Here is a 72,089-nt window from a genome sequence, read left to right on the forward strand (position 1 = left end):
GACCCCACTTTTAGTCAGTCCCCAAGTTCCCTGCCTGCCATGTGTCTGTGGGCCTTTTGTACGAGAGAGAAACTTCTGATGCTTCCATATGGCACCCTCACTTTCCCTTGCCTCTCTGCTCATGCACACTGCAGCCTCCATGGAGAAGGGAGACTTCTAGTGGAATACAGACTGTTTCTCTCACCTGCTGATTTTTGGATCAGCTCTGCTCAGCTCTGCATCCCCTCTCCTCCCAAGGGGAGGGCCCTCCAGTTCTCACCAGAGCCAGGCCCCCACAGCAGCCCATCTCAGACCTGAGGGGTTTAGACACTGCACACTGCACCAAGGTTTCCGTGCATGGACAACAGAAGTCCACTGGTTCCTGAGTTCCCTCATGGGAGCTCCTGGCTGTGGGGCTGAGAAGGGTTATCTCCCCAGCTGGCTGTTGAGATGGGTGCATGGGAGTGCAGAGCTCCTCCCTCTCCCACTCCAGCCTTCATGTAGCTGCCTGCCCTGGCAGCAATCATGATTAAGCTCACCCAATCCTTTTCGTTGTAATTTCTCCACTTTTTCATCCATGTCCACACTATACATTTTAGAGGGTCCTTCTATGGCTGCTCATAACCTGGAACCACTGTCTCAGTTGTTTTTGCCTTTTCTCTACTTATTCCATAGCAGAGAAGTTTGCTCTGCCTCTCCTATTCTGCCATCTTCCCAGAGGTCCTCTTATAGGAATTAAAGAATAGGGTTATATATTGAGGATACAGTATTATTGATTTTTTGCATTTACCCTTTTAGATATCTTTACTGAAGATCTTCACTCCTTCACCCTACTCCAAGCCACTCTCCCCTGTCTTTTCCTTTCAACCACAGAACTCCCTTTAGTAATTCTTGTAGAGTAAGTCTCTTACTGACCAACTCTCAGTTCCTGTTTATCTGTGAATATTTTAAACTCATTTTTGAAAAACAGTTTTTTGGATGAAGAATTTTTGGCTGGCAGTTTTTCTCTTTCTGTACCTTAAATATATCATACCACTGCCTTCCTGCCTCCATGATTTCTGATGAGAAATCAGCACTTATTCTTATTGAGGTTCCCTTGCATGTGATGAATAGCTCTTCTTGCTGCTTTCAGAATTCTCTTTTTATCTTTGGCATTTGACATTCTGATTAGTACATGTCTTGGAGTAGGTCTATTAGGATTTACTCTGGAGTATGTTGCACTTATTAACATATATTTACATCTTTCATAAGAGTTGTTAAATTTTCAGAAAAATTTTATTTCCTCAAATATTCTTTTTGCCTCTTTTCCTTTCTCTTCTTCTTCTGGAACACCCATGACATGTATGTTTGTACACTTCCTGCCATCACTCAAATCCCTGAGACAATGCTCCATTTTTTAAAATTATTTTCTCTGTTATTATGCCTGTATGATTTTGATTGCCCTGTCTTCTAGGTCACTGATTCTTTCATCTGCCTATTCAAATCTGCTTTTGCATGCCTCTAGTGTATTTTAATCTCCATTATTGTGCCTTTGATCCCCATAATTTCTGTTATGCTTATTTTTACACTTTCAAATTCTTGTTTATGCTCACACATTGTCTTCTTAATATCCTTTATCTCTTTATGCATATTTTCCTTGATCTCTTGAATTGATTTAGGAGATTTGTTTGAACTTCTTAATTAGCTTTTCCAAATTCTGTGTCTCCTCTGAAGTTTAATTTGTTCCTTTGGTGAAGGTGTATTTACCTGTTTCTTAGTATGACTTGTAATTTTTTGCTGATATTTAGGCATCTGATTATCTTGATGAGTTAACTCTGAAGGTTAGTTTCTCTCTCTTGTCTAGGAGAAGTTTTTTATTGGCTTTGTGCTAATACTGTTCTTTGACCCTTGTTCTAATTTATTCTAGACCTTTAGAATAGTCTGTGTTTAACTGATCAGATTTTCTCAGCTATTCTTCCTCTGATTCTTGCCCTGGATTTGTGGTACCATTTTTAAGATTACATTTTTTGTGTAATTGTTTCACCTCCAGGAGAAAAATTCCTTTCCTCTTCCTTCTCTGGGAATCTTAATTCTTGATTTATTCTGTGAAAGATAGTGGGCTGTGGAAACAGAATGCAATATGCAGTTCTCCTTATTTGGCATATAACATTTTTGTTTTTTAAAATTTCATTATGGTAATATATATAATATATATTAATAAAATTAAAATTATAAATTTTATGTGTATATATATAATTTGCCACTTTAACCATTTTAAGTGTACATTCAATGGCATTAATTATATTTACAATGTTCTGCACATAACATTTTTGTTGTATAAAATGGTGACTGAAAAATCATGAGTGACATTTATTTTATTTCATTGGAAGATATAATCCAGTTAAACAAAGACAGTGTCAATAAAAGACCAGTGTAAAAGATTACAAGAACAAAGCATCTTCCAATACTCACTCCATGATTTCAGAACTGGGTGGATTTCTAATTTTTCTTTTTTCATCTCTAATATTCAATTTGTAAAGTCAATGTTCTACAAATTTTGGGGGGAATTAAATAGATAAGAAAGAGTTACCAATCTTTGTTTTATCTCATCTTCCAGAAGTTTGCTCCTTTGCATGAAAGTAATTTTCTCACATGACTTTAAAATATCTAGTAGTGAGTGCCATGATTTTTTACATGTCATAGGAAACAGAAAGGTTGGCCTCATTACACATGCATTTAATAATATATCCATTGTTCTGGTTTGCTAATGCTGCTGTTGAGCAAAGTACCAGAAATGGATTGGCTTTTATAAAGGGGGTTTATTTGGTTACAAAGTTACAGTCTTAAGGCCATAAAGTGTCCAAGGTAAGGCATCAGCAATAGGATACTTTTGCTGGAGAAAGGCCATTGGCATCCAGAAAACCTCTTGTCTGGGAAGGCATGTGGCTGGCGTCTGCTTGCTCCCAGGTTGCATTTCAAAATGGCATTCTCCAAAGTGTCAGCTTGCAGTGGTCATCTTCAAAATGTCTCTAAACTGCAGCAGCAAGCTCCTTCTGTCTGGGCTCTTATATAGGGCTCTAGAAAACTAATCAAGGCCCATGCTGAATGGGTGGGGCCACACCTCCATGGAAATTAATCACAGTTATCACTGAGAGTTGGGTGGAGTCACACCTCAATGGAAATGAGTTAATCTAAAATTCCAACCTAATCAACATTAATACATCTGCCTCTACAAGATTGCATTGAAGGACATGGCATTTTGGGGGACATAATACATCCAAAATGGCACATCCATAATCTGTTCTTGCTAAACATTTGGTTTCTAGCTGGCTGTTACTTAAAAATATGAGTTATTTTTTTTGCTATTTTTGTTGTTTTGGGCCATAAGTTCAGCTTTTTAAAATAGGTTTAAACGAAGATGCAAATCAAGTGCACTTTAAACTTTTTGGTCTTGAAATATTATGGCATAGTGGAAACAGTTTTGAATTGGGGATCAATGTGGTTATAGTCCCTACTCTACCATGAACTTCTGAGATTTCAGGAAAAGCTCTTCACCTCACCTCTGTTCTCACACCTTTAAACTGAGGCAAAGTATCCAATGGCCATTCTAGGAAGTCAAGAATCATTCAACAACAAGATCCTGCCACCTAGCAGATGGTGAGTTAAGCCATTTTTTTGTTGTTCTTTAATTCATAGTGATGGCCTAGTTGTTTGGACCAAACTTTGCAAGTGTCCACGGTGCTTAACTCTCAGGGGAGTGGGTAGACTGGAGATAGAAGAAAGGTTCGTTTAAGGCATTTAAAAATTATTTTGTTCTAATCATGTTTACACTGTTTTTGAAACTATCAAACATACTTGTCCATTTTGGCAAGTAAAGTTATTAATCTTTAAATTTTCAGAAATCACCCAGAGGTAAACATTGTTTTCAGCCAGTGGTGTTCTCATTTTATATCTGGTACTAAAACCTAAATTGTATTCAGTAATAGTTTACTATTTATTTGTTAGCTTTCAGTAATGAAAACAAAATCTATTTCTGTAACTTACCTCTATAGATGATCAGTTTCTTTAATGAAGAATGCATAAAGCTCATATTGCCAGGCAGCAATCCTTTCATGTGAATTTAAAATGTAATACAGAGAAATACAAAGTAACTTCTTGTATTCAGTATTCTACATTTGAACTCTTTGAAAATATGTTCTTAATCAAGATGACTATAGATACAAGGTTCTGTGACCCTTATTATTAAACAAATATTAGATTTTTGCTCTCTTGCCATCCTTCTTAACATGAACAGAAAATTGATAATTTAAATACCAGTAATACTGATTATCATAGAATCATCACAAAAATAAGCAAGTTTGTTTCTATCAAATGAACCAAATTACTGTGTGGATTTAAGCAAAGAGCAGTCAGTCATCCCATCAGTGGGTTAACACAGAGGTTGAACATCTTATTGCTGAGACCTGTCATGTTAAGTGAGCAGTCAGCAGGAGCTACTTTGGGACACTTGGCAGAAGTCAGAATAGGTCTGTCTTAAGCAGAGCAATTGAATGTTGTCTGAATCATCAGAAAAATGAAACAGAAGACTCTCTAAGATGCCTTAGAGTTTTGCCACTGATAAGCTTATCACTTTTTGTGGCCTCAGCTCCATCATTTACAGACTTGGGAACATTCACCCCAACTATTCCCATGGGATTGGTATGCATATCAAGAGTACTTCTTTATATCTGACTTCCCTCTAAAAAGGATGTGACTTAGTTTTCAATAAATATAGAGGTATAACAATAACACTCATAAGATAAAAGAGAACCAAGTAGTAAAGGACAATAAAAGTTAAACAGTTTTGCAAGAATTCCAAATAAGATAATCTCTAACTTTGAACTTTTTATTGGCCATTGCAAATAGTTATATAGTTCTCTATTTTTTTGAAATGTACAAGATTGAAAGTGTTACCTAGTTCTGGTCTCCAAATGTAATGTTTCAGGTGAGGTTTAATAAGAAAATGCAAGTATTTATTAAGAATAACCAGAGTAAATGACAGTTTGGGGTCTTTGTTTTAATATTGAAATGTCTATTAATATCAATATTTGTTTCTTGAAAATCTCATAATACATAAAATAAAAAATTGATAAAACAGTATTTGGTATATTTCAAAATTTTAAATGTCTAAATGTATTACAAAATATCAACTATAACTATTTATAAAACAAATATTTTTATAATCAAAAAGGCAATTAATAAGCATTAGTGAGGATGTGGAGAAATCAGAACCTGATACATTGCTGGTGGGAACTCACTTTGGAAACAGTCTGGCAGTTTCTCAGAAGGTTAAAATAGAGTTACCCATGACCCAGCAATTTCCCCTTTAGGTATATTCCTGAGAGAATTGAATACATACGTGTACACAAAACCTCGTACACAAGTGTTCACAGACTTATTCATAAAGGCCAAAATGTGGAAACAATCCAAATGACCATCCACTGATGAGTGGATAAATAAAATTTGGCTGATATGTACAATGAAAATATTATTCAACAATAAAAAGAAATGAAGTACTGATATCTGCTGCAACATGGATGAACCTTGAAAACATGCTCAGTGGCAAAAGCCAGTCACAAAGACATTTATATTATATGGAGTGTCCAGAAAAGGCCAATCCACAGATACATAGAGTAGACTGACAGCTTCTGAGGAGTAGGGAGTTGGGAGAGAAATGGGACTTGACTGCTAATGGGTGTGGGATTTCTTCTGGTGATGAAAATGTTCTAAAATTGATTGGTGATGGTTGCACAACTCTGTGACTATACAACAAACTATTGAATTGTATACCTTAAATGGGTGAATTTTATATTATGTAAATTATATCTTAAAGATTTTCTAAAAACCATGAACATACATTAAAATTTTTAATTAGCAGATATAATTTATTGAAATATTATTTGATCTTTCTTGGAAAAATGTGGTCCCCCAAAATAAAATGTCACTATGCCTTGTTGAGTCAAGAGCTTATTTCTGAGCAGAATTTTCCAGCTTCCCTTCAGATAATCCCATCTCTTCCTTGATAACTTTGAGGAAATATTTATAAAATACCTTTTGATTTTTGACTGGACTGGGTATGTTTTAATTTATAGAGAATTACATAGTTTTTGTTTCAAAGAAGTTATTTCTAGTTTTCATCTTCATTAATTTTGTCATATATAGATGGAGATTCCAAAGTTCAGTTACCTATATCAATTCTATTACTGTGATATTTATTTTCTACTCTGCAAGAAGTTACTTTGGACTAAGAATTATTCTTGCAGCAGAATCTTATCAATAAGTGCTATGTTTGCACAAGTGAGAACATGTCTAGGATTACCAACTACATATTCTATGTCTTTTTTCACAAAATGAGTAATGGGCTTATAAATACTTATTTCAAGGTATAATGATTTTGATTTTTGAATTTTTTATTAACTAGAATAATAACAGACTTATGGGCTCATGGTTTTTAAAATGAGTAGAGTATACCAGAATACTAAAATCAGTGAAGATGATTGAGTTTTGTAAAGTACCTTTACAATAATAGATGTAAAATCATATCATTGTTGGCATTAGGGCACTATTTTTTACAACAATTTAACATCAGATTAATCTGACTTATAAATTAGAAAATTTTAAATTTATAGAGAGTCCTTTTAAATTTATCAAAACCATTTCATATTGATTATCTTGGTCATATGGGGAAAGTATGATCTGGAGAACTGCCTATAGTGAGTTTATCATCATGGAGTTGTTCAATCAGAGCCTAGTGTGTGGCAGTATCATTTAGAAAGGAGCTCTGCAATGAGTGAAAGTTTGAATTAGCTGACTCTTTTGGTTTTTACTAAAGTTTCTGGAATGCAATTACTAGAAATAGTTGGCTTTTACAGTGAGGGTTTATTCACAGATTTACAGTTCTGAGGCCATGAAAATGTCCCAATGAAGGCATCAACAGGACAATACCTTCTCTGAAGAAAGACCAATGGCACCTGGGGTTCCTCTGTCACATGGGAAGGCACATGGCTAAGGCTGATGGTCCTTCTCTCCCAGGTTTAGCTTCTTGTTTCCGTGGCTGTCTCCAAAATGTCCCTGGCCTTCTGTCTTAGCTCCTATGGGTCTTTCTTGCTTCTCTGGATATCATCAGCATCTCTGAGTGCTCTGAGTTTCATCTGATTTTATCCTCTCATAAAGGATCCAGCAAGGGGATTAAGACCCATCTTGAATGGACTGGGTCACATCTCCATGGAAATAACCTAATCAAAATTTCCCATCCAGAACAGTTCTGCCCCCACAGGGATGGATTAAGAGAACATGGCTTTTCTGGGGTACATAATAGATCCACACCAGCACACTGTCTGCCAGTATCCTGTCTGGTGCCAAGATCCTGTGATTTTCTGCTCATTTATCAGATATGGAAACTAGAAATACAAATCACTCCCTAAAATATATGCTGATAGTATCATACAAAAGACTACAAATATGGGTTTTGAAAATCATTTTTGGTTGACTAGATAGCTAAAAACTAACAAAACCATGTGTAACATTATTAATGATGATTTGTTAAATATAAATTAAATTAGATGCAATTTTTAATCTATTAAATAAACAGTGGTTCTCAAAAAGATAATGTTCAATGCTAACAAGTTTGAAGTAGAAAAGACTGTTCTAATCTACTGATGATGGGAATACAAAGTAATACCATTTTTGGAAAACAATTTGATACTGTTAATTGCATAGCCTTACTGTTCATACATTGACTTAATTAAACTTCTAGGAATCTGTTCAAATGAAAAATTCTGTTTATAGAAAACACTGAAGAACAAAGCAATTTATCAACATGATTTATAATTAAAAAATGTAAGCTGCTTCATTTTGCCATCATAAGATGTGCTTAAGTGGGTTGTGATTCACCCACATGGTTGAATATTATGCAGCAATCAGCACTTGTTGCCTTATTTTATTATTGTCTCTTCCTGTGTTTTTCCCACACTGTGCAGCACCTCAGTGTCAATTATCTCTGATGCTTTGATTTCATGAAGAATCTTGTCCATCATTTATTGCCAGCTAGCTTACTACCTAGCACACAAAAGGCACTTAATATATTTTGTTTACCCTAGATGGATATTTGGAAAATGGAGTTTATAATATCTTGGGAAGACTTAATATTAGAAAAACACCATGATACAAAACCATACATACCATATCATTTTAACTATTTAAAATATGTATATAAGAGGCTACAAAAGGGGAGTTTACTGACAATGCTAAAAGATACATCTCTGGTATATACAGTTACTGTTAACTCTGCAGAGGAACATGGAGTAGGTTCCAAATGATGACCCAGGGGTAGGCAGGGCACAGTGGAGGAAGGCTTGAGGAATGGGTGAAGGAAACATGCTTTGACATGCTATATAACTTAGAGAAGAAATCTTAACTTTTCTGTCTTAATTTCTTCTCTATAGAATGAAGAGAGGACTAACTGATCTCAAATGTACCTTCACATGTGTTAAAGGGAAGAGAGAGGAGGCAGAGAACTTTATTGTAACAGTTCTGATATCATAATGAAATAAGAGAAATCACAGAATATTATAGGTTATCTAAATATTGACTGACCTCCATAAAAATAGTCATGAAAGTCTTGAAAGCAGGCAACAGCCCCTAGAGTAACTAGTCTAGGTCATGTAAGAAGAGTTGGAGTGAAGAATCCACAAGGAAATGGTAAGAAGAGGTCAATGAAAAAGCCACACTGGGATTTAGGAGCTTTCAAGCAGAATACTTTCCCTTACCTCCTCCCTTCCTTTTTTGTCTCACTGTTACAAATTAGTTGTTATATCTATAGACAAAGTGGCAAAAGGTGCTAATGTAGTGCTGTGGTGTTGAGGATCAGTTAATACATTGATGGGGATGGACAATTCTAGAATTTTGCCAGCTAGAATTGACCTCTTCATTAACTGAACTCCTGTGATTAACTGCCTTGCTTATGCCACTTTTATATTTCTGATCACCTTCAATCCTAAATGACAGGTTTGTATTGTTTTGTATTTTGCATGTCTTTCTCCTAGAGAATTAGCTCCTGGTGGAAGAGGGCAATGTCTTATTCATCTGTGTATCTCTATCAGTGTTTAGCTCGGGGACATGCATATATTGGATCCTCAGCAAATATTTGGAAATATGAGGTGGACCCAAACATGAGGCAAATGGTGTTACTTTTTTAAGGGCCCAGGAAACTAAAGAGACTTGTACTGAAAGAAAGATAAGAATAGAGCAGCAAATTGTGAGTTAATGACCTAAGGATCAAGGCCTTAGGATTGAGACCCCAAGCTCACAAGTAACACCCATAATGGTAGCCTGTGGAGAGCCAACATGAAATGAGGCATGGCTGCTGTGGAACCTCTACTGAATGTCATGAGTGATCAACAAGGGCACATAACTATGACTGGCTGGATCTCAAAGGCCACCAGCTCTGTGTAAGTCCTGGGGAGCATTCAGCTCATTACCAGGAAACTCTGCCTGACTTTGTAAGTGTTCAACTTAAGCTTGGGTGTCCATAGGATTCAGCAAAAGCTCAAGAGTACCCTTATGCTGGTGTCTGGAGTTGTGTTTCAGTAACCCCTTCCCCAAGGGATGGTAGAGCCACAGAGTGGAAGGAACATCAGTCCCTGGATAATTGCACATAATAGGTCCATTCCTGTCACCTTGCTAGTTCTCATTTGATGGTGGTTGGAGAAAAAGGAAGCCCTTGTGTTTGCATGAGTATATAAGTAAGTATGAAGTTACTGAGATTTGGGTTTCACTTGTTTAAACAGCCTATGTTCACTAATATTATCTCAAATACTATTTCTTAGTAAGCCTTATGAGTATGTGGATTTTTTTTCAGTAGATAATGGCACCTTCCTTGGAACTATGTAGAGATAACTTCAATTACTCATTAATAGTGATGGCCCCTTGGCTGCCTGCATCACTGAGTCAGATTCTAGAATAGCAATTGACATTTTTAAATTAATTCTAACTCACTGGATTTTCCAGTCTGCTGAACATAACTATATCAGTGGTGGTGGTTTTTCTTATTAAACAGAATCTCCTCTTTTCCATCAGTGTCTTTTTACATTACTCTTTTCTAAGCCTTGGTACAAATGCCATCCAATCTTATAACTAAATACAGGCTGGGCCCAAATAACTGTGGAAGACACCAATCAGGACCTGAGCAGGGACAGGGTTACTCCCACTCAGAAAAAGGGAGAATGCACTGGCTATGGCACTTACAGCATCCCAAGGGGCAGCCATGGTGAAGCCTCCTCTCTGAGAATGGGGTTGGTCCTTGACTAGGTTCTGTCCTGCTTTCCAGCAGGAATGGTCTTGCCTATTTTTAGTGATCTCTGGCTATTAGTGTTAGGAAAACCCAGAGTAATAGTCCTGGAAATTTTGGATTATAATTAAACTATAATATTTCCTTCTGCTAAACTGAGTACCACTATTTGGAGTTCTCACATATAGATCATTCAAAAAGCACATGTTTCTCTTATTAGACATCAGTTTATTAACATCACAAGAATAAAAGAGAGCATTTTAGGTGTTGGGGAAGTTTGATGAATACACCAAGCTGGGGAAGCAGTGGGGAGTGTGACCAGTCAGATTAACACAATGAAAACCACCTTGAGTTAGTCTTCTCTTTTTTAAAAAACTTAATTTTATTGTGATTGTTCACATACCATACAATTATCCAAAGATCCAAAGTGCACAATCAATTTCCCATGGTATTGTCATATAGCTGTGAATCCATCACCACAATTAATTTTTTTCCAAAGTTTTAGAACATTTTCATTACTCCAGAAAAGAAATAAAGACAAAAAGAAAACTCAATTCCCCCCTTACCCCTAACCACTCCACCTCCATTATTGACTCATAGTATTGGTATAGTACATTTGTTACTGTTGATTAAAGTGTTAAAATACTGTTAACTGTAGTACATAGTTTGCAATAGGTATATTTTCCCCTCTATATTAATAGCTTCTAGTTATAGCATCACATTTGTTCTAGTCATGAAAGAGATTTCTAATATTTGTACAGTTCATCATGGACAAGGTCCACCACAGGATTCACTGTTTCATATATATTCCCATCATTTAAGCTCCAACTTTCCTTCTGGTGACATATGTGACTCTGAGCTTCTCCTTTCCACTGCATTCACACACCATTCAGCACTGTTAGTTATTCTCACAATAACTTTCTACCATCACCTCTGTCCACTTCCAAACACTTAGGCTTAACCTAGTTGAACATTCTGCTCATAATCAACCACTTCCCATTCTTTAGCTTCATTCTATATCCTGGTAACTTATGTTTCATGTCTATATGTTTACATATTATAATTAGTTCATATCAGTGAGACCCTGCAATATTTGTTCTTATGTGTCTGACATTTCAGTCAATGTGTCCTCACGGTTTCTTCATCAACTCAATTTTTTAAAGATAGTTTTGTTCACCCACCATATTTTCTATCCTAAGTAAACAATCAATGATTCTCTGTATAGTTGCATATTTATGTATTCACTACCATCACCACTATCTATATATGGACATCTCCATTTCTTCCACTAAGAAGGAGGAAGAGTCAATGAAGGTAGAGAGACAAAAGAAAAAGAAAAAAAGACTGCTAAAAAGCAATGAATGTAAAGATAGAATTAAACTAAAGTAGAATAAAAGAGTTAGAAAACATCAGCAATGCCAGGAGTCCCATATCCCTCCCTTATGTACCCCTCTTATATGAATTTAGCTTTGGTATATTGCCTTTGTTGCATTAAAGGAAACATAATACAAAGCTTCTTTTAACTGTAGTCTCTAGTTTGCATTGATTGTATTTTTTCTCCAATACCACCCTATCTTTAACAACTTGCAAGGTAGAAATTCATTTGTTTTCCCTCATGTAAAAACATATTTGTGAGAAAAGAGGGGCAAGATGGCAGCATAGAGAGGAGTGGAAGTTAAGTAGTCTCCCTGGAACAACTAAAAAAAAACAGAAACAACTAGTAAATAATCCAGAATAACTGCAGGGGGACAAACGAGACCATCCACTCATCATACACCAACCTGAATTGAGAGGAATGCCCAAGATCACAGCATAAAATCTGTAAGTAAAACCTGCTGCTCCAAGTCATGAGACCCCCTCCCCCATAGCCCAAGCTGCAAAGCCTTGTGGTGCCAGAGAGAAGCTCTCTCCCAGCAAGCAAATATAGCTCAGCTGAGTTCCAACTGGGGTTTTAAGTAGTGAGTGTGAACTCACTGCAGGTATGAATCCCCAAAAAACAGACAGAGGCTTTGGGTGACGACTGACCTTGGAGAGCAGGAGGGTCACCTTGGATGTGGTCTGAAGGGGACTATCTGTTTCTTTTTTGACTCAGTGGAGAAAGCCACAGCCATTTTCAGTTTCTAGGGCTATGACTCAAAGAAGGGTGGAGACAGCACAAGCAGGGAGTGAGACCATTGAAATGCTAATAACCTCCCTGTCTTAGTTTGCTAATGCTGCAGAATGCAAAACACCAGAGATGGATAGGCTTTTATAAAACGGGGGTTTATTTCACTACACAGTTACAGTCTTAAGGCCACAAAGCGTCCAAGGTAACACCTCAGCAATTGGGTACCTTCACCGGAGGATGGCCAATGGCGTCCGGAAAACCTCTGCTAGCTAGAAAGGCAGCTGGCGTCTGCTCCAAAGCTCCGGCCTCAAAACGGCTTTCTCCCAGGACGTTCCTCTCTAGCAAGCTTGCTCCTCTCCAAAACATCACTCCCAGCTGCACTCTCTTTTCTCTCTTTGAGTCAGCTCATTTATATAGCTCCACCAATCAAGGCCCACCCCGAATGGGTGGGGCCACACCTCCATGGGAACATCTCATCAAAATTATCTCCCACAGCTGGGTGGGGCACACTCCAAGCAAATCCAACCAGCACCAAAAACTTCTGCCCCACACAAGACCACAAAGATAATGGCCTTTGGGGGACACAATACACTCAAACCGGCACACTCCCCCTAGGAGGTCTATCTTCTCTAAGAGGAAAGGGGTGGGGCCCTTTCCATTCAGAACCAGACCCCAGAGCCTGGGGGAACATGGCCATACCTCCTCACACGAGTCAAGAATTATAGGCTAACAGGCATCACCTGCTGGGCAGAAAAGCACAGTGACCTGAGGCATCACAGGGTGGAGCAATTTTCTAAGACATACCCTCAGGGAAACCAGATACTGAATATTTCTTCCCTCTGGGACCTGAGCCTGTTCTGGTCTGGGAAAACCTGATTTGGATAACCAATGAAACCATGCCTAGACAACAGAAAATTACAACTTACACTAAGAAAAACAAAGTTATGGCCCAGTCAAAGGAACAAACGTACACTTCAACTGAGATACAGGAATTTAAACAACTAATGCTAGATCAATTCAAAAAGTTTAGAGAAGATATTGCAAAAGAGATAGACGCTGTAAAGAAAACACTGGGCATACATAAGGCAGAAATCAAAAGTTAAAAAAAAAACAACTAGTAGAATCTATGGAAATGAAAGGCATAACACAAGAGATGAAAGACACAATGGAAACATACAACAGCAGTTCTCAAGAGGCAGAAGAAAACACTCAGGAACTGGAGAATAAGGCACCTCAAAGCCTACATGCAAAGGAGCAGATGGAAAAAAGAATGAAAAAATATGAGCAATGTCTCCGGGAAATTAAGGATGAAACAAAGTACAATAATGTATGTATCATTGGTGTCCCAGGAGAAGAGAAGGGAAAGGGGGCAGAAGCAATAATAGAGGAAATAATTCATGAAAATTTCCCATCTCTTATGAAAGACATAAAATTACAGATCCAAGAAGTGCAGCGTACTCCAAACAGAAGAGGTCTGAATAGGCCTACGCCAAGACACTTAATAATCAGATTATCAAATGTCAAAGACAAAGAGAGAGTCCTGAAAGCAGCAAGAGAAAAGTGATCCATCACATACAAAGGAAGCTTAACAAGACTATGTGTGGATCTCTCAATAGAAACCATGGAGGCAAGAAGAAAGTGGTGTGATATATTTAAGATACTGAAGGAGAAAAACTGCCAACCAAGGATCCTATATTCAGCGAAGCTGTCCTTCAAATATGAGGGAGAGCTCAAAATATTTTCTGACAAACAGACAATGAGAGACTTTGTGAACAAGACACCCACCCTACAGGAAATACTAAAGGGAGCACTGCAGAGTGATAGAAGACAGGAGTGTGTGGTTTGGAACACAATTTTGGGAGATGGTAGCACAACAATGTAAGTATACTGAACAAAGATAACTATGAATACAGTTGAGAGAGGAGGGTTGGGAGCATGTGAGACACCAGAAGAAAGGAAAGATAAAGACTGGGACTGTGTAACTTGGTGAAATCTAGTGTTCAACCATTGTGATAAAATGTACAAATATGTCCTTTTATGAGGGAGAGCAAGCAAATGTTAACCTTGCAAGGTGTTAAAGATGAGGAGGCATTGGGGGAGGGATGCAATCAACATAAACTAGAGACCATAACTAATAGAATCATTGTATTATGCTTCCTTTAATGTAACAAAGGTGATATACCAAGGTAAATGCAGATAAGAGGAGGGGATAGGGAAGGCATGTTAGACACTTGACATTGGTGGTATTGTCTGATTCTTTACTCTACTTTGATTTAAGGTTATTTTTCCTTTTGCTGCTTCCTAGCTGTCATTTTTTCCCTCTTTCTTTTGCCTGTCTACCTTATTTGACTCTCTCTCCTGCCTTGTGGAAGAAAAGTAGATGCCCTTATATAGATAGTGGTGAAGGTGGTGAACACATAAATATATGACCATACAGAGAACCATAGATTATATACTTAGGATGGAATGAATGGTGAGTGAACAAAACCATATTAAAAGAAAAAATTGGGTTGATGACAAAACCTTGAGGGCAATATACTGAGTGAAATAAGCCAGACACATAAGGACAATCATTGCAGGGTCTCACTGATAGGAACTAATTATAATAAGTCAACTCATAGACATGAAATATAAGGTACCAAGATATAGGATGAGTCTTAAGAATGGGAGCAGTTGCTTAGTATGAGCAGAATGTTCAACTAGGATGAACTTAAATGTTTGGAAATGAACAGACATGTTGGTAACAAGATGTGAGAATAACTAACAATGCTGAATGGCATGTGAATTAGGTGGAAAGGGGAAGCTCAGAGTCATATATGTCACCAGAAGGAAAGTTGGAGGTCAAAAGATGGGAATGTATAAAACTAAATTGTATGGTGGGCAATGTCCCTGATAAACTGTACAAATACTAGAAATAGCTTCCATGAACCAGAACAAATGTATGACAACACAATTGGAAGTTAATAATAGAGGGTCGTATAGGGAAGAAATATATACCTATTGCAAACTATATACTACAGTTAGTAGTATTTCAACATTTTTTCATAAACAGTAACAAATGTACTATACCAACACTATGAGGCAATGATTGAGGGGGGTTGGTTAGGGATAGGGGAGGATTCGAGTTTCCTTTTCTTTTTTTCTTTTTTCATCTTTCACTTTATTTCTTGTCTGGAGTAATGAAAAGTTTCTAAAAATTGAACAAAAATTAAGTGTGGTGATGGATGCACAGCTGTATGAGGGTACCCAGGGGAAAATGATTGTATACTTTGGATCTTTGTGTAATTGTATGGTATCTGAACAATCCCAATGAAAATTAAAAGAAAAACATATTTGTACATTGTATCACAATTGTTGAGCACTGTAGGTCTCACTGAGTTATACAGTCCCAGTCTTTATCTTTCCTCTTTCCTTCTGGTGACCCACATGCTCCTAACCTTCCTCTTTCAACCACACTCACAGTCATCTTTGTTCAGTGTACTTACATTGCTGTGCTACCATCACCCAAAATTTTTTTCCAAACCTCTCACTCCTGTCTTTTCCTAAATGTTTGTAGTGCTTCCTTTAGTATTTCCTGTAAAGTAGTTATCTTGTTCACAGGGTCTGTCATTGTCTGTTTGTCAGAGAATATTTTAAGCTCTTTTATTTGAAGGACAGTTTTGCTGGATACAGGATTCTTGGTTGGCAGTTTCTCTCCTTCAGTACCTTAAATATATCACACCACTTCCTTCTTGCCTCCATGGTTTCTACTGAGAAATCTGCACATAGTCTTATCAAGCTTCCTTTGTGATGGATTGCTTTTCTCTTGCTGCAGTCAGGATTCTCTTTGTCTTTAACATTTGATAATCTGATTATGAAGTGTCTTGGCATAGGTCTATTCATATCTATTCTATTTGGGGTATGCTGTGCTTCTAGGATCTGTAATTTTATGTCTTCCATAAAAGATGGGAAATTTTCATTGATTATTTTCTCTATTATTGCTTCTGCGCCTTTTCCCTTCTCTTCTCCTTCTGGAACACCCATGACACATACATTCATGCATTTCATGTTGTCATTCAATTCTCTGAGATGTTGCTCATATTTTCCCATTCTTTTCCCTATCTGTTCTTTTGTGTGTAGGATTTAAGGTGTCTTGTTCTCTAGTTCTTGAGTGTTTTCTTCTGCCTCTTGAGATCTGCTGTTGTATGTCTCTATTGTGTTTTTCATCTCTTGTGTTGTGCCTTTCATTTCCTTAGATTCTGCCAGTTGTTTTTCAAACTTTTGATTTCTACCTTATGTTTGCCCAGTGTTTTCTTTATAGCCTTTGTCTCTTTTGTTATATCTTCCTTGAACTTGTTGATTTGGTTTTTTATTTGATTTAGCATATTTCTTTGAAAATATTTAATAGATTGTTTCATTAAAGTGAAACAATATCTCAACTATATCTTGATGGATGTGTAAGTTTGTTCTTTTGGCTTAATTTTTCCTTTTATGGATTGTAGTTTTCTGTTGTCTAGGCATGTGGTTTCCTTGGTTAGTCCAGTCAGATTTTCCCAGACCAGAATGGGTTCAGGCCTTAGAATGTGGTTATATTCAGGGTATATTTTAGAGGAATGGCAGACTTTCCTGCGAGGTTTCCAGTCACTGTGCTTTTCCTAACCTGCCCAGCAGGTGGTGCCTGTCAGCCTGTCACTCCTGAGTGGTGTAAGGAGGCATGGTTTCCTTAGTTTCTGTTTTGGCAGTTTCCCCCCAGGCTCTGAGGTCTTATTCTGAAGGGAAGACTTCCTTAGTCTTAGGGAAGATACACCCTAGGGAGTTATCATCTGCATTTGAATAGTCTAACTCTGTTATTTCCATCCCTGTTTGTGTCAGAGTGCTGAGAACTGAAAATGACTGTTGCTCTCTCTTCTGAGCCCTTTAGGTTGAGGACAGAAAGCCCCCTTTTGGAGCCAGTACATGACCCCCAAAGCCTCATTCATTAGCCAGAGTTAGCACCAGGTCTTCTGGGCTCCCTCTCCCAGGACAGATGAGTCTTCTGGTTTTTTAAAGTCAGTCATCACTAAAAACTTCTGTCTGCTTGTTGGGAGATTGTAGCTTGTATTCAGCAGTCTACATTTGTTAATTAAAACCCCAGTTGGAGCTCAGCTGAGCTATATTTGCTCACTTGGAGAGTGCTGCTAGTTTCTACCACAGCGAGGTTTTGCAGCAAAGCCTGCCATGTGGGGAGGAGGCTCTCAGTGTGGTTCCACAGCTTTTACTTACAGATTCTATGCTGCAATCTTAGGCAATACTCCCAATCCATGCTGGTTTATGATGTGTGGACAGTTACAGTTGTCCCCCAGAAGTTATTCCAAATTATTTACTTGTTCCTTTTTGTTCCAGCAGACTGACTAAATTCCACTCTATGTTGCCATCTTTCTCCTCTTCCACCTTTTTTTGAAAGTCAAATTGCTTTCAATTTTCTGGAGTGAAAATGGCAACATAATGATTTTTAAAATGTGCAAGCAAACTGTTTCTTTTGCACCTTCACAAAGTATTCATGTTTTCTAAAGTATAATTTTCTATATAGGGTGCACTGATGAGCACCTTTCATATCAGGTGATAAGGCAACATTTGCTCATCAGGAGACAGGTTTTTGTACACTCTAGCTTCACAGAAAGTTTTCTAAGGAAACAAAGGGAAGGGAACCAGAGAGGAATCCAACATGTGATGTTCACCCAGAATCCTAAAAAGAAAAAAATGATAAGGCCATTGAAATAAAGATGATTTAGCCTTATCCAGAAGGTCAGTAATGATTTCCATAATACTTGATATGGCTGAGATACAAATTATTGAGTGTGATACTTATGTTGCTAAAGAGAGCCATGTGTGAGATAGACACTGACTTGAAAAGTTAGTCACTGGATTGAATCTCTGTTTTCTCCTTAGCAGAGGAGCTTTAATACTATTTCACAACAGAAACAAGGATCTTTGAGGAAGTTACACAGCAGTGCAGATGCCTCTCCAGTAACTTTGTTCAACAAATAACCCACCGCTGGTGGTGGCTATATTTCTCTTTCAACAAACTGTTATATATGCAGTATTAGGATATGCTCTCCATACCTTTGATCTGACTTTAATACTGCCCAACCTCAGTCTTATAATTTTAGCAGCACTGCTGTGAATGATTTGTTTTTGATCCTATATTGACTACGCAGAAGTATATCTTGTGTTAAAAAGACAATGGTGTGAAACAAATGAACTCATTAAAAAATTACGCCGAGACCCTATGTCACTGTAGGTGAAATGTAGTCAGGAGTCAAGCTTTTGTGGCAAAAAAGTACAGTCTATGGGTGGTGCATGTTTTTTGAGCTCTCTAGTTTTATACCTTCCTAAGGCTCTGAGCTCCACAACCTAAGTTCTCATAGATTTATGTTTTGGAAAGTGTTTTTCTCTGCTGGAGGATCACAAAAGTATGTGAGCAAAAGCGGAATTATCTGCCTAATGGCATGTTTGCACACAAAGGGAAGGAAAATAGTGCTTGATCAATAGAAGGCTAAAACTAGGGCCATTAGGTGAAGAAAAACAACAATATTTGTATTGGTTTTATTCCATGCTGAAGTTACTTATTGGCTACTGGAAAAATGACAGAAGTGTTTTACCATCTTTGCACAGTAACAAGAAGGTTTTCATTTTGAAGCTGTAGCTCAAGATTTCATCTATGGAAATCTCACCGTATAGTAAAATGATCTAGATTTTACAATGCAGTAGGAGAAAAGTTGAAAAAATGTGAAATGGTGCAGAGCTACAATTATGGTAACCTATAAGCAAAAGGGTTAAATTAAGCTTTTAATTCAGGCAAGTGTTGTCTGTGAAAAGTGATTCAATTTATTATACATATTCAAACCCAAATTAGAACTAGCTACCTTATAATGAGATTTCACTGCCTTTTTTTGGCACTTTAAGTTTTGGGGGTTCTTTAAGCTACAAGTTAGAGAAAGCTGTCTTAAACCTTTATAGTTATTTCCCTCAAAAAAATAAAAGGAGCAGATATTTTTGGTACACTTTATGTATGTAGTACTGTTGTAGCTCTAGTTAACCTGACAAACTTTCCTGAGCCATAACCATTGCCTCTCCCAAGAACTGGAAAATGTTACATAATTTAAAAAGTCAGAGTATATTGACATTTACTGATAAGGTATACTAGGAGAATGGAGTATGGATAGGCTAGACCACCAATTGTGTTGGCCAAGCTATAAAACCAGATGTAAACATCTTCAAAGATCAAAGAAAACTGAGTAACCACTTTTAACTGGCTGGGGGTACATTTTATATGTGTCCTCATGGACCTTCAGAAAGTTTACAAGATGGACCCAGGGTCCACTGCAAACCCTGGGATGTGACAAATATAAAACCCAGTGGCAGGTCTGAACTTGTGTTTCAAATTAGTTATGTTGGATTTTAAATTTGGGTTTGGGTGGAGGTCAGGTGTGACACAATGGGAGACCAAGGCCATAATGCATGAGAAAAGGTGATCTGTTGTTACTCACAGGTCCCAGAGAGAAAGGGGTGCCATGGGGAGGGTCCATAGGAAGGACTAGCAGTTCAGGTGGTTCAACCAGCTGATGAGGAGCAGAGCAAGAGGAACCCAGAGGCTTGTGCCTTTACTGTGACCCAGGAACAGAGGTTGGCAGATTTACCATGGGAGTCAAGGATAGGTTAGTTTAAAGCAACCCTGTGCAAAAAGGAAAAGGGACTGTGGATCTGAGGGCAATGGGGATGGTTATCTTATTGCTTGGGACAAGCTGTGGGTTTTGGGTGCAGGTTATGGTTACTGTAAGTGGTGGCCCCAGATGTGGGTTTGGGATCTGGGGGAGTTTATGCCCAAAGCTGAAAAGCTGTGCCTTAACTAGGCCAAAGGTCAGCATTGAGGCCAGTGGTTTAGGCAGAGTAAGATGGATGCTGAGGCAGCACACACAAAAATTTTGATAGTTATGACAGCTTGCTTATGACATGCCCTAGCACTGAGGCTGACAGTTAACCAGAATCCCACAGTTAGCTCTTTTTTTTACCTTGGATAACCATCCGTGAGGTTGATATGAGATGTCAAAGCTGACATAGCTAAGTGCTGGCTCACAACTGACCATCTGGGTATGGGTTTTGCTAGTCCTTAGATGTCTGTTTTCATCATCTAATCAAATGTTCATTTCAAATCATAGATGCAATCTTTGTCAAAAAGAAAAAGAAAGTTAATTTCCTATGATCAGCACAAATGGTTAACCTGTAAGAAAAACCCAATTTTTCCAGAATTTGAGTATATACATAAACATATCTGTTTCTTTTTAATCATCTTAAGGTAAGGAAGAAGAGGATGAATGAGATAAAAAAAAAAAAACAAAAAAAAAAACATGTGCTAAGCACCAAACAGGCCCCATTCCTTATTCTCTGTGTGGCTGGCAGTATTAATTAGAAAGTCATTACTTTGCTGTGATGGTCATGATATATTTGGACATATAGATCTTTAAGAATTTCCTAATTCATTGTGTCAGGACTATGGTAGGTGGATTTTGGAATAATTCATTAGTGTTTCCTGAGAGGCTCAAGCAGGATCACTGGTCAGATTCTGAGGATAAAATTTACTTTTGCCCTGTATCTCAGGTAAAGTGCTCTTGTATATAAACTGAAAGGATGTGAAGATAAGATCCAAAGCCAGTTAAAATATGCCACAATGCATGAAATTGTGTGGTGACACCTATGATTGGTGACATCTTCTTTTGAAAGTTCCTCAATGAATCACAAAAAATGTTATCTATGTTCCACAATAAAAATCCCAATAAAAATATACCCAAGGATGTATAACCCAGTCCTATAAGACATGGATAAACCCATGTAACAATATAAATAGATCATAATACTAATGTGAAGACCAGCATTCCATACATGACCTGATGGAATATAGGCTCTTTTACCTTAAGGTAAACTGTGGTTACTGTTAAGCTGAATAGAACTAATATAAAAAACAGATGGCAGTTTACTGAGTTCTTGATCTTGAAACAAACAGGCAGTACGCAATATACAACAGCTGTTAATCATTGAGAGTTCATCCAATAGCTGCATTTCATATTTCAGAGTCATGTGGAAGCACAAAGATCCCATTCCTACCACTGTGAGTTCTAAATAAGAAGCAATGTATCACTTTTCCAGTCCATCTCTAGTACTCTGAATTGCCCCAAATATTGGAGGTATGATCATAAGCAGGTTACTCGCCATATTCCAGAACTTGATGATGTACTGGGTCATGGTATAGTTCTCCCACCAGTCCAATGTGGATGTCTTGGGGCCCCAGTAACCCTCCTGGTCTCCAGTTGGAGCCATAGCATGCTTTACTGCCAAGACACAGTCCAGGCACTCTATTTTCTGTGCTTGGCTCCACCCTAAACTAGCATCTTTTCTTCTCCCTTGTTGAAGGCAGCCAATATTCTTCTTCTTCTTCTTCTTCTTCTTCTTATTATTATTATTATTATTACTTTTTTCCCAACATCTTTTCCTAGACTTACAGGCTTAAGTACTTGGTCTGCTATGGCAAAACAGGCATCTCCAGGGTTCTAATCTCCAGTATTGGTTTCTGTGACTCCCACTGCAGGCATGACAAGTTAATGCCACTTATTTTAGTATTTTTTTTACTGCAGCACCTTAAATTCACATTATCTCTGTATTTTAAGAAACTCCCATATCAAAGATTTAGCACAAAGGCTGATTTCTCTCTCATGGTATAATCCAAGAATAAAATAGTCTTTATATCTGGGAGAAGACTGAGAATGGGGAGAGGCCCATGGATTTCAAAATTATCAGTAATGTGCATTAGTCTGGGTTTTGGATACATAAATGTTTATATTATGCTTTATACTGTATGTATATATTAAACATACTCTTTGGTATGAGTGAAATTTTTCATAATAGAAATAAAAATTGCTCCAGCTGTCTTTTAAATGATGTTAGTAGACAACTAGGTGCTCACAAGGAAAATGTGAACCTTGTTTTTCTCTCCACCTTCAAATGCAAGAAGCTTCTCTCCTTTAAGATGGTCTGTCTTGTGTTTATGATCTAGAAATACCTCATGACTTCAAGTTGGGTAAAGGAAAATGGGTTACTTAGTGATTATGGTATTTCTTCTGACAGTGGAGCCCTAATCAGCAACGTCAGGGGGCTGCTTCTGATGGGTTGGAACCCTGGGAGGGGCCCTCAGAGTTCATCAGCATGGTCACACCTGGCCTCATGCGGAACCTGACATGACCTAGGCTCCTCATCCCTAGTTAGAGCATCACTTCAGTTTAGCTCCACAGGTTCTGGTGAAGACACCTCATTTTAATTCAGTAGAACTGTTATTGAAGATGAGTTGGGATATTGAATGATGAGAAAACTCAGTCTTACTGCAATCTATTTCAGGGCATCAGTAGAGGTTGGTGCCATCGTTTGACCTTCTTCACTGCCTAAGGGCCATGGTTCCTAACTCATTGGGGAATACATGTATTTACTAATCATCACCCCCTTCTGCCTTTTTTTTTTTTTTTATACAAAATGTAAACCATCCTTTTTATTGATGAGATTCATCGGTTCAGTAAATCTCAGCAGGACACTTTGCTTCCTCACATGGATTGTGGGAAGATTACTATGGGGCAACCACTGAGAACCCCTCCTTCCAGGTCAGTGCTTCTTTCTGAGCTGCTTTCAGGTTATTGTTCTCTGGAAGCCTTCCTGTAGAAGCAATGGTCACTATTTTTTTAAATTCAATTTTATTGAGATATATTCACATACCATACAATCATCCAAAGTGTACAATCAGTTGTTCACAGTACCATTATATAGTTGTGCATTCATCACCCCAATCTATTTTTTGAACATTTTCCTTGTACCAGAAAAAGTAAAAATAAGAATAAAAAATAAAAGCAAAAAAGAACTCCCAAATCATCCCTCCCCTTCCACCCTATTTTTCATTTAGTTTTTTGTCCCCATTTTTCTACTCATTCATCCATACACTGGATAAAGAGAGTGTGATCCACAAGGCTTTCATAATCACACTGTCACCCCTTGTAAGCTATATTGTTATACAATCATCTTCAAGAGTCAAGGCTACTGGGTTGCAGTTTGATAGTTTCAGGTATTTACTTTTAGCTATTCCTAATGTGTTAAAACCTAAAAAGGGTTATCTATATAATGCATAAGAATGCCCACCAGAGTGACCTCTCAACTCCATTTGGAGTCTCTCAGCCACTGAAAGTTTACTTTGTTTCATTTTTTATCCCCCTTTTGGTCAAGAAGATATTCTCAATCCCATGATGTCAGGTCCAGATTCATCCCTGGGAGTCATATCCCACATTGCCAGGGAGATTTACACCCCTCAGAGTCAGGCTACATGTAGGGCAGTGAGTTCACCTGCTGATTTGGCTTAGCCAGAGAGAGAGGGCCATATCTGACCAACAAAGAAGTTCTCAGGGGGAGACTCCTAGGCACAATTATAAGCAGATTTAGCTTCTCCTTTGCAGTAACAAGCTTCATAAGGGCAAGCCCCATGGTAGAGGGCTCAGCACATCAAACTGCCAGTGCTTAATGTTTGGATCACTCCCTTTTTATGAGATGTGAACACAAGCAGTCTAGTAAAAGAATCTCTGCCTTATGCTACAGAAATATGATTATAATTGTTGAGCAGAGGTGAGTGATGGAATTAGGAAAATTTTGAGAATTGTCCTGTTGTCTTCCTAGATTAACCACAAAAGGAAAACATGGGTCAGGTGTAGTGTGAGAGCCAGCCCAAGCCAGGACAAGTGAGAATGTTTGGGGTAAGAGCACCTAACAATGCAGTTATCAGAACAGAACTTTCCAGTTCACAGAATGGAGCGAGAGGCAGGGAGAAGGCAAGTAAGAGGGGCCCCAGTTTTGTGGATCCTGGATAATGGGACAGGACACGTTTTAGGCTGAGATGAACCAAAGATGAGCAAGGGAGGAAAGAATTTGCAGCTGGGGAGATCAGGGAAAGTGTCAAGCCCAGTTCCCAAGTCAGTGAACTGTTCTTACAGAGGACTCAGATGGCATCCTTTCAGGGGAGCCCACACATTGCATTTAGGTGACTATTATGTTACTTAAGTTTGAATAATTTGGAAATGCCAGTTCTATTCATTTCTATGTTTTTGGAGCTGAAAACTGACTTTCAGAAGAAAAATCACTTAGAATTTTCTGTAAACATTATGTTACTTAGTATACTGTACTAGTGGAATACAGTTCCATTCACATATATTGTGTTTTCCTATGCTGAAAACTCACATAATAAAGAACACTCACCTAGAATTCTGTGTAACCATTGTGTTACTTACTATTAAATATTGGTGAAATACCAGAACTATTTTCTTCAAATGTGCTTTCCTGAGATAAAAACTTATTTTAGCAGAACATTCACCTATAGTTCTGTGTAGTCATTATTTTACACAGTTTTGAATATTGGTGGAATAACACTGTTATTCACTTCTATGGTGTTTCCCTGAGTGAAAAACTCGTTCAGAAGAACACTTACCTAGAATTCTGTGTAACCATTATTTTACTTAGTTTTGAATACTGGATGGAATACCAGTTCCATTCCCTTCTATGGTGTTTTTCTGGTCTGAAAATTCACTTTCAGCTGAACATGCCCTTAGAATTCTGTGAAACAATTATGCAACTTAGTTTTCAATACTGGGTAAAATTACTGGTTCCCTTCTCTTCTGTGATATTTCCCTGAGTTGAAAATTCACTTTGAGAGGAACTCTTACCTAGAATTCTGTGTAACCATTATGTTACTTAGTTTTAATTCTTGGTGAAATATCAGTTCGTTTCACTGGTATTACCAGAAAAATACCAGTTTCCTTCTATTATGTTTACCTGATTGAGTACTCCTTTTCAGCAGAATGCTAACATAGCATTCTGTGTAACCATTAGGTTACTTTGTTTAGAATACTGGTGGAATACAAGTTTCATTCACTTCATGTTGTCTTCCTGAGTGGAAATCTCACTTTCAGAAGAACACTCTGTTAAAATTCTCTGTAAACATCATGTTACTTAGTTTTAAATACCTGGTGAAATAACTTCTATTCTCCAGTAAGGTGTTCTCCTGAAAGTAATTCTCACTTTCAAAAGAACTGTCACATAGAATTCTCTGCAATGATTTGTTACTTACTTTGAAATCTTTGTAGAACACCAGTTCCATTCACTTATATGGTGTTCTTGAGCTGAAAACTCACATTATGAAGAACACTCACCTAGAATTCTGTGTAACCATTATGTTACTTAGTATTAAATACTGGTGAAATACCAGTACTATTTTCTTCAAAGGTGCTTTCCTGAGCTGAAAAATCGCTTTCAGAACACTCACCTGGAAATCTGTGTATCCATTATGTTGCTTAGTTTTGAATACTGGGTGAAATTCCAGTTCCATTCACTTCTAGGATGTTTTCTTCATCTGGAAACTCACTTTCAGCAGAATACTCCCCTAAAATTCTGTGAAACAACTGTGTTACTTGGTTTTGAATACTGAGTAAAATACCAGTTGTTTTCCCTTCTATGGTGCTTGCTGAGTGGAAAACTCACTTTCAGAAAAACACACCTACAATTCTGTGAAATCATTATGTTAATTAGTTTTAATACTTGGTGAAATGCCATTTCCATTCACTTCTATGATGTTTATCTGAGCTGAATACTCACTTTCAGGAGAACCCTCATCTAGAATTCTGTGTAAGCATTATGTTACTTAATTTCAATTCTGAGTGAAATGCCAGTTCAGTTCTCTTCTATGGTGATTTCCTGTGCAGAAAACTCACTTTCAGAAGAACACTCACCTAGAAATATGTGTAACCATTATATAACTTAGTTTTGAATGCTTTGTGAAATACCAGTTCCATTCACTTCAAATGAGCTGAAAAGTCATTTCAGAAGAGCACTCACCTAGAATTCTGTGTAATCATTATGTTATATAGTTTTAAATACTGGTGGAGAACCAGTTCCATTCACTTCCATGCTGTTTTTCTGAGTGAAAAAGTTATTTCAGAAGAACACTCTCCTAGAATTCTGTATAACCATTATGTTACATGGTTTTGAATACTTGTTGGAATACATTCAATTCAATACATTCCTATGGTGATTTCTGAGCTGAAAACTCAACTTTCATGAGTACACTCACCAAGAATTCTGTGTAACCAGTGTGTTATATGGTTTAGATATTGTGTGAAACATCATTTCCTTTCACTTATATGGTGTTTTCCTGGGTTGAAAACCCACTTTCAGCTGAACTCATAACTAGAGTTCTGTGTAACCACTAGTTTTTTTGGTTTTAGTAATGCATGAAATACCAGTTCCTTTCACTTCTATGGTGTTTGATATGAATACTCACTTTCAGCAGAATGCTCACCTAGAATTCTGTGTAAACTTTATGTTACTGTGAGTTGAATAAGGTGGAATACAAGTTCAATGCAATCCTATGGTGTTTTCCTGAGAGGAAATCTCTCTTTCAGAACACTCACATAGTATTCTGTGTACTCATTATGTTACATAGTTTAGAATACTGGTAGAATACTAGTTCCATTCACTTCTATGGTGTTTTCCTTATCAGAAATCTCACTTTCACAAGAACACTCACCTAGAAATCTGTGTAACCATTATGTTACTTAGTATTGAATGCAGTATGAATTACCAGTTCCATTCACTTCTATCATGTTTTCCTGAGCTGAGCTGAAAATTCATTTCAGCAGAACACTCACCCTGAATCTAAACCATTAGGTTACTTAGTTTTGAATACTGGGTGAAATACCAGTTCTATTCACTTCTATGGTGTTTTCCCGATCAGAAAACTCACTTTTAGAACTCTCACCTAGAATTCTGTGAAACAATTTTGTAACTTTGTTTTGAACACTGGATGAAATAACAGTTCTATTCTCCACTATGGTGTTTTCCTGAGAGAAAAACTCACTTTCAGAACACTTATGTAGAATACTGTGAACCATTATTTTACATATTTTAGAATACAGGTAAAATACTAGTTCCATTCAATTCTATGATGTTTCCTGAAGAAAACTTACTTTCAGTTGAAGACACACCTAGAATTCTGTGTAAAAATTGTTTACTTACCTTTGAATACTGGGTTGTATACCAGTTCCATTCATTTCTATGGTGCTTTCCTGAGCAGAAAACACAATTTCAGAACACTCAACTAGAATTCTGTGTAACCGTTATGTTACTTACTTTTGAATACTGAGTGAAATTCCAGTTCTATTCACTTCCATAGTGTTTTTCTTAGGAGAAATCTCACTTTCAGAACAACATTCACCTAGAATTCTGTGTAAAACATATGTTATTTAGTTTTGAATACTCATTGACATACCAGTTCCATTCACTTCTATGTTGCTTTCCTGAGGTGAAATCTCACTTTGCAAAGAACACTCACCTAGAATTCTGTGTTCCCATTATGTTACTTTGTTTGGAATAATGGGTGGAACACCATTTCCCTTCACTTCTATGGTGCTCTCCTTAACAAAAAACTCATTTTCAGATGAACACCACCTAGAATTGTCTCTAATATTATGTTATTTATTTTGAATACTGAGTGCAATGACAGTTCTATTTACTTCTGTGATGCTTTCTTGAGCACAAAATTCACTTTCAGAAAAATACCTAGAATTCTGTGTAAATATTATGTAACTTTGATTTGAATACTGCATGAAATACCAGCTCAATTCACTTCTATTGTGTTTTCCATAGAAGAAATTCACTTTCAGAACACTCACCTAGAATTCTGTGTAACCATTATGTTACAGTGTCTTGAATTCTGGGTGGTATACTGATTACTTTCACTTATATGGTGTATTCCTATCAGAAAATTCAGTTTCAGAAGAACACTCACATAGAATTTTGTGTAATAATATTTTTTGATTTTAAATACTCTGTGGCATACTGGTTCCATACATTCTATGGTGTCTTCCTAGAAGAAAACTCACTTTCACAAAAACGCTCACCTAGAATTCTGTGTAACCATTATGGTAATTACTTTTCAATACACTGTGAAATATGAGTTCTATTCACTTCTATGGTGCTTTTCTGAGCAGAAAACTCACATTCAGTAGAACAGTCACCTTGAATGCTCTGTAAACATTATGGTACTTAGTTTGTATGCTTGCTGATGTACCAGGTTTATTCATTTCTATTGTGTTTTCGTGTGTTGGAAACTCACTTCAGAAGAACACTTACTTAGAATACTGTGTAACAATTATCCTACTTAGTTCTGAATACTCAATGAATTACCAGTTCCATTAATTCTGTGGTGCTTTCCTTAGCAGAAAAGTCTCTTTCAGAAGAACACTCACCTAGAATTCTGTGTAACCATTTTGTTACTTAGTTGTCCCGGCCGGCGGGATGTTCAACGGAGGCTCCAAGTCCTGTGAGGGAGGAATGGTATGGGACAAGAGATGCGAGGAACCGACAGCAAGACAGGTTTCTGATCAAGCTGCAAAACTTTATTGAAGAGGCAGGGTATATATACTCTAAGGTAGAGAGAGTGGCTAGTATGAACGGGTGGCGGCCTAGGATTGGTGGCTGCAAAGGCGGGTGGCAGTCTAGGATTGGCTGCTGCTGTTGCTAGGGCGGATGGCAGATGTAAGGCTAGCACAGGATTGGTGGCTACTGTTGCTGGGGTAGAAGGCAGGGAGTAAAGCTAGCACTCTAGGCGCAAATCTTAGGCGCCAACGGCTATCACTTCCGTAGAAGGCTGAGGGCAACTTAAGCCGCTATTGCATCAGCCCTAGCGGTCATGTTGCATATCTCCGGCATCGCTGAGGGTGGATTTTATACATGCTACCTTAATCGTCCCCAACATCTCCTCCCTTTGTTTTTCAAAAGGATGGAGGAAGAATGCTGATCGAGCACTCTTTTGGCATTAACCTGCTGGGGGAAATAGAGGCCTCATTCCCCAAGTTGTTTGTGGCTCTGTTTTTCTGGGGAGGGGAGTTTTTGGCAGAGCAAAACCCCTATGCAAATGAGGCATATTTCTCAAGGAGCTCGAAAATGGCCTTTAGTTGCTTTGGCCCTCCTTTGCAGTGCTTTGCCTCACACCCAGCGGTACCAATCATAGCACACGCTAGAAGCATACTTTCGAGTTGTATGCTGCTCCCGTAGGAGGGGGTTTCTTACCCGTAAGGGTGGGTAGCAGTCAGATGATCTGGATCCAAACCCTGGTCAGCGAGGTGAAGCCGGTGATAATGCACTTGAATAGGCTTGCTTAGGGCAGAGTCAATTTGATCCTTAACTAGCTGTATTATTCTTTTTATGGCCCAAGGAGCAAAAGATATTATAAGGATTATGGTTATTAAGGGGCCTAGTATAGGGATGAGGTAAGGGAGGATTCCATTAAGCCCCCAGGAGATACCCCCTTGGGTTTCTCGCTCACGTTTGCGATTTTCAATTCCTTCCCTGAGTTTGGTCATAGAATCCTTAACTATGCCAGAATGGTCAGCGTAAAAGCAACATTCCTCACCTAGCGCAGCACAAAGCCCTCCTTGCTTAAGGAAAAGCAGATCTAAGCCTCTCCTGTTCTGGAGAACAACCTCCAATAGAGACGTAAGGGATTTTTCAAGATGGGTAATGGAGGTTTCAATGCGGGCTAAATCTTCATCTATAGCAGCTCTTAGGTGGGAGAAGCCTTGGTTTTGGAGAACGATAGAGGCAATTCCGGTGCCTAGGCCAGTAATACCTAAAAGAGAAGCAATAGTAACAACCGTAACAAGTTCTCTTTTCTTTCTCAGCGTGGCTGGAGATTGCGCGACCAAGTGGTGATAAAGGTCTTCCTCTGTATGAAAGAGGACATGGGGTAACACAGCCACTAAGAGGCACATTTCCCCTGTTTCAGTTAGGGCTTTTGCTGATACGCAAGGAGTAAGCCCCGTGGAAGAGCACAGCCATTTTGCCCCTGTTGGGGGAATATAGAATTTACCAGGCGATGGAAAGGACGACTGTGCACAGACTGTTTTTAAGGAGGCAGAAATATTACCAATACAATGCCCAGAGTGAAGAACGGATTGCATAGTGAGACCGATTTTTCTTGCATTCCAAGGGCATTGGGAAGGATTGTCCTCATTAGAAGTATTAAATGTAACATTAAGAGCTATAGCATCATAATAAGGAGGCTTGGCAGAGAAACATAGCCAACAACTACGAGTAAAATTAGGCTGGGAGGAGTTTAGAGAGAGAAAGGTGGCTTGGAGTAGTGGCCAAAGCGGGCTGTCAAATGATATGGATGGGCTTGAGGACGACAATATTGGGATGCTAATAAAAGGGAGAGTAGTGGGGTGAATTTTGGAAAGATTTTTGCTTGGCGTGCTCGGGATAGGAGGGGTAGCTGGAGGCGTGGGTTCTATATTTGGTCCAATGGCAGAAGGTTTTTGCTGTACTGCTTCCTTCTTTATTAGAATAAGGCTTCCTGGGTCGGTCCCTTTCATGCAAATCTTAAAGCCCCAAGTTCAACCGAGGAGCCAAGAGGGATCAGCAGGGAGCTGCAAGGTGAGATTTAAATGTGAGCAGCTACCTGTAGGTGCAATGTGGTGATGACTTCCATAGATACCCCAGGTAATGGGTTCTTCAGGTGGTTTGCAGTTCAAGGGGGCCCATTTTAGAGTTAGGTAATGATCAGTGGCGTAAGGCTTCCAATGAGTGGCTAATGTTTCACATCCCCAATATGCACAGTAGTATTGGTTGGGAGCATTACAGTATGGTTTTCCAGGGTTTGAGGATGGGTACATGTAATATTGGGCTTGATTCCAACCAGTGGGGTATACAGAAGGAGTGGGAAATAGATCAGTTGCGTTGACAAGAAAGGAAGGTCACCCTGCTATAACTTGGGTTTGTATAACTGTGGAATCTTCCCATCGTGCCAAGGTCCATTTCCAAGGCTGATGGGGGTTGGAGTTGCCGAAGGTGGCATGCACACTTTGCAGGAGAAAATATAAGGCGGCAACTTTAAATGGCAGTAGGCATAACAAAGCCATACTAATAGAGGCTATAGGTTCTTCTCTGTTAAGGGAGACAAGCTAGCAAAGTAATACACCCTACAACGCACAAATATGCTATAGCAAGCAGGGATCTTTCTAACGGATTCCAGTCTTTTGGGGTAATGGTTGCTAATCCGGCTGCAAACAGCAAAGCCAGAAGACCAATTAAGAAAAGCCAATAGTAATTCAAGTGGTAATTCATGTAATTAGTGATGGAATAAACCTGTAAGCAGGACTTCTTTCCACTTCTGGTTGTGTGCGGACTGGTTGTCTCCGGATGGGTTATAGCAGGAGTTATTGATGCGCTGGAAGAGAAAAGAAAGACATTTTTCTCAGGGAGAGGCTTCTACCCTGGAAAGGTTATTATTAAGAGGAGGGGAAGGAAGTGTCTCAGGGGTTTGTTTCGGCAATGAAGAATTAATGTTTTATCAGCCGTTCTGGAAGCCAGCGAGGACCTTCCCTCTTTTGATCATATATGCAAGCAGAGCCTCATCCCCAAATAATCACGGGGTCAGGCCCATTCCATTCTGACGTTAAGGGGTCACGCCACATAACAGTGGCTTGTTGCGTTTGCGTTTTGGGATGCCAATGTCTGTCAGCTGCAGATTGTCCTTCATCATCCAGAGTTAGGAAGTTAAGAACAAAAAGAGCGTGATGTAAAAGGTCTCAAGGTCGTTGTTTGGTGAGATTGAGAGTACTTTCGGCTAAACGGCACAGGGCATTTTTTAAGGTGTGATGTGCTCGTTCTACCATTCCTTGCCCCTGGGGGTTATACGGTATTCCCGTGATATGCTTAATTTGTAATTGTTGACAGAAGGTTTGAAAATTTTTTCCAGTATATCCAGGCCCATTGTCTGTTTTAATGATTTTAGGTTGGCCTAAAATAGCGAAGCAGTGTAGTAAATGAGAAATAACATGCTTCGAAGCTTCTCCTGTTTGCAAACTAGCTTGAATAAATCCACTATATGTGTCAACGCAAACATGGGTATATTTAAGTTGCCCAAAACCGGCAAAATGGGTGACGTCCATCTGCCAGATTTCATTTGGAATGAGTCCTTTTGGATTGACTCCCAAATGAGGGACTGGCAGTTGGGTTACACAGTTTTTACAGGTTTTAACAATTTCCCTTGCTTGTTCCCTCATAATATTGAATTTTAAACGGAGGGTATTTGCATTTAGGTGGTGTTGAGCATGGGCTTGAGAAGCTAAAGTTAGAGAATTAGAAAAATTGGGACATATTAATTGGGTGGCAGCATCTGCCATTGCGTTGCCTTCCGTTAGAGGGCCTGGCAGGTTTTGGTGGGCACGGAGGTGTCCTATAAAAAAGGGACACTGTCGTTTAAGAGTTAGTTTTTGTAACCTTGAGAATAAGGGAACTGCATTGGTGGATGGTTTGATAAATGGAGTTGTTTCCAATAGCGGTACAGACTGAGCTATATACGCGCTATCGGTGTATAAATTAAAAGATCAGTCTTGGAGATGGGAAAAGACCTGCAGTACTGCATAGAGCTCCACAAGTTGAGCGGAGGTATAGGGAGAGGGCATGGAAAATGCCTGGCCTTGGATGACATATGCTGCGGTCCCATTTGCCGAACCGTCAGTAAAGACCAAAACAGCAGGGTTTATTGGTTTTGTTTTGGTGACCTTTGGGAAGGTGAATTGATGGATTTTAGCGAATTGGATTAACGGATCGCTGGGATAATGGTTATGAATATCACCCAGAAACGAAGAGCATGCGATAGCCCATTCGTCGTCGGTTTGGAAAAGCCAATGGATTTGATCTTGGGTGTACGGGATGATAAGGGAATCAGGGTCTTTTCCAAACAGCTGGTGACTAGTTTGTCGGCCTCTAGTTATAAGGGCAGCTATGAGAGAAATATACGGTGAGAGCACCTTTGTTGGAGTAGCAGGGAGGTGAACCCAGAGCAATGGATGGCCTCGCCCGTTTGGTGATTTTAAATTGGATTGCCAGAATACACCTCTAGGTGTGTGGGTTGTGGCAAGAACTATAAAGACTAAAGGCTGGTGGTAGCTTATTTGATAGTAAATTTGATTTTGGATAGCCTGATTTATGATGGTGAGCGCCTGCCTTGCTTCTGGAGTTAGGTTTCTGGGAGAGGAGGGGTTTGCGTCTCCTTTTAGAATATTATTGAGCGGCACAAGAGTTTCAGTGGGTAACTTTAGATAGGGGCTAAGCCATTGAATGTCTCCTAAAAGTTTTTGGAAGTCATTTAATGTTAGTAGATGGGAGATTCACAGTTGAATGCGGGGTGTTAAAACTTGCTGGTGCCAAAGTTCAAATCCTAGATAGGAAAAGGGATCTGAAGTTTGTATCTTATTAGGGGCTATTTGAAGACCTTTTGCTGCTAGATGTTTAAGAAGGTTCTGAAAGCAAGAATGCAGTTTAGATATGTCCTGGCCTGCTAATAGAATATCACCCATATAATGGAGAATATAAATTTGTGGCCATAGTTGTCTGACAGGGTTAACGGCGTCAGCAACAAATTTTTGACATAAAGTTGGACTGTTGGCCATGCCTTGCGGTAAAACCTTCCATTGAAATCGAGGCATAGGGCCTTGAAAATTAATTTGGGGGACACTAAAGGCAAAATATTGTCTATCTTCCGGGTGAAGGGGTATGGAGAAAAAACAATCTTTTAAATCTATAACTATTTTGTGAAAATTAATAGGGATAGCAACCGGTGAAGGGAGGCCAGGTTGCAGTGCTCCCATAGGTACCATAGCTTTGTTTACGGCTCGCAAATCTTGCAGCAATCTCCATTTACCTGATTTCTTTTTTTATGACAAAAATAGGAGTGTTCCAAGGGGACTGAGTAGGTTCAATATGTCCGGCATTAAGCTGTTCCTGTACTAACTTTATAGCTGCTAGGGTCTTTTCCTGAGTCAGAGGCCATTGATCAACCCACACTGGTTCCGTAAATTTCCAGGAAATTTTTTCAGCATGGGGTACAGGGATGTCAATGGCCGTTAGGATAAATTTTGGGAGAACCCAAGTCCTGTTTTAGCTATATTAGGTGTTACAGAGATGGGCAGTTTTATCCCTTGATTAGTCTTGCCCAGGCCTTTGCCAGGGAGAAAATTCATTTTAAGCATTTGAGTAGTGACGGTATCACTAGGGCTGCACATAAAAACTTTCATTTGAGTTAGGATATCTCTACCCCATAGATTAGCGGGGAGATGGGGGATAACATATGGTATAACTGTACCAGTGTTTCCTTCCTCATCCTCCCATTTTAGGGTTTGTGAACTTTGTAAAGGATTTGTGGTTTCGCCTATTCCTTGTAAGTGGGTGGCAGCGGCCATGAGAGGCCAGGATTTAGGCCAGTGATTTGAAGATATAATTGTGGCGTCAGCCCCTGTGTCTAAGATACCTTCGAATGATTTACCATTTAATTTTAATCATAAGATGGGCCGATTATGGGATATTGGCTGTGCCCAAAAGATATCGGAAGATCCAGGGGCCTCTGTAGGGCGCTGGAGTTTTTTGAAGTTCGAGTTAACATGCTGAGCGGGGAGTATGATAAGTTGCGCTATTTGAGTGCCAGAAGGAATAGAGATAATATTGTTTGAGGTGGCTGCGATTATTTGTATTTCACCTCTAAAGTCATTATTTAGCACACCTGGGATGATTTGAACTCCACGCAGGGTGACACTAGCTCTTCCTAGAATAAGACCAAAAGTATTAGGGGGTAAAGGTCCATAGACTCCTGTTGGTATGAGGAGAGGACTGTTTTCTGGGGTTAATATTGATTCGGAGGCGGTACAGAGGTCCATTCCTGCGCTCCCTGCTGTTGCTCTCCATAAGTCTGAGATATAGCAGCGTGGTTTATGATTGGGAGCGCAGGTACTGTGACTGGGGATGGCTGAACAAACCGTACTGCCCCTGGGTTCGTTCTGGTTGGGGCCTGGGGCCGGCCCCATTGGAAGTTTCCCTGAGGCTTAGGCTTAAGGGGTTGGCCGTTTATGTCTGTCTGAGAATGGCATTCAGACGCTCAGTGAAACCCTCTTTTACAGCGGGGACAAATAGAGGGCGGCAATAGGGGTTTGTTGATAGTGGGTAAGGGGGAATTAATTCGCGGCACGGGACAATTTTTTGAGAAATGACCAGGTTGCTTACAATTATAGCATGTTGGAGGCTTTGCTTGTGCCGCGAAATTTTTGTGCTGCGCTGCAAAATTTTGAAGAGCGGCGCCAATAGCTATTCCAAGGGTTTGAGTGGGCCCGATGCCAGAACAGAGCTTTATATAATTATTAAGATTAGTATTATGAAAGGGATGGATTGCTGCTTGGCAGGCAGCGTTAGCATTCTCATAGGCCAGGTGTTTAATAAAATCACTTTCGTTTTTGCTAGCCCCAAATAAGCGCTCAGCCATGTTTTGCAGGCGGCTAAGGAAATCGGTATATGGCTCATCAGGCCCCTGTCTTAATTTAGCAAGAGAGGCAGTGGCGGCGCCCTTTTGCGGAAGTTTTTTCCATGCTCTAAGCGCGGCCGTTTGTATTTGCGCTAAGAGACCTGGGGGGAATTGAGCCTCTTATCATTTTGATGGTAGGGACTTTGACCTAAAAATTTATTTAAGGTCCAAGTTTTAGAAGTGGACTTACGGGCATTGCGGGTGGCATATTTTTTACAATGCTCCTCATAATCAGATTTCCATAACAGGAAATCACCACCAGACAAGGCAGCTCTGGCTAGCTGGAACCAATCGTTAGGAATAAGTTCCTTTTCACTAAGGCTTTCCAGCAGGGCGAGCGTGAAGGGAGCGGTAGTGCCATAATCACTCACTGCCTTTTTAAATTTCTCTAGATATGTTAGACTAAGTTTTTTATATTTAGCTGTTGAGGTGGAACTAGCTTCCTCCTGCTCTCCTTCGCTAGAGTCGGGGGAATCTGATTTATTACTCTCCTCGCTATCGCTACCAGAATCGCCATTTTTGGAGCCGGCGACACCATGTTGAGAACCGGCGGCGCCATTTTGGGAGCCGGCGACGCCATTTTGAGAATCTCGAGTCTGACTACGCGTAACCGGAAAAGCATAGGCGTGGCGAGTACAATGGAGGCGCGATGAGCGGGCGTTTTCTGGAAGCAAAAGGGCTGCAATGCTTTGAGTTGCCGACCGGAGGTCGGCGAGCAGATCGGCGGTATGCTGCTGCTCCTGTTTAAAAGTTTCTCTAAAATTATCGGCGTGTAGCCAGAGATTTTCTGTGGCTTCTTCTAAAGCGCGAAACTGAGATAAGGGCATGACTGGATAAGAATGAGAATATGGTTTGAGAAAATCGGGTGCGTAAGGGGGTGGCTGAAACGGAGGAAGGGAGTTATTTTCTAAAGAGGGAGAAATTTTAACCTTTGGTTCGATTTCATGCTGATCGGGTGACAAACTGACTTGACTGTTTGGGGTATTTGGCCTATCCCTGTTAGAATTTTCGTTTAAGGGATATTCAGGCATGTTAATAATTACTGAGCCGCACGCTGAAGCAGGGTGAGAGTGCTCTCTCAAAGCTTCCTCTCCTAATTTACAGAGGTTTTGAACATCTGGAGCTGAAGAGTGGACTTTTGGAATTTCATTAATTAGGTTCCAATAAGAAAAGGCAGTAACCGGGACCTTTTCAGGACCAAAGGTTCAAAAATAATCTTTTAAACAATCTCCAACTCTTAGCCAGCACTGGTGATCTATAGTCGCTTCTCGAGGGAACCAAGGGCAGGTTTGTAACAGGAAATTAAAAAAGCGCATGAGATCTTTTTTCTTAACTCATGTTCCTCATGCCTTGAGTGATTGCTTAACTTGACTAACATATAATTTGTGTTGGGAAATTCCTTGTCCCATGATGAGGGTGGGGGCTTACCTTTCGTTGCTTTCTTTCCTTCTTCTTCTTTCCTTTCGCCGGCACTGATCGACTGCTGAACGGATCTGTCTCGCGAGCGCGCTTCCCCGCGGCGATCCCGGGTGCGGTGAGTGTGAGAGGCCTCTCTCTCCTTGAGTGCGGCGTTCCATCTCTCACAGAACTTCGAGCCCCATGTTGGGTGCCAGTTTGTCCCGGCCGGCGGGACGTTCAATGGAAGCTCCAAATCCTGTGAGGGAGGAATGGTATGGGACAAGAGACGTGAGGAACGACAGCAAGACAGGTTTCTGATCAAGCTGCAAAACTTTATTGAAGAGGCAGGGTATATATACTCTAAGGTAGAGGGAGTGGCTAGTACGAACGGGTGGCGGCCTAGGATTGGTGGCTGCAAAGGCGGGTGGCAGTCTAGGATTGGCTGCTGCTGTTGCTAGGGCAGATGGCAGATGTAAGGCTAGCATAGGATTGGTGGCTACTGTTGCTGGGGTAGAAGGCAGGTAGTAAAGCTAGCACTCTAGGTGCAAATCTTAGGCGCGAATGGCTATCACTTCCGTAGAAGGCTGAAGGCAACTTAAGCCGCTATTGCATCAGCCCTAGTGGTCATGTTGCATATCTCCGGCATCGCTGAGGGTGGATTTTATACATGCTACCTTAATCGTCCCCAACACTTAGTTTTGAATCGTGGTTGAAATATGGGTTCTATTCACTTCTGTGGTGCTTGCCAGAGCAGGGAACTCATTTCAGGAGAACACTCACCTAGAATTCTCTGTACCCATTATGATATATAGTTTTGAATACTGGGTGGAATAGCAATTCCACTCATTTCTATGGTGTTTCCTGAGCAGAAAGCTCACTTTCAAAAGAATGCTCACATAGAATTCTGTGTAACCATTATGTTATTTCATTTTGAATACTGGGTTGAATACTAGTTCCATTCACTTCAATGGTGCCTTCCTGAAATGAAAATGCACTTTCAAAAGAACACATAACCCGGAATTCTGTGTAAAAATTCTGTTACTGAGCTTTGGATACTGGGATATATACCAGTTCCAATCACCTCTATTGTGTTTTCCTGAGTTGAAAACTCACTTTCAGAAACCCAATCACCTAGAATTCTTTGTAACCATTGTTTCTTAGTTTTGAATACCGGGTGGAATACCAGTTCAATTCACTTCTATAGTGTTTTCCTAACAGATAACTCACTTTCAGAAGAACACTTACCTAGAATTCTGTATAAGCGTTACGATATTTAATTTTGAATACTGGGTGGAACACTGGTCCCATTCATTTCTATGGTGCTTTCCTAGCAGAAAACTCACTTTCAGTAAAACTCTCACATAGAATTCTGTGAAACCATTATGTTACTTAATTTTCAATACTCGGTTGAATATCAAATCCATTTGCTTCTATGGTGTTTTCTGAGCTGAAAATTCACTTTCAGAAGAATATACACCTGGAATACAGTGTAACACTTATGGGTACTTAGCTTTGAATAATGGGTTGTGTATGGGTTCCATTCACTTCTATCATGCTTTCTTGAGCAGATAACACAATTTCCAAAGACCACTCAACTAGAATTCTGTGTTAACATTATGTTACTTATTTTTGAATACTGCATAAATTACCAGTTCTATTCACTTCTATTGAGATTTCCTGAGCAGAAAAAACTATCAGGACAACACTCACCTAGAATTCTGTGTAAATGTTATGCTACTTAGTTGTGAATACTTGTTGACATAACAGTTCTATTCACTTCTATTGTATTTTCCTGAGTGGAAAACTCAGTATCTGAAGAACAGTCACCTAGAATTCTCTGTAACCATTTTGTTACTTATTTTTGAATACTGGGTGGATACTGATTCCATTTATTTCTACAGTGCTTTCCAAGCAGAAAACTCACTTTCTACAGAATTCTCACCTAGAATTATGTGTAAATATTACGTTCCTTTTTTTGGAATACTGTGTGGAATACCAGGTCCATTTACTTATATGATGCTTTCTTGAGCAGAAAACTCACCTTCAGAAGAACACTCACCTAGAAATCTGTGTGACCATTATGTTTAGTAATTTTGAATATGGGGTGAAATACTAGTTCCATTCACTTCTATGGTGCTTTCCTCAGCAGAAAACTCACTTCAAAAGAAAAAATCACCCAGAGTTCTTTGTAACAATTATGTTTTCTTTTGACCTCTGTGTGGAATTGCAGTTCCATTCACTTCCTATGTTGTTTTCCTAGAAGAAAACAAACTTTAGAAGAATGCTCTCCTACAATTCTGTATAAACATTTTGTTACTTACTTTTGAATACATTGTGAAATACCAGGTCTAGTCACTTCTATGGTGTTTTCCTGAGCAGAAAACTCACTTTAAGTAGAACACTCATCTAGAATTCTCTGTAAATTTTATGTTACTTAGTTTGAATACTGCAGACATACCAGTTCTCTTCCCTGTATACTTCATGCCAAGCCCACAAATTTTTTGTGAGAGCTCTATAAACAGGAACCACTGCTACTCTGGACTGGGTGGGGGGCAGGAGGATGGAAAAGGAACAAATTGAAGGAAAAAATTTCTTCAAAGACAGAACCATGGAAATTGATGTCTGGAGTCAAGAAATCTAAGGCAAGGAGAGCAGAGCAACCCTTGCAACTGCAAAGGGTGAGTTTGCCCTGGAGGCAGAGTGTAGGCCTTCTGCATCAATGCTCAGGAAAAGTGCTGCCACCCCAGGTCTCAGAGAGGGTGGAACACATTCCCTGGGGATTGGGGAAAGCCTGGCCACCAACCCACTGTTCAGAGAGGGGAGATCCTTTGTCCCAGAAAAGCAGAGTCCAGGTGGTGCCCCAAAGTTTGAGGAGGGTGGGGCTGAGAAAAAGGTGGTCTCCCCAAGGCATGGATATGTTCAAACACTCACCCCAGCATTTGGAGAGAGCAAGGCTGCCTCATAAGCCTTTGGAAAGAGTTGGACTCCTGCTCTCTCAAGCCCCAAGGATAAAACATCATTGTATAAATGACTCTCAGAATTTGAAATCTAATGGAGTTTGTTTGCCTTGTGGGTTTTAGGAACTGTTTCAGTCCCATGAACCTTGTTTTCCTCTCAGTTTCTCCCTATGGCAAAGGGAACATTTATCCTATGATTGTCCATCCTTTTTATACTGGAAGCAGATAACTTGTTCTGAGTTTCACAGGCCCACAATTAGAGAATTTTATCTTAGGACAGACTACACCTGTAACTGATTTTGATAAGATCTTTTACTTCCCTATTGTTACTGAGATGATTTAAGTTTTGTGATACTGTGATGGGACAAATGTATTTTTGCATTTGGAAAGAACATCTCTTTTTGGGGTCCAGTGGGTGGAATGTGCTGGTTTGGATATATTATGTCCCCCAGGAAAAGCCATGTTCTTTAATGCAAACTTGTGGAGGCAGATGTATTAGTGTTGAATATGTTGGAAACCATTGATTGAGTGTTTCCCTGGAGATGTAACTCATTCAACTGTGGGTGATAAATTTGATTAGATTATTTCCATGGAGGGTGTTACCCCACCCATTGAGGGTGGGTCTTAATTAAATCACTGGTGTCCTATAAAAGAGTTGACAGACAGAAGGAGCTCAGACCACCTGAGAGGGACATTTTGGAGAGAAGCTAAGAGCTGACACTGATGCTGACATTTGGAGGTGCTTGGATACATTTTGAGATGTTAGCCCAGAGTTTGATCTGGGAAAGCTCAGAGAGCACCCCATTGCTTAGAAGCACAGGTGCTGAAGAAGTTAAGAGAGACCCAGAGACATTTTGGAGAAAGCCATTTTGAAATGCAACCAGAGAGCAAAGAAACAGCAGATGCCAGCCATGTGCCTTCTCAGCAGACAGAGGAGTTCTGGCCACCATCAGTGAGTCCAATCAAATCCCAGCATCAGTAATGGGCTATGTACTTGTCCAGGTATTACAGACATAAATGGACAGAAAATTGAACAAAAAGAAATATTCTTGTTTCCTTGCCTCTTAATTCTAGCAATACACAGTAAAGCAAAGACCAACCATGGTAGAAAATGAAATAGCTTTAATATGAATAAACTATTAGCTCAAAGTAAAAGCCGTAAGTCTACCCTCTCATATTGGATCATATATCAAAGCCAAACCTTTCTTGATGCTCAACATCCAAAGTATCCAAATAAATTCAGTAATTTTGAAAATATAATGGATTCCACAATAGCCAAGAAATTTATATATGAAATCACCATATCCTGAACAAGGTAAAAAGAAGCTAAACCAATATCCACTAGATAGTTCTTTGCCTTATATTGTGGAAAACACTAGTTAAACAATATAATCACTTAAAAGTTAAAATAAATACAATGAAAACATCATTTGAAGAAAGGTATAGAAGGCAGTTAATAGAGAGAAGCAGAAAATAAATTACACACAGAAAAAAAGAATACCTAAAATGCAGATCAACATGCCCAATAAGCTGTCTGCAATGAAGATAATGTTTCATTTCTGCATCTATGTCTGCAAAGATCCATTACAGAAGTGAAAAGTCCATTACAGAAGTGACTATCAATATGTGGCTGTTGAGCTTTTGAACTTTGGCTGGTGCTAGTGAGGAGCTGAACTTTTAGTTTTTATTTGATTTTAATTAATAACAGTTTAAATTTTACATGTGGCTTAGTGCTTACAGCAGTGCACAGCACAGACTTAGAATCTTAGAGGAGACAGTTAAAACTGGTGAAATAGATTCAAGACAAAATAGTAAAAATACACTGAGTCACAAATAGGCAAATTGTAAAAAATGAAATTTAACATGTTGCTTTGAAATAACAAGTATCTGAATATAAACAGAAATTATATAAGATATTCTATTTCTTTTTGAGTAAGTTTTTACAATTTGTGTATTTCTAGGACTTTATCCCATCTACATTATTTAATTTCTTGGTTTAAATTGTTCATAATATCCTCTTCCAATCATTTTTATTTCTCCAAAGTCAGTAATAATGTTAGTGTGTTCTGTTCACAACTTATTGTTTGTAGAACTCAGCAGATCTACCAAATTTTAAGACAGAGGGAAGTCAACCAGTTTCTCAAATAGGTTCCAGGGGAAGCACTTTGCTCTTCTCTCAAAGTCCTGCATTTTCCAGCTTCATCCTAGTGTGCATACACCCCCTATTTTGTATTCCCTTTATAAATAGTTAAACTGAAGAAGGGATATATTCCAGGAGTCACATCTTGATTACACAGATGAAAAACATAGTCAGGGCTTCATTCTGTGGGACACACACTGTTCATTTTGATTGGATTTACCAATTACAAAATTATAACCCTTGTGTAATGTTGGAGAATAAAGAGTTTAGGTCATTTTGAAGGGCAGGAAAGATATTCATCCATTGCGGGACACTGATTACGCGCTTTAACTTGGCGGGCCTGGGCTGGGGGACCGGATCCACCCCTGGGGAGGGTAGTGGGTACGGGTGAGTGCGCCCTCTACAGCCCCCCGGGCCTGGGGAAGTGAGGCCGGAGGCAGGCCCCATTTCCTCACCCAAAATACCAGTGTTAGGGGAGGCTTGCCGGAGGGAACCGCCTTTTCCCCACCCCCTTATCTTGCCCGGACACTCCCCATTGCCAGAGCAACTCCCCCACCGCCAGTGCGCATGCACCGTTGCCAGAGCAACTCCTGCCCGTGACAAACAGCTTCTGCATCCTCTCAGAACCAATCCAAGCCTTTAACCCTTACAGCTACCCCGCCCTCTAAACCGCCCGATATAAACTTGTACTCTCCCCTAATAAAGCTCTCTCTCTCTTGGTTTTCATCACCCAAAAAGAAACGTGTCCCGCCTGTTCCTTTCTCGCCGCCCTCCATACTTGCACGCCTCCCGCCGGGGACCTGGCCAAGTCCCCCGCCTCGCCCTCGCCTCCGGGAAAGAGCCCCCGCCGCCGGTACCCTCAGAGCAATCCTGGGAGCCTAGGATTTAGCAACCGGCCGCCACCCTCCCCCAGACGAATCAACTGCGACCGCAATCCATTCTTTCATAAATGCTTCAGACTTCATTACTGTCTAAGGAATCATTCTAGGTCCTGGAGATATAGAAGGAAGCCTAAGACACTGACTGGGTCACCACAGACAAAAGGCTGGAATTTTCTCAACTAAATCTGGAAATATCAATAAATGAAATGGCAAGATTTCCTTCAAATAAATCTGGAAATATCAATAAATGAAAGATGAATAAATAGGAACATTTCAATATGCATAATGATGTGAACAAAATAAAACAGGTTCCTGTGTTGGAGAAAGGAAGATGGTATGATAGGTTATAGGCCACATTGTGCTCCCTAGATTAGGACATGAATGTTATTATCTGTACTAAGGAATACTGGAAGGTGATTTTTAAACTTTTTTGATAATGAGCAGTTCAGTAAAAATTCTAGTGCATAGCAAAGCACAGGACATAATTTTATTGTCATTTAATTCACAATCAAATTTAAAAGGAATTCTAGGATTTCCTTTTTAATTTTCCGTTTTTTGTTTTTATTTCCTCTGAATTCAGTATAATTTTTGCATAAAAATGAATATGAAAGACAAAAGTTCATTTAAATTTTAAACTATTAACATTTATGTTCACATGTATACATTAAAATGTTTTATGTTTCAATGTATATTGAATTTTTTAAATAAAATATGCAACTTTTGTGCTTATGATTATCTGCACTTTTTATTGAGGTGAATTCACATAACATCAAATTAGCCATTTTAAAGTGTACAATTAATATATTCAGAATGTTGCACATCAGCCTTATCTAATGCCAGAATATTTTCATCATCCCCAAAGAAATGCCATATCCATTCCTACCAAATTCTATCACCAAGTAATCTTCTTACTGTTTCTATGGATTTACTTATTCTGAATAGTGCATATAAATGGAATCATTAAAATGATGTGAACTTTTGCATCTGGTTTCTTTAATTAAGCATGTTTTTGATTTGTCCATTGTTGTAACATGTACCATTACTTCATTCTTCTTTGTTGCTGAGAAGTATTCCATTGAATAGATATATTTTAGTTATCTTTTTTATTCTGTTTTTTTTTTTTTGGAAGAGCTTGAGAAGTATCAGTGCTAATCTTTAAATGTTTTATAGATTTCAACAGTAAAGCAATCATCTTGATTTTTTTATTGGATGGTTTCTGATTTCAGATTCAAACTCTTTACTTATAGTAGTTGTTTTACAATATTCTATTTCCCATTAAGCCAGTTTTTCTAATTTGTATATTTCTAGGAACATATCCCATCTATATTATTTAATTTGTTGGTTTATGATTCTTCATAGTATCATCTTTCACTCTGTTTATTATTTCTCTAAAATTGGCAGTAGTGTCCCCAGTTTAATTTCACATATTAGTTATGAGTCTGCGAACTGAACAGTGTAAGGAAAATAGGCCACTGATTGAGGGAAGAGATTTAAACATACAATAGGAGCTGGGGAGAATATTCTGTCCAAAAACAAACACAAGCCTGTCTGAGACTCTATAGAAATTTCACTGTTTATTTTCCACAAACTTAAATCCTAGATTTAAGTTCCAAAACCCAGAAGGAATAGCCTCTTCAAGAACATCAACCAGATGCAACATCCTTCCCCATAATTTTGTCACTCCTTTTCATTATGAACAATTTAAGGTGGTCACTGCCTAGACATTCCTGAAGATTGAGAAAGTGAGTAAATGACAGGAAGGGGTAGTAACAGACAAGAAAGGACTGAACAAAGGATTGTGAATACTTCTTTATCTATCATCATCTATCTATCTATCATCTATCTATATCTTTATGTATTTTAGATGTTAGAGTATTAGAATATCTAGAAGGAAATAACAGAAATAGTGGAACTGTAACTCACAAGATTCTTTGAAATTTGCTCTACAGCTGCTACTTATTAAATTGTACTATTTAATTTTTTTGTTAAATTGTACTTTGAAAGTTATCACCTTTCAGCATGTATCTTTTATTTCACAATAAGGGAATAACTGAAATTGTGGAACTGTAACCCATAATATTCTTTGAAATTTACTCTTTAAGTACTTGTTAAACGATACTTTGAAAGTTATCACTGTTCTGTATATATGTGATATTTCACAATAAAAATGTAAAAAAATGGGAAATACTTGAGTAGACATTTTTCCCAATAGGAAGTAAAAATGACTGAAAAGCACATGAAAAGATGCTCATCTGCAGTAGCTGTCAGGGAAATGTAAATCAAAACCACAGTGAGGTATTATTTCTTACCTACTAGAATGGCCAATATTAAACAAACAAGAAACAAGTGGTGGAGAGGATATGGAGAAATAGGAACACATATTCATTGCTGGTTTTAATGTAAAATGGTACAGCCACTATGGAAGAATGCTTGCCAGTTCCTCAGAAAGCTAAATATAGAATTGCCAAATGATCTTGCAATCCCACTACTTTACATATACCCAGTAGAACTGAATGTAGGGACATGGATAGACTTTTGTACACAAATGTTCATAGCAGCATTATTAACAATTGCCAAAACATGGAAACAACCAAATGTTTATCTACCAATGAATGGGTAAACAATATATTGTATATACATATGATGGAAGATTATTCTGCAGTAAGAAGAAATGACATCCTGAAGCACATGACAACATGGATAAATCTTGAGGACATTATGTTGTCTTAAATCAAACACAAAAGGGCAAATATGGTATGATCTCACTAATATGAACTAATTATAGCTTGTAAATGCAGAAATAAAATCAAGAATTTAGGTTACCGGGAGATAGAATGAGGTTAGAGAATGGGGAGTGGATGCTTAAAATGGGCAGAATTTATAATTAGATTGAGTTTAAATGTTTGGAAATGGGTAAAGATCATGGTAACACATTATGGTGAATGTAGTTAATAGCACAGAATGATTTGTGTGTTTCTGCTTGAACTGGGAAGTTTAGAGTCAAATATGTCACAAGAAGGAAAGCTAGAGGATAAAGCATGGGTCTGTATACCACTGTGAAATTGAGGTGGTTGGTGATTGTGATTAACAGTACAAATACAAAAAAATTCTTTCATGAACTAGAATAAATGTGTATCATTATTGCAAGGAGTTGATAGTAAACTGGTATACGGGAAACACACCTATTGTAGGCTATGGACTATAGTTAACAGTAATATTCTAATATTCTTTCATCAACAGTAACAAATGTACCACATTTGTTATCAATGTGTACCACATTTTCTGTCAATAATAGGAGACAGATAATTGGTATGGGATGTTTTGGGGTTTTATTTTTATTTTTGTAGTACTGAAAATGTTCTAAAATTGATTGTGGTGTTGAATACATAACTATGGTATGATACTTTGAGCCATTGATTCTATACTTTGGATTGTTTGATATATGAATATACCTCAATAAAATTGCATTTAAAAATTCAATGAGCTTCTCCTTTCCACCTCCTCTGGGGTAACTCTCTTCTACTTTTGGAAGGGATGCTACCTGATTATTGGATTGCTCAACAAAATATGAAATCCTAAATTGCATTAAAAGATTTTCTTTTATCAGTTTTGGCATTGAGGATGGGACCTGAAGGTGACAGTTGATGGTTTTGGAGACAATGAGAAAGGCAAGAAAAGGCATCTGTGGAACACTTGAGTTCTCTGTCCTCCTTGACATCTCCAAGCACTGTGAGATGTTGGCTTGAAGACACTTTCCTAGATATTTTTGGTAACTAATGTATGGTAAGGTGATTTACATTTTGATGCTTCCCTGAAAATACCTGCAGTCAGCTACAGGCCATAGGGCTACATCTTCAAATAAAAGGACAGTCTCAAAAACCCATGGAAAGGACAATGCTGGGTACTTTGGGGAACAAGGCTTCTACTGACATTACTTAAATAACTTTGAGCCCACACCGCTGGACTGAGTCAAAATTCCAGAAGTCTAGTGAAGAAGCCAATGAGTTCATGACATTGCAAAGAAAAGATCGAGTACAGCAAGGATTAATTACCTCAGATTGAATTAGCTGTAAACAATGATTATGATTTTTTAAAAAAATGCAAGGGAACAAATGTGATGAACCTGTACTGGAACATGTGGCTATGACTCAATCTAAGGGCCATGACTGAAGGGGTGACTTCATGAAGAACTCATCAACTATGAATGTCCTCTGTAGGGGTCCAGCACATACTGTGCATGATAATGAGATAACTAGGAACCTTTAATGGAGCAGAAATATCAGCATATAGGAGGGGAGAAAGCATTTTAAGGGAGATTGATGCTTGCAAGGGGTTTGTCTCTGAAGGGAATAAGCAACATGGAGACCATTCCTAGAACATATATGCTGATGGTTAAAGGGAAAGGAGACTTCAATGGTGGATCAAAACCTAGAGAAAAAGGGGTGACAATGTGTGAGAGCACTGACATGCCCAAACTGAGTAAATTATTCTCTCATAGGGAGTGCACACTAAGCATAAGTCAGAAGAATTGGACAAAACATCTAACTTTATCTAAGTAACTGTCAAACCATCAAAACATCTGACAATTTGTTCACATTGACCATGGAAGAAATATGATTCCTTAACTATTTGATGGTCCAGTCAAAAAAAAAAGTCAAAGGTACAACAACTCCATATGCTTTGCTATCTGCTAGTGGGGCAGGGAGTCATCAGGTGTTTCACAGAAAGGATTAGCTACAGAAGAATATGCTTCTAGAAGACATGTTTTTGATTTATCATTGTTATATGCATAAGGAAAAGTACAAAAAGACATCAATGAAAGTATATTCATGTTATTATCATGAAATTAAAACTTTTTTTCTAAATAGAGCAGCTTTAATCCCCCCAACTTCTACAGCACAAATAAAAGGCATTCCTTAGAATATCATGCAGTGTTGAGGAAAGAACACTTAAGTATTAATGGGATTCTACAACTAGCCCATTCACCATGGACAAGAGACATTATGCGTCCAAGACTAAGTCTTTTTATACCTGTCTATCCTATGGAATAGTTGAAGAAAAGAATAATTGAGGGAATATACTGAAATACTGAACAGCTACTACAGCTGTCTTCATGCAGCACATAATCCTTAGCACCTTACACATATTAGCACATCTACAACTCACAAACCAATCCATCAAAGATGGTGCTATAATTATCCCCAGAGTAGGAAACCAAGGCAAGAGAGATCAAGTACATTTCTCAAGGTCAAAAAAGTATAAAGACTGATTGGCTGTTCACTAAACTTGGTCCTCCTTTTGGGGCAAAGGAATATAGATAACTTCTATTTCCCAGGCCTCTTCTGACTTAGTTGTGTCCCTATAACAGAGTTGTGACCTAAGAAACATCAGCAAAGGGGGGTTGGGGCAAGATGCAGAGTGGTGAGGTATATGTTTTAGTTACTCCTCCAGAGAAGTAGGTAGAAAGCCAGGAACTGCATGGACTGGACACTGCAGAGCAATTTGACTTTGAGCAAACTTCATACAACACTCATGAACACGTGGAACTGCTGAAATCAGTGAAATCTGTAAGTTTTTGTGGCCAGGAACCCATGCCCCTCCCTGCCAGGCTCAGTCCCATGGGAGGAGGGGCCATCAGTGCTGGGAATGAGGAGGGAGAACTGCAGTGATGGCTCTTATCATAAACTCATTCTACTGATCCAAACTCCAATCATAGATAGACTGAGACCAGAAACCAGAGAATCTGGGAGCAGCCAGCCCAGTGGAGAGGAGATAGGGATATCAAAAAACAGCAAGAAAACCCCAAAAATAAAAGCAGAGGCTTTTTGGAGTTCTGGTGAACATAGAAAGGGGAAAAGCAGAGCTCAGGCCCTGAGGTTAATATGCAAATCCAGAAGAAAAACCATCTCTCTGTCCCCTGGACCTTTCCTTAATGGACCTAATTGCTTTGTCTCTTAGCATTTCAAAAACCCATTATATCTGTGAGGAGGGCCCCTTTTTATTTTTTTTCTTTTTCTAAAACAATTACTCTAAGAAGCCCAATAAGAAAGCCTCAAAGTCTTGCAATTTGGGCAGGTCAAGACAAAAGCAGAACTAAGAGAGCCCTGAGACAAAAGACAATAATCCAATGGCTGATTCACTAAACACCACAACTTCCCAAGAAAAGGGGGGTGTCCTCTCACAGCCATCATCCTGGTGGACAGGGAACACTCCTGCCCATTGCCAGCCCCATAACCCAGAGCTGCCCAAGACAACCCAGTGTGATGGAAGTGCTTCCAGTAACACACACACATCACAAAATCAGGTGTGGACATTAGCCTTCCATGAACCCTCAGCAGGTTGTCCCAGAGGTGGGAAGGTGGAGCAGTGTGAATTAACATGCCCCATTCAGCCATACTTTCAGCAGACTGGGAGCCTCCCTACACAGCCCTACAGCCCAGAACCACCCTGGGGGGATGGCACTCACCTGTGACATAGCACAGTCATCCCTCAACAGAGGACCTGGGGGTGCACAGCCTGAAAGAGGGACACACTGGCAAGTCTCAGGGGCTATACACTAATACCAAGGACTTGTGGGTCAGCAGCAGAGACAAACTGTGGCAGGACTGAACTGAAGGATTAGACTATTGCAGCAGCTTTAAAACTCCAGGAACACCAGGGAGATTTGATTGTTAGAGCTGACCCCCTCCATGATAGCCCAGACAAACTCCCCATATACAGGGCAGGAAACACCAACTACACACACAAGCTTGGTACATCAATTGGACCCCACAAGACTCACTCCCCCACTCACCACAAAGACAAAGTGGGGAGAATGGGCTTGAGGGGAACAGGTGGCTCATGGACACGACCTGCAGGTTAGTTAGAGAAAGTGTACGCCATGAAGCTGTAGATCTGACAAATTAGAGATAAGGATTTCAGTTGGTCTACAAACCCTAAAAGGACCCTATCAAGTTAAGGAAATGCCAAGAGCCAAAAACAACAGAAAATTTTAAAGCACATGAAAAAACCAGACAATATGGATAACCCAAGCCCAAGCATCCAGATCAAAAGATCAAAGGAGACACAGTACCTGGAGCAATTAATCAAAGAACTACAGATGAACAATGAGACCACCATGGCACAGGATATAAAGGACATGAAGAAGAGCATGGCAGAGGATATAAAGGACATCAAGAAGACCCTAGAAGAGCATAAAGAAGACATTGCAAGAGTAAATAAAAAATAGATGATCTTATGGAAATTAAAGAAACTGTTGACTAAATTAAAAAGATTCTGGATACTCATAGTACAGGACTAGAGGAAGTTGAACAATGAATCAGTGACCTGGAAGATGACAGAATGGAAAATGAAAGAACAAAAGAAGGAATGGGGAAAAAATTGAAAAAATCAACATGGACCTCAGGGATATGATAGATAATATAAAATGCCCAAATATAAGACTCACTGGTGTTCCAGAAGGGGAAGAAAAGGGTAAAGGTCTAGGAAGAGTGTTCAAAGACATTGTTTGAGAAAACTTCCCAACTCTTCTAAACATCATAAATACACAAATCATCAATGCCCAGTGAACTCCAAATAGAATAAATCCAAATAAACCCACTCCGAGACATATTCTGATCACACTGTCAAATACAGAAGAGAAGGAGCAAGTTCTGAGAGCAGCAAGAGAAAAGCAATTCACCACATACAAAGGAAACAGCATAAGACTAAGTAGTGACTAGTCAGCAGCCACCATGGAGGCAAGAAGGCAGTGGCATAACATATTTAAAATTCTGAGAGAGAAAAATTTCTAACCAAGAATACTTTATCCAGCAAAGCTCTCCTTCAAATTTGAGGGAGAGCTTAAATTTTTCACAGACAAACAAATGCTGAGAGAATTTGCTAAAAAGAGACCTGCCCTACTGGAGATACTAAAGGGAGCCCTACCAACAGAGAAACAAAGAAAGGAGAGAGAGACATGGAGAAAGGTACAGTACCAAAGAGATTCCGTATGGATGCATTAAAGGATATTAATATACAGGGGGAAAAATATATATGACAAACATAAACCAAAGGATAAGATGGCTGATTCAAGAAATGCCTTCACAGTTATAATGTTGAATGTAAATGGATTAAACTTCCCAATTAAAAGATATAGATTTGTAGAATGGATAAAAAAAAATGAACCATCAATATGTTGCATACAAGAGACTCATGTTAGACACAGGGACACAAAGAAATTGAAAGTGAAAGGATGGGAAAAATATTTCATGCAAGCTACAGCCAAAAGAATGCAGGAGTAGCAAGATTAATCTCAGATAACATAGACTTGAAATGCAAGGATGTTATGAGAGACAAAGAAGGCCACTACATACTAATAAAAGGGGCAATTCAACAAGAAGAAATAACAATTATAAATGTTTATGCACCCAACCCTGGTGCTACAAAATACATGAGACAAACACTGGCAAAACTAAAAGAAGCAATGGATATTTTCAGACTAATTGTGGGAGACTTCAACACATCACTCTCTCCTATAGATAGATCAACCAGACAGAAGACCAATAAGGAAATCGAAAACCTAAACAATCTGATCAATGAATTGGATTTAACAGGCATATATAGAACATTACATCCCAAATCACCAGGATACACATTCTTCTCTAGTGCTCATGGAACTTTCTCCAGAATAGATCATATGCTGGGACATAAAACAAGGCTCACTAATTTTAAAAAGATTGAAATTATTCAAAGCACATTCTCTGACCACAATGGAGTACAATTAGAAGTCAATAACCATCAGAGACTTAGAAAATTCACAAATACCTGGACCTTAAACAACACACTCCTAAACAATCAGTGAGTTAAAGAAGAGATAGCAAGAGAAATTGCTAAATATATAGAGATGAATGAAAATGAGAACCCCAAAACCTATGGGATGCAGCAAAAGCAGTGCTGAGGGGAAATTTATAGCACTAAATGCATATATTAAAAATGAAGAAAGAACCCAAATCAAAGAACTAATGGATCAACTGAAAAAGCTAGAAAATGAACAGCAAACCAATCCTAAACCAAGTAGAAAAGAAATAACAAGGATTAAAGCAGAAATAAATGACATAGAGAACAAAAAAACAATAGAGAGGAAAAATAACACCAAAAGTTTGTTCTTTGAGAAGCTCAACAAGATTGAGAAGCCCCTAGCTAGACTGACAAAATCAAAAAGAGAGAAGACCCATATAAAGAAAATAATGAATGAGAAAGGTGACATTACTGCAGATCCTGAAGAAATTAAAAAAATTGTAAGAGGATACTATGAACAACAGTATGGCAACAAACTGGATAATGTAGAGGAAATGGACAATTTCCTGGAAACATATGAACAACCTAGACTGACCAGAGAAGAAACAGAAGACCTTAACCACCCAATCACAAGCAAAGAGATCCAATCAGTCATCAAAAATCTTCCCACAAATAAATGCCCAGGGCCAGATGGCTTCACAAGGGAATTCTACCAAACTTTCCAAAAAGAACTGACACCAATCTTACTTAAACTCTTTCAAAACATTGAAGAAAATGGAACACTACCTAACTCATTTTATGAAGCTAACATCAGTCTAATACCAAAACCAGGCAAAGATGCTACAATAAATGAAAACTACCAGCCAATCTCCCTAATGAATATATTATGCAAAAATCCTCAACAAAATACTTGCAAATCGAATCCAAAGACACATTAAAAAATCATACACCATGACCAAGTGGGGTTCATTCCAGGCATGCAAGGATGGTTCAACATAAGAAAATCAATCAATGTATTACAACACATTAACAAATCAAAAGGGAAGAACCAAGTGATCATCTCAATAGATGCTGAAAAAGCATTTGACAAAATCCAACATCCCTTTTTGATAAAAATAGTTCTAAAGGTAGGAATTGAAGGAAACTTCCTCAATATGATAAAGAGCATATATGAAAAACCCACAGCCAGCATAGTGCTCAATGGTGAGAGACTGAAAGCCTTCTCTCTAAGATCAGGAACAAGACAAGGATGCCCACTGTCACCACTGTTATTCAACATGGTGCTGGAAGTGCTAGCCAGGGCAATCTGGAAAGACAAAGAAATAAAAGGCATCCAAATTGGAAAGGAAGAAGTAAAACTGTCATTGTTTGCAGATGATATGATCTTATATCTGGAAAACCCAGAGAAATAAACAATACAGCTACTAGAGCTAATAAAAAAATTTAGCAAAGTAGCAGGATACAAGATTAATGCACAGAGGAATAGTAATGTTTCTATATGCTAGAAATGAACAAACTGAAGAGACACTCAAGAAAAAGATACCATTTTCAATAGCAACTAAAAAAATCAAATACCTACGAATAAACTTAACCAAAGATGTAAAAGGCCTATAGAAAGAAAACTACATAACTCTACTAAAAGAAATAGAAGGAGACCTTAAAAGATGGAAAAATATTCCATGTTCATGGATAGGAAGGCTAAATGTCATTAAGATGTCAATTCTACCCAAACTCATCTGCAGATTCAATGCAATCCCAATCAAAATTCCAACAACCTACTTTGCGGACTTGGAAAAGCTAGTAATCAAATTTATTTGGAAAGGGAAGATGTCTCGAATTGCTAAAGACACTCTAAAAAAGAAAAACAAAGTGGGAGGACTTACACTCCCTGACTTTGAAGCTTATTATAAAGCCACAGTAGTCAAAACAGCATGGTACTGGCACAAAGATAGATATATTGATCAATGGAATTGAATTGAGAATTCAGAGATAGACCCTCAGATCTATGGCTGACTGCTCTATGATAAGGCCCCCAAAGTCACTGAACTGGGACATAACAGTCTTTTCAACAAATGGGGCTGGGAGAGTTGGATATCCATATCCAAAAGAATGAAAGAGGACCCCTATCTCACACCCCACACAAAAACTAACTCAAAATGGATCAACGATCTCAATATAAAAGAAAGTACCATAAAACTCCTAGAAGATAATGTAGGGAAACATCTTCAAGACCTTGTATTAGGCGGCCACTTCCTAGACTTTACACCCAAAGCACAAGCAGCAAAAGAAAAAATAGATAAATGGGAACTCCTCAAGCTTAGAAGTTTTTGTAGCTGAAAGGAATTTCTCAAAAAGGTAAAGAGGCAGCCAACTCAATGGGAAAAAATTTTTGGAAACCATGTATCTGCCAAAAGACTGATATCTTGCATATATAAAGAAATCCTACAACTCAATGACAGTAGTACAGACAGCCCAATTATAAAATGGGCAAAAGATATGAAAAGACAGTTCTCTGAAGAGGAAATACAAATGGCCAAGAAACACATGAAATATGTTCAGTTTCACTAGCTATTAGAGAGATGCAAATTAAGACCACAATGAGATACCATCTCACACCAATTACAATGGCTGCCATTAAACAAATAGGAAACTACAAATGCTGGAGGGGATGTGGAGAAATCGGAACTCTTATTCATTGTTGGTGAGACTGTATAATGGTTCAGCCACTTTGGAAGTCAGTCTGGCAGTTCCTTAGAAAACTAGATATAGAGCTACCATTCGATCCAGCGATTGCACTTCTCGGTATATACCCGGAAGATCTGAAAGCAGTGACATGAACAGATATCTGCAGGCCAATGTTCATAGCAGCATTATTCACAATTGCCAAGAGATGGAAACAACCCAAATGTCCTTCAACAGATGAGTAGATAAATAAAATGTGGTATATACACATGATGGAATACTACATGGCAGTAAGAAGGAACGATGTCGTGAAACATATGAGAACATGGATGAACCTTGAAGACATAATGCTGAGCAAAATAAGCCAGGCACAAAAAGAAAAATATTATATGCTACCACTAATGTGAACTTTGAAAAATGTTAAACAAATGTTTTATAATGTAGAATGTAGGGGAACTAGTGATAGCAATTAAGAAAGGGGAAATGATAATAAAATAAGAGCAGATAAGCTATCATGGGTAAATTCAACATTCTGGGAATGCCCAGGAATGACTATGGTTGCTAGTTTCTGATGGGTATAGTAGCAACAAGTTCACAGAAATGTTGCTACATTAGGTTACTTTCTTGAGGTAGAGTAGGAGTATGTTGGAAGTAAAGTAGTTATCTTAGATTAGTTTTCTTTTTCTTACTCCCTTGTTGTGGTCTCTTTGAAATGTTCTTTTATTGTATGCTTTTAAAATTTTTTTTTTATTTTTTATACAGTTGATTAAAAAAAGGTTAAAAAAAACAAGGAAAAATTTGCAGAGCCCCCTTGAGGAGCTGGTGGAGAATGCAGGTGTATTGGCCTGCCCCACCTCGATGGTTGCTAATGTGCTTACAGACATAGGGGACTGGTGGTTTGATGGGTTGAGCCCTCTACCACAGGACTTGCCCTTGGGAAGACTGTTGCTGCAAAGGAGAGGCTAGGCCTCCGTGTAATTGTGCCTAAGAGCCTCCTCCCGAATGCCTCTTTGTTGCTCAGATGTGGCCCTGTCTCTCTAGCTAAGCCAACTTGAAAGGTGAAATCACTGCCCTCCCCCCTACGTGGGATCTGACACCCAGGGGAGTGAATCACCCTGGCGACATGGAATATGACTCCCGGGGAGGAATGTAGACCCGGCATCATGGGATGGAGAATATCTTCTTGACCAAAAGGGGGAAATGAAAGGAAATGAAATAAGCTTCAGTGGCAGAGAGATTCCAAAACAAGCCAAGAGGTCACTCTGGTGGACACTCTTATGCACACTTTAGACAACCCTTTTTAGGTTCTAATGAATTGGGGTAGCTGGTGGTAGATACCTGAAACTATCAAACTACAACCCAGAACCCATCAATCTTGAAGACGTTTGTATAAAAATTTAGCTTATGAGGGGTGACAATGGGATTGGGAAAGCCATATGTACCACACTCCCCTTGGTCTAGTTTATGGATGGATGAGTAGAAAAATGGGGGAAGGAAACAAACAAACAGACAAAGGCACCCAGTGTTCTTTTTTACTTTAATTGCTCTTTTTCACTTTATTATTATTCTTGTTATTCTTGTGTGTGTGGTAATGAAGGTGTCAGGGATTGATTTTGGTGATGAATTTACAACTATGTAATGTTACTGTGAACAATCAAATGTATGATTTGTTTTGTATGACTGTGTCGTATGTGAACATATCTCAATAAAATCAATATAAAATATGTATTAGGGAAATTTTCAAGTAATAATTGTTTACTCAGAAGTGCCTTCATTATTGAGGTTGAATAATAAAGAAAGATGTTTACACAAACAGCAGAAAGAGCAACTCTCATATCGGGAGAATCAGAAATCCATCCACTGAGCCAGGTTTAAAAATTTCTGAGGAAAATGCATTCTAATATTATTCTCAATCAAGCTGTCATTCAAGTGCAAAGGTAATAATAATAATAAAAAGAAACATCAGCAGAAGCATGTGCACGACTTCCAAGCCTGGCCCATAAAACTCCATGCACATGATCATGAAGCTCTTTCAAAATTCCACTGGCTCAAAGCAGATAAAACTATCTTGGATGGTACAGATTAAAGATCATACATGACCAAGTCCAAAAGGACCTGGAAAACTTACTTCTTGGAGGAAAGCCACCTATTCACCAATAACAGTCACTTAAAAAAAAAAGAATATTGGCATAATTGGCAGAATACCTTAGTCCAGGTGGTGCAGATTCCAGACATGTCTAGAGCTGTTTCTAATTAACATACTGTCTTTCAAGAGTAGATGAAACTGTTGGAGGGTTCTCTGATATGCTGGCATTTATTATGTGTGCAGCTTTGCTCTGCTTTGTTACCTGTTTCCAGTTTTGCCTTAAGTACCCAACCTACACTGTGGGTGATTCCAGCCCACTTCTGAGAACTCCCTGGATGTCACAATGTTGCCTACCAGAGTTTCTGACTTGAAAGAAGGGGACCATATATCCTGTTGCTCACCATCCAGAGCTCCTAAGCCTGAATTATTTGACCATTTCCTGCAAAGGGACCCCAGCTATTAGGTAGATTTCATTGCCCCTAGTGCATTATGGATGTGCACCTCCCTTTCATTACCTAAGTAGCAATAGGACAGGTATCATGTCATGTTCCCAGCACGACAGGAAGTTGGAAGACCTTCTATATCCTGCCCTCTTTGTCTAAGGGTGGTACTGGGCTCAAGAGTCCAAGTCATGGTTTCATTTTAGCCCAATCCCCTTTCCGAGAATTTCCCAGTGAGGGAGCATCCCCTCTATGAGATCTGCTATGGTCCACATATGGAGTGATGATGCCAAGTTTGGTGACCCCTCCTTTTGATGCACCACACATTTCTGTCACTCTTCATCCCCCAACCCTGTTAGTTATTGTGGGTCTTATCTATAATGATTGGTGGCAAAAGACTTAATATCTCAGAATCAAAGGCAGCAAAGCCTCTGAATACTCCAGAGGAGGTCAACAAATTTCAAAAGAAATGCAAAACACCCTGACAATGTGCTTAGGCTACTAGGTATAGCCACATAGCAACAAGGAAAGGCATTCATCCCAGGGACTGAGGACCCTTCTAAGGGTGACCCAGCCACCATATCTCTGCTAGATGCTGATCCAGACCCCTCTGAGCTGGACTGGGACACTCTAGAACAACAGGGGGCTGCTTATGAACAGAGCACATGGGGAGCGCTTCACAAGTTCATCCAGTAACAACACAGCAGGCTAAGATGACAGGGATTGAGGGACCTCAAGCTGAAACATGTAATTTTACAAGCCTGGAAGTTCAAATTATTCTTTAAAATTTTGTGAAAAAAAAATGAGTTAAATGGGGGCAGATATGTTCCTGAGAATCTTCAAAGTGGGGTCTGAATTGCCACTCATTCCATGAAATGGGGGCGATTGGCTTGTATCACTTAAGACTCCAAGTCCCTCCCATATGGATCTGGTTTTTAATGGCATGGAAAAGGGCACACCCATCCACAGCAGTTATTACCACAAAGGGAGATATCCACTGGAAACAACGGAAGAGGCCCAATTGTTATCTAGAAAAACAGACACTGCAGTAGGTTTATCACTTCTTGAACATTCAGACAAGAAACCAGGAGTTCATCTCCAACCCTGCCTTTGACACTGAGTCACAGAAACCTTTTCTCACAAATCCCCACAGCCTTGTTCAACATTGTCAGCATGGCTCATGCAATTCATGAGTCTGTGAATGGGGTGGAATTATTGGTATGACATGAGGGTAACTCACACTCAGAGTATCATATCCTGGCTTATCAGGCATGGGGTATGTGGCAACTCCCCTGGGGGAGCACATCATTCTCTTTCTGCATATCAAAGGCCTCCAGCCCTTCAGAGGTCACTATTTCAACAACTTTTATTAAAAAGCTACTCTTTGTAGTTGCATCTTTGGCACTTATCTTACCCACAATACATATTGATGTTTTAACTGGTCACCTGGAATAACAGCAAATTCTGGCTCCTTTGGTGGGCCACAATAATAGGAACCCATGGAACCTCCTTGCCAATCCAAGTGCCCAACACTGCAATACCACTTAGAACAAAGTCCTGTGGGTCTCCTGGCTGTGATACAAGCGTTCCTAGAAGAGACAGTCATTATCCCCAACATCTCCCCGTATAAAACACTTATATGGCCAGTACTCAGAGCCTCCACCAAAGAAGGGCAACAGCCATCAAATTACCAACCTCAGTGCACAAGTCCCACCCATAAAAACTCCTTTTCCCAACAATTTCTACCTAATAGAGAATATACAGAGGATTATAGGCAATTTCTTTGCTGTGATTGATTTGACCAACACATTTTAATCATGGAAGATACCTAAAAAAAACCCTAACCTCTGCCACCAGGACTTTGATAAACTTTAGATAAAGACTGCTAAAGAGGACTGAGCCACACTCATGCATCATTTAAAGGGATGAAAGTGGGCAATAGGACTCCATAAATTACAAGGGCCATCAAAATCTGTCACATTCCTAGGCATCATCTGGTCTTCTAAGGACAGAAATATTCTGACCACCACGAAACACTAGCCCACCTCAGGCACTACCACATGTGAACAACTATGAGAATTTTACAAGTTCCAGAGGTAACACATCCCACATTGGTCACCCTTATTACAGTCCATGTACAAAATTCCACATACCTCTGCTCCTTTACACTGGTGTAAGCCCTAAAACTGTGCCTTAGAATTGACACAGCAGGCCATTTACTGAGTCATGCCCTTTGTCCCACTGGGTAAAGCCTTTAGATTAGAGGCCTTGCCTGCTTCCAAACATGCCTCTTGGAGGCTTTGGACTAAGCATGGAAAACAATGGCTCTCTATAGATTTTTGTACTAAGAGGCTCCATTTTCTGCTACCAGATATGTCCCATTAGAAAGGTCATGTCCTGGCAACTTATTGGTCTCATCTAGAAATGGACATGTTTACAAGACCACAGCCAATCTGCTTGTGTACACATATTCCCAGAATGCCATGGCTAAGAGATTATTCCCAGCAGAATGTCTGCATTGCTAATAAGACCTCACTGGTATAATGGAACTTCAGCTACAAGAGAGAGATAAACATGACAAACAGGGTCTCTCAAACACCCTAACGAAATTTGTGAAACCAGTAGCTGGAGGGTGGATTAAGACAAATTCTGGCCCTTGCAGCCAAAGAGCAAAGAACCTCTGACCCTCACCTGTCCCTTATGGACAACCACCTGGGAAGGTCCTCCAGCAAACTGGCCACAACAGATGACAACTGCCCAAGCCCAAGAATCTGACACTGGAGAAGTCAGTGTACTCTCCAAAGGGCCACCAACAAAAGACTGTTCTTCCCTAGGATTTGTTTTTACCAGACCCACCTCATTTGCACTGCACTACCCAGGTAACTACACCTGACCCAGGTATCCAACAAGAGCTTCAGAGATATTTTCACCAGTATGACACACATGCATGCACTCTGAATTTCACTTCCACAGACTGACATCTGCCCTCTGGGAAACTTCCAGCAGTTGAGACCTCACTAGCCATCCATAGTTGACAAGCCCTGTGATCCTGACACTGCTGTGAAGAGCACACAAACACGGGAGCCCAAATATTGCTTACAAGCAGAGGATTTGCATCACACAATGCAGTCCTCACCATCCACAGGATGATTTGCTCAACCTATATATTCTACAAATTTCACTTTGAGCTGCTGACCACCATCTCCAGCCAACATACAAGCACCCTTCACTTTTGACCTATCCACAACAGAAATAGCCAACATAATTTAATCCTAACGCCCATGCTTCTGTGTCATCACAGGATTGATTGCATTGATTTAAAATAAAACAAGTACTATTCACTTTGTCATGCTTTGTGAGCATCCCTGAGTGGGGAATAACATAAGGGGCTCTTGCATGGTCAAAATATAATGGTAATTAAGATTAATTAATGCTCAAAATGCCCAAAGAAATCAATTCAAGGAATTCCATTCAACAAACATCCCTGGAAACTTTATATTCTATAAAGGACTGGGAATTACTGAAGGGGATAAACATGAGGTAGAAGGTACCCCACCCTAAGAAGATGCCAAAGAGCAGGGTATGTTTCCCAAATGCAAAACCAGATCAGTGTCTGTCATGGGGGCCTTCCCACTTACAGCAGAATGTTTAGAAGCATCCCTGGCCCCTGTCTACTAGATGCCACCAGCACCTCTGAGTTTTAACCATCACTGTTGTCTCCAGACATTGCCAAATGTTCCCTGGGCGCAAGACAGCCAGTTGTTCAGAACCACCATATTATGATGAGGACAAGTAATATAACAACAAAAAATGTGGAAAAAGTATAACTAGTGGAAATGAGGGTCTAGGATGGAGGGGACCCATGTCGGGACAGACAGGATCATCAATATAGAAAGTAGCATTTACCAGGTGACCCAGATATATGAGGAAAAGGCCATTCCAGAAAGAAGGAAACTCTTGAGCAAAAACCCCTAGTTTGGATAAAACACTGAGCTGATGCATAAGGAAAAGTTACAGTGGAAGTAGCCATGGTGAGGATGACAAGGGATGGTGATAAGAAGTGTCTTCAATGACAGATGGCAGGAAGCCACCAAAGGTTTCTGAGCAGGGAGCAGCCCTGAATGGTCCTTCCAGAGAACACACTGGCAGCCATGTAAGGAGGGGTCAGTGGAGGCCCCTGGGCGCTAATGAAGATGAGAAGGAAGAGATGGAAAAATGCAAGAGAAAACAGGGATGTCCTGGGTCACATATTTTGACCCCCAGAGAGGATGCATTGCTGTGTGTGTCCGAGGTACAGGTAACACAAATATGGCAAAACAATAACTGTTATATCTAGGTGATGGGAATAAAGGTATCGTACATTTTTAAAGAATTTGTATGTCCTTGAAATTTTTCAAATAAGAAGTTGTAAAAAATGACTATGGGCAAAGGAGTTAGACTATTGAATCTCTGAGAAACAAGCCCAGATTGGTACCAGGGATGGTAGTTTTCACTCCAAAAAGGAAGAAAGCATTCCTTCTTGGAGGCAAGTCCACAAAGGAGCACCTACATTCTGACCAATACCACCTCCCATGCCAAAGTCAGCTTTTGCCCACACAAACAACCCAAATGCAAAACAAATACATATCCAGACTGCCTCTGAGTCAGCTGATACCACCCCTCTTCCCTCACAATTAGTGTGCACTCTCATCCATCTTGCAACTCCCCACCCACAACCTTTATTTGTAGAAACTTTTCTTTGCACATCTCTCTCTCTCAGTTTTCAGGCAGATTAAAATCCCCTTCAAATTAATAAACCATGGCAGAGTTTGTCAGAGAAAGACCACCAGACCATGAAGCAGAGTCAAGGCTACCACTGCAGAAAGCTTCAGGCACTGTGAACAAACAGATGATGAGCAAGTTGTCTGATATAATTTTTTATTTTCTTCACTTCAAAATGTGGATCTAGGCAGAATAATAAAAATAGTTATGTCAGGAAGATCTTGAAGGGGAAAGGGGCAATATCATCATTTGCCACTGTTCAACTCAACTCCATGCTACAGGAAGAATGGCCTTTCTTAGTTCCCATTAGTCACCCTGATGATAATTGCATATTCAACTTTATTTCCTCTCTCACCTTTGGAGGTCAGCATAATAAAACATGGGAGCAATTTACTCCAATGCATGCGTCTCTTCATCTAAAGAGATGATTACTTCAGTTCACATAGTACCAAAGGCAGCACTTTCAGCATTTTTCTTAAAACCTAGTGGATGTGCAGATGGGGGTGAGAGTTCTATAATGACCATCTAAGAGTGAATTTACAACAGAGAACTACCATTCTCCAACCAGAACCACATTTGATTCAATTTTTTAACTAGCGTAAAGGTAATACAGTGAAATATCTCAAATATCTGACTATTATACCAGTAATACCTTTAGCCATTTCAAAGTAATCACTCCAAACATCTAAGAATATATACCATCCTAAAGTGATAATAGCAAAACATGGGAGAATCTACCTTCCAGATGTTCCTGATTTATTTTGTGGGTTTAATCACCATGTACAAATTCATGTGATTTGAATAGGTGTTCTTCAGTTTCCAACTGGATGCTCTTTCTAAGTTATGTATTTATCAACTTGTTCATTCTCTCTTGTGGAGAATATTTATGATTCACTCCATCTAATGATTAAAGCCATCAGTGAGAATTTATATTCTGTATACAGTGAAAAACACTAAATAAATCAGTCTATCAAGAGCTGGATAGAATAACATCACCAGGCATGCCAGGCCTACCCATGTTGGCAATACCTACATTAAAGTGGTAAATATAAATGCCAACACCAGCTTTATTTCTATGTTTGTGTGTTTGTATATCAAATCCAAGTGAGTTTTGTTTTTAAGAAAACTAAGCTTTTGAAATATTTCTACAGGAGATGGAAAAGTGCAGAAATATTTCTTAAACATCATAAAAATTATTGTCTGGTTTGATAGACCAAGTATTCACATCTTTCTTTAATAACATCCCTGATATAATTATCAAGTGGAGTTTTTTATTCTAAAACCCTTGTTTGGGCATTCTCACCTCTTTCAAGTTTCAAAGAATGAAGAATTTTAGCAGGGGTTTTTGATGAGTAAGCCCTTATTGAGCTTATAGTGTAAATCAATTTTAAACTAAGTTGCCCACAAAGTTGAGCCTTAAAGGCATCTCTACAGCTTTAGAGGAATATACCTCTGAGTCCTATTTATCATTGCAAGGGGTTCTACATGAAAGCTCTATGAGCATCTCTGCCACCACCCATGACCACTTATGTATGTCCTGTGTTTTCATTATATGGTCTAGCTCTTTTGCCATATCTTCCATAAACTTTTTGAATTGACTTATTACTTGTTTCAATTTCTGTATCACAGTTGAAGTGTAAGTTTGTTCCTTTGACTGGGTCATAAATTCACTTTTCTTCATGTAGGTTGTAGTTTTCTGTTGTCTAGGCATGGTTTTCTTGGTTACCCAATCAGGTTTTCCCAGACCAGAATGGGCTCATGTCCCAAAAGGAAGAAATATTCAGTATCTGGTGTCCCTGAGAGTGTGTCTTAGAAAATTGGTACACCATGTGATGCCTTAGGTATCTGTGCTTTTCTGCCCAGCAGGTGGCACCTGTTAGCCTGTAATACTTGACTGGTGTAAGGATGTGTGGCTGCATTTCCTCAGCCTCTGGGGTCTAGTTCTGAATGGAAGGCAGGTAGTAGAGCTGGGCCCCACCCCTTTCCACTTAGAGAAGATAGACCCCCCTAGGGGGAGGTAATTAGAATTTCAACGGTCTCTCTCTGCCTGTGCTATCTCCACCCTTGTCTGGTTCACAGCACTGGAAACTATAAAGGGCTGAGGCTTTCTCCACTGAGCTGAAAAAGAAACAGAAATTCCCCCAGAGCTAGTCTGAGGTGACCCTCCAGCTCTCCAAGGTCAATCATCACCCAAAGCCTCCGTCTGCTTTTTGTGGATGTATAGCTCATAGTGAGCAGTTCGCACTCACTAATTAAAACCCCAGTTGGAGGACAACCTAAGATGGTGGCTAGATGAGAGAGGGCAAAAAACATCTCCTTGAAAAACACTAGATAAAAACCAGAAAGTGACCCAGAACACCAGTTCCAGTGATTCACCAGCTGCACAAGGTCTGCTAAATCCACAGGGAATGTGTATTTGGTGAAACTGGGAATCTGCATTCTGAAATGAGTGAGTGAGACAGCTGAAGGTCCAGCAGCTGCACTGCAGTGTGGGGAAACCATGGGCTGGCATTTGGAGATGGACTACTTCTTTAAAAAAAAAACAAAAAATGAAAAACAAAAAAAACCAGGAGTGGCTGCCGATATGGCAGTGAGAATTGTGAAGTGAAGCATGGTGGGAGCAGGCCTTGTGAATACCTCAATATCTGGCATAGAAGATAGCCCTTCCTGCACCTGCTGCTAATTGTCTCAGAGCCAGGAAGGCAGAGGGGAACCAAAAGGAGAAAGAAACCATGCCCCTTGCAGCCATCTTCCTGGTGGGCTGGGGATGCATTCTGCGGCATTAGCAAACTAGGACAACTCTCCTACAAATTTGGCAGAGAGCTTAAATTTTTCACAAACAATTGCTGAGAGATTTTGCTAATAAAAGTCCTGCCCTACTTCAGATACTAAAGGGAGCCCTACCAACAAGGAAACAAAGAAAGGTAAGAGAGATAGAGAGAAATTTAACAGACATATGTGGATCATTGCATCCCAAATCACCAGGACACATATTCTTCTCTAGTAATCATGGATCTTTCTCCAGAACAGACCATATGCTGGGACATAAAACTAGCCTCAAAAAATTAAAAAAAAAAATTGAACTCATTCAAAGCACATTCTCTGACCACAGTGGAATACAGAGACTGGGTATAGATTCATACCTGGGAGTCATATCCTGCATTTCCAGGGAGATTTTCACCCCTGGGAGCCTTTGATCATTTTTTAACTGGATTGTATTTTTTGTGGTTAAATTGTAGATGTGCCTTATGTATTCTTTTTTTAACTCAATTTTATTGTGATATACTCATATACCATACCATCATCCAAAATGTACAATTGTCCAAGTAATGTTATGTATCCTTAATATGAAATGTTTATCAAATATTTGTTTCCAACTATTTTCTCTCATATGTGGATTGTCTTTTCACTTTCTTAGAAAAGTCCTTGAAGTTCATGTTTTTTTTATTTTTTTAATATTCATTTTATTGACATATATTCACATACCATGCAGTCATACAAAACAAATCATACATTTGATTGTTCACAGTACCATTACATAGTTGTACATTCATCACCAAAATCAATACCTGACACCTTCATTACCACACACAAAAATAACAAGAATAATAAGTAAAGTGAAAAAGAGCAATTAAAGTAAAAAAGAACACTGGGTGCCATTGTCTGTTTATTTCCTTCCCCTATTTTTCTACTCATCCATCTACAAACTAGACAAAGGGGAGTGTGGTCCTTACGGCTTTCCCAATCCCATTGTCACCCTTCATAAGCTACATTTTTATACAAGTGTCTTCAAGATTCATGGGTTCTGGGTTGTAGTTTGATAGTTTCAGGTATCTACCACCAGCTACCCCAATTCATTAGAACCTAAAAATGGTTGTCTATGTTGTGCATAAGAGTGCCCACCAGAGTGACCTCTCAGCTCCTTTTGGAATCTCTCTGCCACTGAAGCTTACTTCATTTCCTTTCACATCCCCCTTTTGGTCAAGAAGATGTTCTCCATCCCACAATTCTGGGTCTACATTCCTCCCTGGGAGCCATATTCCACGTTGCCAGGGAGATTCACTCCCCTGGGTGTCTGATCCTATGTAGGGGGGAGGGCAGTGATTTCACCTGCCAAGTTGGCTTAGCTAGAGAGAGAGGGCCACATCTGAGCAACAGAGGCATTCGGGAGGAGGCTCTTAGACACAATTATAGGGAGGCCTAGCCTCTCCTTTGCAGCAACAGTCTTCCCAAGGGCAAATCCTGTGGTAGAGGGCTCATCCCATCAAACCACCAGTCCCCTATGTCTGTGGGCACATTAGCAACCATCAAGGTGGGGAATTTTTTTCTTGCTCAGGGTCTTTGTGTCTTATCTAAAAAAATCACTGCCAAATCCATGGTCATGACAATTTTCCCCTATGTTTTCTGCATCACTCTTTTTTTCCCAGAAAATTAAAAATTCTTATAATGCTCCAATATAGCAGTGGAAAACATACAAAAGTTGTTCAACATCTTCTTGAATAAAAGGGTGATAATAAATGAAATAATATAAAGTTCCAGTGGCTTGGAGATTTTAAATGGAGTTGAGAGGTCACTCTGGTGGGCACTTTTATGCACTATATAGATAACCCTTTTCTTAATATTCATTTTATTGAGATATATTCACATACCATGCAGTCATACAAAACAAATCATACATTTGATTGTTCACAGTACCATTACATAATTGTAAATTCATCACCAAGATCAATCCCTGACACCTTCATTACCATACACACAAAAATAAGAAGAATATAGATAACACTTTTTAGGTTTTAATATATTGGAATAGCTAGAAGTAAATACTTGAAACTATCAAACTGCAACCCAGTGGCCTTGACTCTTTTTTTAATTTTTTTAATTCAATTTTATTGAGATAGATTCACATGCCATGCAATCATACAAAGCATACATTTAACTGTTCCCAGTATCATTATACAGTTGTGCATTCATCACCAAAATTAATTTTTGAACATTTTCTTTACCATACAAAGACAAATAGTAAGAATAAAAATTAAAGTGAAAAAGAACAATTAAAGTAAAAAAGAACACTAGGTGTCTTTGTCTGTTTGTTTGTTTCCTTCCCCCATTTTTCTACTCATCCATCCATACACTGGATAAAGGGGAGTATGCTCCATATGGCTTTCCCAATCACATTGTCACCCCTCATAAGCTACATTTTTATGAAATTGTCTTCAAGATTCAAGGGTTCTGGGTTGTAGTTTGATAGTTTCAGGTATTTACTGCTAGCTATTCCAATCCATTAGAACCTAAAAAGGGTTGTCTATATTGTGCATAAGAGTGCCCACCAGAGTGACCTCTTGGCTCTTTTAGAATCTGTCTGCCACTGAAGCTTATTTCATTTCCTTTCACATCCCCCTTTTGGTCAAGATGTTCTCTACTCCAGGATGCCAGGTCTAGATTCCTCCCTGGGAGTCATATTCCATGTTGCCAGGGAGGTTCACTCCCCTGGGTGTCAGATCCCATGTAGGGGAAAGGGCAGTGATTTCACCTGCAAAATTGGCTTAGCCAGAGAGAGAGAGGGCCATATCTGAGCAACAAAGAGGCATTCAGGAAGAGACTCTTAGGCACAATTATAGGGAGGCCTAGCCTCTCCTTTGCAGCAACAGTCTTCCCAAAGGCAAGTCCCATGGTAGAGGGCTCAGACCATCAAACTACCAGTCCCCTATATCTGTGAGCACATCAGCAACCATCAAGGTGGGGAAGCCCAACATACCTGCATTCTCCATTAGCTCCTCAAGGGGGCTCTGCATATTTTTTTCATTTTTTTTAGGATTAACTTTTTTTAAATTAACTATTAACTATATGAAAAAAGTAAAAAAATACAATAAAAAACATTTCAAACAAACTATAACAAGGGAGTAAGAAAAAGACAACTAACCTAAAATAACTACTTTGCTTCCAACATATTCCTTCTCTACCCCAAGAAAATAACCTAATATAGCAACATTTCTGTGAACTTGTTCCTACCATACACACCAGAAATTAACAAACCATAGTCATTCCTGGGTATTCCCAGAACATTAAATTTACCCACAATAGCTTATCTGTTCTTATTAGGTTATTGTTCCCCCTTCATTAATTGCTCTCTATCACTAGTTCCCCTACATTCTACATTATAAACCATTTATTTTAGGAGTATATTCTTTAATATCCAGGTGTTTGTGAAGTTTCTAAGTTTCTGATGATTATTGACTTCTAATTGTATTCTATTGTGGTCAGAGAATGTGCTTTGAATAATTTCAGTCTTTTTAAATTTATTGAGTCCTGTTTTATGTCCCAGCATATGGTCTATTCTGGAGAAAGTTCCATGATCACTAGAGAAGAATGTGTATCCTGGTGATTTGGGATGTAATGTTCTATATAGGTCTGTTAAATCAAATTCATTTATCAGATTGTTTAGGTTTTCAATTTCCTTTTTGGTCTTCTGTCCAGTTGATCTATCTATAGAAGAGAGTGATGTGTTGAAGTCTCCCACAATTATTGTGAAAACATCCATTGCTTCCTTTAGTTTTGCCAGTGTTTCTCTCATGTATTTTGTGGCACCAGGGTTGGGTGCATAGACATTTATGATTGTTATTTCTTCCTGTTGAATTGCCCCTTTTATTAGTATGTAGTGGCCTTCTTTGTCTCTCATAACATCCCTGCATTTAAAGTCTATTTTATCTGAGATTAATATTGCTACTCCTGCATTTTTTTGGCTGTAGCTTGCATGAAATATTTTTTCCCATCCTGTTACTTTCAATTTCTTTGTGTCCCTGTGTCTAAGGTGAGTCTCTTGTATGCAACATATTGATTGTTCATATTTTTTGATCCATTCTGTGAATCTATATCTTTTAATTAGGGAGTTTAATCCATTTACATTCAATGTTATTACTGTGAAGGCATTTCTTGAATCAGCCATCCTATCCTTTGGTTTATGTTTATCGGATATATTTTTTCCATCTTTCTCTTATTGTCCTTTAATGAACCAATATTGAATCTGTTTAGCACTGAACCTTTCTCCATATCTTTCTCTCATTTCTTTCTTTGTTGGTAGGGCTCCCTTTAGTATCTGAAGTAGGGCAGGACTTTTATTAGCAAAATCTCTCAGCATTTGTTTCTCTGTGAAAAATTAACCTGTCCCTCAAATTTGAAGGAGAGCTTTGCTGGATAAAGTATTCTTGGTTGGAAATTTTTCTCTCTGAGAATTTTAAATATGTCATGCCACTGCCTTCTCACTCCCATGGTGGCTGCTGAGTAGTCACTACTTAGTCTTATGTTGTTTCCTTTGCATGTGGTGAATTGTTTTTCTCTTGCTGCTTTCAGAAGTTGCTCCTTCTCTTCAGTATTTGACAGTCTGATCAGAATATGTCTTGGAGTGGGTTTATTTGTATTTATTCCGTTTGGAGTTCACTGGGCATTTATGCTTTGTGTATTTATATTGTGTAGAAGGTTTGGGAAGTTTTTCCCAATGGTTTCTTTGAATACTCTTTCTTGACCTTTACCCTTCACTTCCCCTTCTGGAACACCAATGAGTCTTATATTTCGATATTTTATTTTATCTATCATATCCCTGAGGTCCATTTCATTTTTTTCAATAGTTTCCCATTCTTTATATTGTTATTTCCTTTTCCATTCTGTGGTCCTCAAGGTTACTGATTCATTGTTCAGCTTCCTCTGGTCTTCTACTATGAGTATCCAAAATCTTTTTAATTTTGTTCAACAGTTTCTCATATTTCCATAAGATCATCTATTTTTTTATTTACTCTTGCAACTTTTTCTTTATGCTCTTCTAGGGTCTTCTTCATGTCCTTTATATCCTGTGCCATGCTCTTCTTCATGTCCTTTATATCCTGTGCCATGCTCTCATTGTTTGTCTTTAGTTCTTTGATTAATTGCTGCAAGTACTGTGTCTCCTCTGATCTTTTGATTTGCATATTTGTGTTTGGGTTATCCATATTGTCTGTTTTTTTCATATGCTTTAAAATTTTCTGTTGTTTTTGGCCTCTTGGCATTTGCTTGACTTGACAGGGTTCTTTTAGGATATGTAGGATTATTCAAAGACTTATCTCTAATTTGTCAGACCTACAGCTTGGTGGCACACATTTTCTGTAACTAACCAGCATGTGGCATCTGTGAGTCACCTATTCCCCTCAAGTCAGTTCTCCCCAACTTTATCTTTGTGGTGTGTGGGGGTTTGATTCTTGTGAGGTCCAATTGGTGTACCAAGTTTGGGTGTGGTTGTTGCTGCTGTCTGCCCTGAATGTGGGGCAGGTGTCTGAGTGGTTAGGGAGAGAGGACAGCTTTAATAATCAAACCTCCCAGGTGTTCCTGGAGATTTAAGGCTGTTGCAAGAGTTTAAACCTTCACTTCAGTCTCACCACAGGTTGTCTCTGCTGCTGACCCACAATTCCTTGTTATTGATATACGGGCTCTGGGATATCCAAGTGGGTCCCTCTTCCAAGCCATGGCCTTCTAGGGCCTCTGCTGAGGGAAGGTTCTGCTATGTCACAAGTGCATGCCATCCCTCAAGGGAAGTTCTGGTCTGCCTGGCCATGTATATGCATTCCCAGCCTGCTGTAAGGATGGCTATATGGGGTGGGTTAATTTCCCCCTTTTCACACAGTACCACCTTCCCATCTCTGGGCAATTAGCTGTGGGTGTGCAAGAGACTGTTGTCCATACCCAATATTGTGGTGTGTGAGCAAGTTGCTGGAAACACTTCGTGTCACACTGAGATTTTTGCTGTAGCTCTGGACTGTGATGCCAGCACCAAGCAGGAGTGTCCCCAGCCCACTGGGAAGATGGCTGCAAGGGGCATGGTTATTTTCCCCTTTTGGCTCACCTCTGCCTTCCTCACTCTGAGACAATTAGTAGCAGGTGTGCAAAAGGCTATCTTCCATGCCAGATATTGAGGCATTCACACAGCCCTTTCCTGCAATGCTTCACTGGGTGGTTCTCTCTGCCGTATCTGCAGCTGCTTTTGGTTTTTTTTTAAAAAGAACTAGTCCACCTCCAAACACCAAACCACATTTTCCTCACACTGCAGCATGACTGCCAGCTATTCAGCAGCCTTACTCACTCATTTCAGAGCACAGACTCCTGGTTTCACCAAGTGCATGGTCCCTATGGATTTAGCAGACCTTGTCCAGCTGGTGCATCACTGGAACTGGTGTTCTGGGTCACTCTCTGTCTTTTATCCAGTGTTTTTCATGGAGGCATATTTTTGCCCTGTCTCTCCTAGCCACCATCTCAGGTTCTCCACTCAGTTCCTTTTATTGTCTCCATAGCAATTCACTCACATGAGCCACTATATTGTTTGCATTAAACTGTTGTTTTCTAATTGAACTTGTCTATAAAGAAAATACTTGCAATATACTTTATTTTTATGACAACAGAAATCAAGAAAATTTTTTGTAGTTATTTTGGCCTAGTTATCAGGTAACATAAAATATATGTATTTTTTATTTCCAAAAATTTGTTAATGCTTCTTACTCTCTAATATAAATAAGCAATATAATAACAGTAGTTAAAACTGAAATACTGGAAGATATTTTTCTGCCATGGAGTAACTGGTGTAACTAGGATCTACAAGTAGTATAAATAAAATTCATTTCTTCCATACATGAATGGAAATTTAAATTTTTTGTGTCTTTGTTTATAGTTTAGCTATAATGACTTAACCTGGTATTCTTGTGCTATATTTTTTCTTGCTATTGTATATAAAGATAAACCAAAGTAAACTGGAAGCATTGAAAATTATTATTTAGGAGTTTCATAAAAGCAACCTCAATCAGTTTCAGATTATTTTTTGTTCTTAATCCATCCTTAATATTTTGCTACTCATTCAAGGATATTCAAGAAGTACTGAGGCTTACTATTTCTGGGCACTGTGGGCTCTGGAGACAGGATGGGGCAAAGTGGGTAGAGAGCCAGATGTTAAAAACCAGTTGAGTAAAATATACAATATTTATTTATTTATTTCCCACTAATAGCTAAGAGGGACTAAAAGCCATAAAAGGGATGGAAAAAAATTAACTAAAGGTCAAACTTGTCTATTTAGACAACTTTGAGATAGGGTCTTAACTATGTATTTAAAAGCAAAAC

General features: G+C 39.1%; 1 pseudogene; it reads right to left on the reverse strand.

Moving 5' to 3' along the window:
* Nucleotides 1-20,930: 20,930 nt before the first annotated feature.
* On the reverse strand, nt 20,931-21,725 carry LOC119543332 (annotated as a pseudogene).
* Nucleotides 21,726-72,089: the final 50,364 nt, after the last annotated feature.

The sequence above is a fragment of the Choloepus didactylus genome, chromosome 8, assembly GCF_015220235.1.
Source record: "Choloepus didactylus isolate mChoDid1 chromosome 8, mChoDid1.pri, whole genome shotgun sequence".
NCBI lineage: Eukaryota > Metazoa > Chordata > Mammalia > Pilosa > Megalonychidae > Choloepus > Choloepus didactylus.